This window comes from Stylophora pistillata, chromosome 11 (genome assembly GCF_964205215.1).
Source record: "Stylophora pistillata chromosome 11, jaStyPist1.2, whole genome shotgun sequence".
Lineage (NCBI taxonomy): Eukaryota > Metazoa > Cnidaria > Anthozoa > Scleractinia > Pocilloporidae > Stylophora > Stylophora pistillata.
Window position 1 is genome coordinate 19,118,409 of NC_142529.1, and position 71,840 is coordinate 19,190,248.

General features: G+C 38.6%; 4 protein-coding genes, 1 long non-coding RNA gene and 1 pseudogene across 6 annotated transcripts in view; 2 read left to right on the forward strand and 4 right to left on the reverse strand.

Moving 5' to 3' along the window:
• Window positions 1-3,344: 3,344 nt before the first annotated feature.
• Window positions 3,345-5,091, reverse strand: LOC148720463 (uncharacterized; annotated as a pseudogene).
• Window positions 5,092-5,715: 624 nt separating this feature from the next.
• LOC148720464 (uncharacterized) lies at window positions 5,716-7,229 on the forward strand. Its single transcript, XM_088738917.1, has 2 exons — window positions 5,716-5,967; window positions 6,107-7,229. Exons 1-2 carry the CDS (start codon window positions 5,794-5,796, stop codon window positions 7,070-7,072), a joined length of 1,140 nt encoding a protein of 379 aa, XP_088595043.1. The 5' UTR covers window positions 5,716-5,793; the 3' UTR covers window positions 7,073-7,229.
• A 1,328-nt stretch (window positions 7,230-8,557) lies between these two features.
• LOC148720465 (uncharacterized) lies at window positions 8,558-9,947 on the reverse strand. The gene is made up of 2 exons (XM_088738931.1): window positions 9,665-9,947; window positions 8,558-9,301 (listed from the first exon to the last, which is right to left on the reverse strand). Exons 1-2 carry the CDS (start codon window positions 9,784-9,786, stop codon window positions 9,070-9,072), a joined length of 354 nt encoding a protein of 117 aa, XP_088595057.1. The 5' UTR covers window positions 9,787-9,947; the 3' UTR covers window positions 8,558-9,069.
• An 11,500-nt stretch (window positions 9,948-21,447) lies between these two features.
• On the forward strand, window positions 21,448-25,554 carry LOC148720466 (uncharacterized). 2 transcript variants are annotated; one of them, XR_015993443.1, is made up of 3 exons: window positions 21,448-21,918; window positions 23,442-23,763; window positions 24,331-25,554. It is a non-coding gene; the product is annotated as an uncharacterized LOC148720466 (long non-coding RNA). The 2 variants fall into 2 exon arrangements; XR_015993444.1 differs by having other exon boundaries at window positions 21,448-21,787.
• A 10,952-nt stretch (window positions 25,555-36,506) lies between these two features.
• On the reverse strand, window positions 36,507-47,813 carry LOC111344217 (uncharacterized). The gene is made up of 14 exons (XM_088738906.1): window positions 47,579-47,813; window positions 47,273-47,467; window positions 46,731-47,026; window positions 46,196-46,292; window positions 45,348-45,638; window positions 41,378-41,451; window positions 40,934-41,116; window positions 40,506-40,679; window positions 39,007-39,153; window positions 38,699-38,779; window positions 38,206-38,380; window positions 37,547-37,607; window positions 37,123-37,189; window positions 36,507-36,986 (listed from the first exon to the last, which is right to left on the reverse strand). Exons 1-14 carry the CDS (start codon window positions 47,729-47,731, stop codon window positions 36,938-36,940), a joined length of 2,043 nt encoding a protein of 680 aa, XP_088595032.1. The 5' UTR covers window positions 47,732-47,813; the 3' UTR covers window positions 36,507-36,937.
• A 16,587-nt stretch (window positions 47,814-64,400) lies between these two features.
• The window catches only part of LOC111344221 (uncharacterized), a 7,535-nt gene continuing 95 nt past the window's right edge, over window positions 64,401-71,840 (reverse strand). The window contains exons 2-15 of the mRNA XM_088739598.1: window positions 71,680-71,835; window positions 71,375-71,569; window positions 70,875-71,170; window positions 70,417-70,513; window positions 69,573-69,863; window positions 69,326-69,399; window positions 68,881-69,063; window positions 68,453-68,626; window positions 66,908-67,054; window positions 66,601-66,681; window positions 66,109-66,283; window positions 65,450-65,510; window positions 65,025-65,091; window positions 64,401-64,888 (exon numbers count right to left, since the gene is read on the reverse strand). Coding sequence (XP_088595724.1) covers window positions 64,840-64,888; window positions 65,025-65,091; window positions 65,450-65,510; window positions 66,109-66,283; window positions 66,601-66,681; window positions 66,908-67,054; window positions 68,453-68,626; window positions 68,881-69,063; window positions 69,326-69,399; window positions 69,573-69,863; window positions 70,417-70,513; window positions 70,875-71,170; window positions 71,375-71,569; window positions 71,680-71,835 — 2,046 coding nt within the window. The 3' untranslated portion in view covers window positions 64,401-64,839. The remainder of the gene's footprint in view (window positions 64,889-65,024; window positions 65,092-65,449; window positions 65,511-66,108; window positions 66,284-66,600; window positions 66,682-66,907; window positions 67,055-68,452; window positions 68,627-68,880; window positions 69,064-69,325; window positions 69,400-69,572; window positions 69,864-70,416; window positions 70,514-70,874; window positions 71,171-71,374; window positions 71,570-71,679; window positions 71,836-71,840) is intronic.

Consider the following 71,840-nt stretch of genomic DNA (forward strand, 5'->3'; position numbering starts at 1 on the left):
ACGGCTATAAGCGTGGAAAGACTTCACGCGCTGTCGTTGGAGCTTCGATAGAGACAAATTGTAACTTTGAAACGAACTTTTTATATCGTGGTAACTGCCTTATGGGTTATATCTGGTGTCGCTGCTTTTCTCTACCTTCTAGACTATCGTCTAACATATGGGTATAGTTATGTGGTCGTACTATCATGTTTGATTATCGCATTCGCTTGCTAAACGAAGATTTTTCTTAGTCTACGCCATCGTGGCATCAGTTCAAACGCAAGATCGTGCTCAACAACAGCCGAGTGCGCCAAATGCACTGAATATCGCACGATACACAAAGGCAGTATACGGTGCACTATGGGTGCAGTTAGCATTAATTGTTTGTTATGTTCCATATAGTATAGTGGCAATTTTTATAGCTTCAAGTGGAATCCATTCATCAGAATTAATCGTTTGTGGGCGAATAGCGACTGTTTTCATCCACATTAACTAGTCTTGGAACCCATTTCTTTACTGCTGCAAGATTAGCGAAGTTAGACAAGCAGTCAAGGAGACAATTAAACAAACACTTTGCTGTTCATGGAGATGAGTCCTCTTTTGATTATATATGTATTGATATTTGTAAAATTGTGGCTCTTATGCGGAGTAGGCTCTGATATGACCTCGGATAAAAAGAATTGAAAACGTAATATAACATGTACGAGCTGCCACTGGTAACTCTCTCTTTTCTGGTGAATAACTATCAAACTCCAAGTATTTAAGAGTAATTAACAAGAGCTCTTAAAAGTTTCTTTTTTGGACAATGAACTATTTTTCTTTTTTTGTTGTTCACGTATCGTCCTAGGAGTTTGGTCACTACTCCAGTTTTTCACTTCATTTTGCTGTGTTATTTGATGTAACTTAGAACGTTCATGAATAAAATCAAAGTGGATGGTTTGGCTGCTTTTAAAAGATATGGATGTATGTGGGTAAAGTAAGTTTCACCATCGCCAGTTCACACGCAAGGTCAGTCTTTTCCAAAATTCATGTACATCATGAATGGCATTTTAAGGGGAAAAGCAAAGTCGAATGACACATACAATCAGTATTCGAGGTCTAATATGAATAAAAATATAAATGTTCACCATCCATTATGTTTCCGGTATGTTGCAGATTGTTTGCAAATTCTCTGACTTCCGAGCCATTAACATTATTAAATTTCATTTTGTTCCTTTCAGTGAAGTCGTGTTTGAAAACTTAATTCAGAGTAATTGAGTAATTCAGAGCTCAAAAACATACGATTGCTATATATCAGGGTACACCAAGACAAATAAGTTATTATTCGTTGTACATATTTAATGACTTTCGAGCTGTCAAAAAAATAAGGCTACAAATTTCTCAATGTTTGCACTGTGAATTAATTCCTAACTCCTATTCACATTTGAATCGAATTTTACCGACTTAGGCAAACAATAATTGTTAAATGTTAAACAGCCGCTTTTTAAAGGTGCTCAATTCAGAGAGATAGTCCAGAAAAAAGACCTCGAAATGGAAATCAGAGCCTGTGGTGTTAAAGCAACCTCTTAAGAATTGATATTTCTCTTTGATGGTTAATAGTGTTTCATGACATAATTTACAGTGGAAGTCACAATGGGTTTCAATTCTAGAATATAAAGTCAGAAAAGTGTCACAAGAATTGGTAATTGTTGAAGAAGTGTTTCCTATCGTGAGCGATGACTAATGCAAGGTGCACTTGAACTCCATTAAGCGCGTTACGAATGGGGTAAATGCTATTGGAGAAAAGTTGATGAATATGGAAATAGGTAATTAACTTGCAGAAAAAGTATGTAGAATGGGGGCAACGACAAATTTAACAAAATTAGTATAGGTAATCGCATGGGGCCGAGTAAAATTAAGGATTAATATCACGCGTGTTTTCGGAAGTTGCTGAAATTGCCCGAGTCGCGCTACAATATGAAATTCCGTTTTTTCTGGTAAAATTCTTTCAGTACTGAGCCAAAAACTAAAATTTAGAGGTATAAATATGTTCTCTTAACTTCGCTACTACATAAACACAGAAACTTATTGAGGCTGTTATGCCTTGGTTGAATCATTTTTCAATTATTGCGTAATTGCTTGAGGTAACGCGTTTCAGTCAACTTTGCACCCTTTACTTAAGGTGGCTCAATAGGGTTATGCAAGATCACGAAGCACGCGCCAGTGACATCAATCGAAAGTTAATTTTTCTCGTTGTTTTTGCTATTTTTCAAATCAAAGCTACTGAAACATAAAAAACAAGGGCCTAAATTTGCTGTACAACAGTCACCTCTGAAGTCAAGGCTTTTAGTCCCAAATTAAAACTACTCAAATATCGCCATTTTATGACGTCTGTTTGACTTTGATTTCAATTTTCTTCAATTTCCTTCGGTAAAATTTTCTATTATTCTCCGACCGGGTAGAGTCTGACAAGACGAAACTTTTAGAATCGAAAAAAATAGGGGTTGTCAAGGTAGTTTTTTCGCTTTTAACATTTTTGTTGTTTTTTGGCTGAGCGAAAAACTTGTCTTACAAATTTTTCTGATAAATTCTCAGCAAGGAAATGTAAAAGGGTATAACATCTCTGCCAAATTTTAAAGAATTTCACCGAAGGAAATACGAGAAATCTGAGGGGGAACTTTCTATTTTCTCACCTCAATGACAATCACGTCATCAGAATAGGAACTCGCCAAGATCGCTATTTGAGCATGCGCGAACTTTGAACCACGCGGTTTCGTCGAGGACGAATGTGTAAATACGGGCGGTCATTATCTTTGACGTTTTTGTACAAACTGCGTTTGACCTGAAAGTCAGTTGAGAACATACCTTAATTTACTATGCCGCAGAATCCTTGGAAATCCCTTCGAAGTGTTTCAAAATTGCGGAGACTATTCTCGTCGTGTTTGTGACCCTTGGAAGCGATGAGCGACTGGACAATGGCCGTCTCGTCAAAATACACACAAGACCTTTCCGTCCAAATCGTTGGTACAACTTATTTAAATCCTCATATCTTAGGCTACTGCCAGCAATTTTTTCGACAATGCTTTGCTTTATTGGGCTATCCGCATGACCTGGGTTGAACAGCTTTCCTCGAAAAGACAAGAGTCTCTGATGACGGTTGTCAAGATATTTCAGGTCTTCGGCGGCGTCCTTGACAGAGATTACAGAACTTCTGTTCACCAGCATTTCATCAGACAAAGCCAACCTAGGCGGAAGCAAGATTCTTCGAAGAGCGATCACGTCCTCTAGGGCGTCGTGGGCATCAAAGGTAGTTTGAAATAAATGTTCGTAAACAGAACTCTGCCCAGGCTTTGGAAATTTGGCTAAACTTCAAAATACCCGGCCACTCATTTAAATTTACCTTCTGCGTTTTGGATGGAAGAGTGCTTGCTTTTGATGAGTGATTTCATCAGTGTCAGAGTGTCTGCAAACCAGATGGAACTGATGGAACTGAGCTCCGCGATAAAATTTTCGCCACCGTTTCGAAGAAGTATTGGAATATCAAATGTGGCGGCGTTGTGTCAAGCCAAGATTGTGCAAACAGGCTTTGTGGATCGTGTTGAAGCTGAATCTATGCTGGCCCTCAAAAAAGTTAAGAACTGCCTAAGTACTTGCGATAACTCAAAGGCTTCTACTGGTCGATTATCTTTGAAAAGTCGGCGGATTCCATTGACAGTTTTAACTGTAAGTTTGTTGACCTTTGACGCGTGAGAATCTGTCTCTGGTTGGTAGAATATGGCATGAGAATTGTTTACCTGACCTATCCACGGCAGCGAGCTGACATACTTCTGCTGATTTTCCCGTTGAATTTTTCTCGATGTCAAATAAAACAAAGTGATAAAATTTACTGTCTTCAAATTTTTCCTTTTGAACTGTGGGTCTGGAAGTGTATTTCGGAACTGCATTTTCGTACTGTTCTTGTTGTTGTTTCGTGACAGCAGCGGTTATATCATACAGATCAGTGATTGAAAGTTCAGAATTGTTCAACTCCATTGTTGTCGCAGAAGAGTTTAGGTTCAGGCCAATGCCACTTTCATACATGGTACCTTCTTTGCCCTCGTTTTTCGAGGTTTCTGAAATCTGGTGTTTGTGTAATTGTGATCGACGTCGCTTGAATGCAACTGTTGATTTCCTTTGTTTGTCCTTCGAACTTTTCATGTCCATTTTCGTATTATGGTCTACACAGAAAAGACCTGGCTCTATGTTAAATGACGCTAGAGTTTGAGGAATGTACCTGTAACCTAAATTTACTTGAGAGACACTGCAGGACACTCGATAATCATTGCTTTCACTTCCCCCGTTAAAGCGAATTTTGGGGTTCTTCGAGCCCACCACACTGTTCAGAGACTTGTTACGTTGAGAATTTGCTGCAGGTGCAAGTTTGTTTATAACAATGTCTGTGGTATATTCATCAAAGAGAGATTTCAGGGCTGATTGAAGGCTATCTCCTTGGAGGTCTTTGCCATAGGGAAGATCTCTGTGAAAATAATGAGAAGGGTCTTTCTTGTATCGACACCATGTTTCTCTACAACCAGTATGGTCACCAAATGCATGAGGCACAATGCTTTGAATTGCAGATTTCATGTTTGTAGCATCCCCCTTATTTTGTGCAATACAGTATGTAGAGGATTTGACAAGGTAATTGATGACTTTCTGTGACAACACTGAACTGTTGGGGAACTTACTTCGTTGGCTCAAGTTGTATAGGCGTGTTGTAAGGGATCTTTTTATGTGAACTGTATCACTCCATTTTTTCACACCATAGGGTACCTTTTGCTTTAGGTGAGATTCAGTCATTGAATCATCATCCCCGGTGTAAATTGAAAATTTGACATTTGATTTAGTTATCTTATTGAAAAGTTCAACTGCAGCTAAAGGCTCCATTGACTTTGAAGAGCCTGAATGATATTTTCTACAGTCATGGTCATTTGGTTGTTTTCCTACCTTTTTAGCTTCATCACAGGAGTGGCACATTTTATTTTTTGTTGTGTAGTCAAGGACCTTACCAGTTGAAAGGCCCATGACTGCAGCATGTCCAGTCTTAGAGTTGAAACCTCACCCCCGTTTCTGCCACCCCATCTCATAAGAACAGGCAATAGGTACCAAATTGTTCTGGTCAGGCTCGTTACCATTTTCAATTGCCTTCTCTCGTTCAAGGTTTAGGAATTGCTAGCAACTATTTTTTGCTACTAGCTCTATTACCTTTCCAGCTTCCCTTTCCCGATTTTTAAAAGTTGATGGGTATTAAGGTATTATTTATTATTTATTATTATTATTATTATTTATTTATTATTTATGAGTATTATTTCATCTGTAAGGGTTTCTAAGTCCACCAGTCTGGATCCTTGTGGCAGGTTCGCTTTCCTCTTAGCTTTATTCTGCTGATGGGAATCAGGGTTGGAGTCAACAGAACAGGTAGGCCGATAATTAGGACAAGCTTGACAGGAAAATCTTACCAAAAATTAAGACTTCCGAATAAAGAAAAACGTACTGACCTCACGTGCTCGTGTCATTCGTTTTGCTGGGGGTTCGTTTTCCTTGGATATGTTATCATACTGGAGCTTCCTTTTGGCATTCCACGTTTTGAATCCTCCGTGTAACCTATTTATTTTTGTTTCTTTTCTGGTTTCGATCGCTTCCACTTTCCGAAAGCGACCTGACGCATTACGGATGTTGTGTAGGCGTTGTGTAAAACTTCTGGTCTTTCACTGTCAATATAGAGTCCTAAAGTGTGACGTCACGTTGCCATGACAGCATTTTTTTCTGGTCTAAACAGTTTAAACTCATACTTCAAACATGGCGTCTTTATCGATATGCTCACTCGTTTCTTTCTTTTCTGGAGAGCGGAAATCGCTTGATCGCGGAGAAAACCACTTCAAATCAGACCATGTCCAAAGCTTTATTTATTCCAGGGGAGTCATCAAAGGTGAAGTCCAAGCAAGCATGAAAAATAAGGACTACAAAGTCACAGTAAGTTGCCAATTTGGGATCACAACACGTGTGTTCAATTCGAAGAACTCCCAACCCCGATTTCACCTCCAATTTAATGTTTATATTGCGGAATATATATTGCAACTTACGTGTCTGTTTCGAATTATCTTTTTATCAGATTTATCTCGATGAAAACCTTGAAATAAAAAACACAGAATGCGAGTGTCCTCGCGGCAAGTTCAAGTGCAGTCACGCGGCAGCCATATTTATTTATGGCATCCATAACCTTAGCAGGACGGACCTGGAATGCCAATGGAAACGAAAGCGAAAGACAGAAAGCGTACAGTCTGCAAGCCAGATGTTTCCAGCGCCACCGAAGAGGAAGGATTACAGCCCTTTGGCGCGCGATCCTAGCCGAGAAGATCGGATGTGGCTGTACAGCGAACTAAAGCGCTATGGCAAATTTACAGGGACCTGCTGGATCTTGAGTCCCGAACCACAACCTGCTACCCCTCTCCCGATCAAGACGATTGAGGATATCATTTACTCAGAAGGTTTCCTTATGGCATCTACGAAGGAAAAACAATTAGAGTACTTGATTGAGAATGCAAAAGTAGAGGAGAGAACCATAAATGTTGTGAGCACCCTCACGGCTGGCCAGCGAAACAGCCCTGCATGGCACCAAGCTCGTAGAGGCCGCCTGACTGCCAGTAATTTTGGCTCCGTCCTCCAGGCAAAAAGAGTTACACCGTCTCTTATCAAGCGAATACTTGGGGAATACAACTTGAGTGGAGTTAAAGCAATTGCATTGGGACAGGACAATGAGACTGAGGCCCTGAAATCCTTCACCAACATCACAAACTTTACACCTGTACAGACCGGCCTTTGGCTACACGAGTCGGGAGTTCTGGATGCTTCCCCTGATGGACTTGTGGTAGACGACTCGGTGATTGAGTGTAAGTGCCCCTACACACATCGAAATGCGACAATCAAGGAAGCTTGTGGGCACAAAGACTTTTACTTGGAGGAGAAGGAAGGGAATTATACGCTGTCTACCACACGTTTACTGGCATCAGTGTCAAGGCCAGATGTTCCTGACAAAGCGCAAATTCTGCTACTTTGTTGTATGGACCACAAAGGATAGTGTAGTTATCAAGATTGAACGAGATGAATCTTGGGAGCACAATATTACTATCTTGAGTGATTTTTACTTTCATCAACTATTCCCAAAGATTACGGAGGGAGAACTTTGAAAAGTGGTGCACAGATACTGGACATAATCAGAGTGGGGGGGGGGGGGGGGAGTGGGAGCTAATGTAAATAGGCAATAGCTAATGTTAAAAGGTATTTTTTTAAATTTCATACATTAATTTCTTAATATAACTTTACATATTCTACACTCAGATAGAGACACAAGTTAAAGAACCCACATTTTTCCATTTAGCATAGTAACTTAATAATAAATTACATTCTTCCTGAAAGCAAGCTAAAACAATTTATTTTTTTTTTGCAACCAATGGCTACTGGTAGCTGGTAACACTTATCCTGGTTACTCAACAGGGCCCAGGTGCATAAAACTTATGCCACACTTAAGTAGGCTTGCATAGCAATGCAAAGGGAAGGGGAGGGAGCCAAAACAAAATCCATGCAGACACAGGTTATTTTTTCTGACTACCTCTCACCATTCCTTAAGCTAATTTAAGTGTGGCTTTAGTTTTATACACCTGGACTCAGGCTCCCAGCTTCACAGACACAAAAGTAAAACCTTTAAGCCAGCACGACTTTCACACTTGGAACTACTGGACGAAAGAATTCCATACTGGTCACATGCCCCTGACCTGGATTTAGTTGAAATGACAATTTAAGAATGTCACTGGATTTCATTATAATCTATTTTCACAGAACACATAGTAGTTTGTATTAATGAACATAAAGGAGATGAATATCAGAAAAATGTAAAACTAACCACATCATATTTTTGACCAAAGCTATGTCAATACCATTTGATCTGTTACAGTAGGGCTTCTAGTAATACAAAAATAATATTAAAAACTCATTGTACTATAATTTAGTTGAAAAAAAGTTCTATTCAGTCAAATTCAAAGTCTTCGCAGCCATCCTTGATCAATGGATACTGCAAATTAACAAGAGCTGAGCACAGTTGGCATAGCTTGTCAGCATGGCACCTCAAAAATGCTGGGATGAAGCCAAGGATGCAAAAACTCTTAAGTCTTGCATTTGCACGCTCTACATGGATGCGACATCGCGCTATTGATTTCGTCGCCCTTGCCTCACTCTCTGTAAACTTTCCATTGTTGAGAAATGGTGATATGTTCACTGAAACACCTCTTGGAACTATATTGCTGATGAGAAAACCTTTGTCTGCCAGAACAAGATCACCAGGACTCAAATGTTTACAAAATCCAGACTCTAACCATGACCTTGTCACTGACTGAGCCGGGAAAGAGATCACTAACATAGGTTATAACTCCATTTGGGGCAACCCCTATAATGACTTTGAAAGAGTTCATTCCCCTGTAGCTGGAATATGTAGCATTCTGCTGGGACATGAGCATAGGTGCAGCAATTTCAATGTCTGTACAATCAATCACAATGCGGCAACTGCTGTACTCAGTGAAAGAGGATAGCAAACACATCTTGTTCTTTTCTCTAGATGGCACGGTTGTCATGATGTCTTTGAACAGGAGAGAATGCAGAACATGGACAAAAGTTAGTACTATGTTAGCAACAGTTGCAACACTGCATGAAAACAACTGGGCTAAATGTAGATTGGTATAATTTTGTTTCAGTTTCATCAGAGTGATAAATATCTGGTCCTCAAGTGTGATCGCCTCAACCTTCCATCCAGCATAATAGTTTATTTCACCCTTGAATCTTGAAACATATCCCACAACAATATCAAAAACATCCTTAGTGGGTAGACCTGTCTCCATCCGTATCACCTCAGGGCTCAAGCTCTTAGCAGAGTAGTGTGCACTATAGTAACTTGACATTTCCTTGTGTTTAGCAAGTTCTGTTGAAGTCATGTCAAGCTCTATTGACAGCAGAGCTTCTTTGGAACTTGTCTTTTCCTCTTGTGAGCATTCAGTGGAACATGGTTCAGAGTTCTCTTTAATCTCTTCAAGCACAGATGCTACAGTTGGTAATTTCGTGGGCTCGGCAGACACTTTCCGTTTTTTTCTTGGGGGTAGGTGTACTGGGAGGTGTTGGTCCTGTACCTGGCAGCAAGTCCAAACTATCAAACAGCTTGTGCCTGTTTCTGTCACTGATGGTTGGCATATTTTCTTTTCGCCCATCTTTAAAGTGACAACTGCAAAGTCGCGAATGTTTGCTGGGCTTTCTATCTCCTCTCCTATAACAGAAAAAGACAGAAGCAGTTACTATACTTGCGCTTAAAAAACCCAAAGTTTAGTTGGTCACATGCTTAACCTTGTAGTCTAAGACGTGAATGCAAAGCGAGTATTTCTCTGAGGTTGTTACTTAATACTAGTTAGTGTAAAAGCTTTGATACTCACAACTATCATATAGTTTTTTTAGTAACTAAATAATCTTAGATCAAGACTGAAGACAAGGAAAGGCAAAGCCGCGAGAAAACAAATAAGACGAGAAAGAGAAACGGCTAATCGTGAATCAGTTTGAGATAAAAAAAAAAAAAAACAGCTATTTCTAATCGATGGTACAGCATCGAAATATATATTTTTCGAAAAATACTCACCTTACAAATGATATCCACTTATCATAGAGTGTTTTATGTTTTTTCTGGTCTGGAAACGAAAAGAATCGGCAGCAGTGGCTTTCAGATGTGTGATTGCAATCTGGATGAAAACACTGGCCCATCGCAAACTTCGTCTCCGTGGCGTTTTGACTCGAATTATTGCTCACCAGGTGCTTTTGTCCGCTTATTATATTCTTCAATAGTAAGGCCAAAGGTTATCTTGATTCTCTTTATCTTATTTCTATTATTGGAGGATAAAATGCGCTATTATAGCTCTTGAAGTGCTCGAGGGACGCCATATTGGTTTGTTTAGACCACAGACTTCTGGTGCTATGGAAACGTGACGTAAGCACTTTAGGACTCTATTGTGCTCATTACTGGAAAGTATCGATGCCGTTTCACTCTCGTCTAGTAAACTTCGCGATTATGTGACAAAAATTGTGCACTCGCGTGAAGCCGCCATGTTTGTTTACATATTTGATGCCATTTAAAAGCTCGCGCCATTTTCGTACCCATTCTTCGCCCGGCCAAAAAACCCTATTGAGCCACGTTAATTCCTGAGAAAATATCTGTAAGAATAATTTCGTACTTTTTCGTTCTCTTTTTCTTAGGTAGGTAGTAAAAAGTGCAAGTTAATATTTTTAGGATTCCATCAAGAACCAAATGCCTAATATTTTCATGAGCCGTCAGGAGAATAAAGTGAATAATACCAATCCATCTCGAAAATTGATATTTCACAAAGCTCTTTCATTTCATCTAAGTTTTGCGATATCACACTAAACTATTAAGTAAACTACTCCTAAGTCAAACTGACATTTAAAAACAAGCACCTTCACACAACGGAGTCTTCCTTGACATTATTGACAATTTCTAAACATATTTTACATTCAAATCCATGGATGTTTTTTGTGGTTCAGTTCCTATCTCGGTCCACATCACTGACAATTACTGATCTGCTTTCTTTCAAAAAGTCAGACAAAATTTTTACCAATAACTGCATATTGCAAGCAAAGTTTGGCAAGAAAGAAATTCCGCCTCCCGTCTGTGTCGAGTCGTTTTTTTGCAACATTTTGTAGAAGTCTATTGACAATAAACATTTACTCTTGAGATATAGTTAACGAAATGAGTTTCCAACGCCTGTTCTTGAGAATGATGCTCTAAACATAATTTGAAAATTTACAACCCTGATATGTCAATATTACATCAGCCCGTGCATATCCACTGAACTAAATACCTTTCTCATTCGATGGCATTTAGTTATTTTTTCGTTTATTCGAAAAGCCACGATTCGATTACAATTATAAACATTCATTCATCTACAACTCGAAGAATTTACCTTTAGGACAGCAGAGTATATACTCGTATAATTGTCTGCTTTACAGCTACCTACTTCTATAATTTTCCAGCCGTAAAGAAACGGATTTAACGTCGAGTTAAAGTTAACGAAGGTACCTACCACTCCTCTTATGACCACTAAGTGAAGATACGAATACGTTTTAATATTTCTGATGACAGTTTCCACTATACCGTACAGCAAATAAAAAGCGAGTAAATGTATCAACAGTGATCTGTTCACTGCCTTTTTTTATCGCGTAATGTTCAGTGTATTTGAAACGGATTTAATGTCGAGTTAAAGTTAACTAAGGTACCTACCACTCCTCTTATGACCACTAAGTGAAGATACGAATACGTTTTAAAATTTCTGATGACAATTTCCACTATACCGTACGGCAAATAAAAAGCGAGTAAATGTATCAACAGTGATCTGTTCACTGCCTTTTTTTTATCGCGTAATGTTCAGTGTATTTGGTTGGCTCGGTTCAAGTTGTTGAATGTGATCTTCAACTTGAGTGTTATGATGACGAAGAGTTCCGAAAATGTTTGTATTGACCGAATTGAAATATGACGTCCAAGTTGAATTACCATTGTTTTGGACTTACTAGCCTCGTCTTGACGAGGAAATATAAAAGGATTATCACGTGTGCGAGAGGCTAGTAAGTCCAGAACAATGGCAATTCAAATCGGACGCCATATTTGGATTCGGTCAATACGAGGCGATTGAGACTGCTAGGTAAGATGGTACGCCTAGACGGCTATACCATGAGGTTATACAGCGATCTAAACTGTACAATAAAGAACCGAGACCAGATAAAACCCAAAAAATGGCTACAATAATATCATGCTTTTTAAAGTTATAACTTGTCTGTATCTCAGCCCTAAAAACAGGGCAACAAGTCTGTCCACGCTCATGGCCGTCAACGCCAATAACGACACTCTACACAAAGCATAACTTGTGATGTGCACAGCGTCAAATACGTATCGACAAAGACTCCAGTATTCGTAAAGATCGGACAACTAATAAGCAGCATGGAGAGGCTGGGTGACAAGACCAACCAACAGATCAGTTGTTGCCAGACAGCGATACAAGATTTTGGAGGGCGGATGAAGGGAAGATTCCTTGCGAAGGGCAACAAAGATGAGAGAATTTCTAAGAAATGCTGTGAAGGAGAACAGAATGTTCGCTGCTGAGAGAGATAAATGAATTGTTGTTGCAATCCATCTACCAAGGACGTGGAGCATCACATTTCTTCAAATAGATTAGTCTGTACTCCACCTCCAGTCAAATTTGTTTCCTTAGCATTCGCTTGTTGAGCACTCTACGATAATCCGCTATGGAAATGTTCAACATCGGCTACTCTACAAAGAATATTCCTCTTCCATCACAGAACGACTACTTACAACGACTCGTCGAAAAAACCGGGCAGTTTCTACGTAGAATGCGCTGGAAAGCTTACTTCTTCCTCAATCCTGACACGACCAACCCCTCAAAAGACAAGTACGGCTTCAAGTCTACCAAGAACCCCTTCCGATCGACGAACTAAAGAAATTTGAAGGCGACATGCTTAAGATGCTACAATTGACGCAATTCCAGCAAGCTAGTGAACAACCCTTTCCTCAAAAAGCTGAAAGACGACACCACATGCATCAGAAACCAAACCAAACTTCTCATCTCCGCTGACAAAACAACGAACTTTTACAAACTGAAGCCGTCAACATACAACACCCTACTTGAACAAAACATCACCAAATCCTACCAAAAAGGACAAGAACCCAAATACTTCACTGGTCATTCATTCAGAAAACAAAAACATCGCTACGAATAACGGGTGCTTTGTAAATCAGTAGCTGGTTAATGGTTGGTTTTTATTTTTATATTTCTCTTTCTGGTAGTGTTTGGTATGCTTCTTACTATAACCTCTTTTGCTTTGTACGAAATTTTTTAAGCGCGTTGACGAAGAAAAAATCTGTCGAGCTCTTATAATGAAAAAGCTTGAACATTTTTCGCATCTGAAAGAAAATTTTGATGAAAATATTCTCATTGTGGGTTTCTGACTGACAACTGTTTACTCTCTTCCTTGCTTCATCTGTTTGACCATTTTCTTCATCATATCCCTGAACGAAAAAAGTGCAATTAGGAAAGTTGTTGACGCATTATTTAAAGGATGCGTAGGTAGGCAGGTAGCGAGTGAGTTCATAGGCTGGCGAGTGGTTCATGGTGGTCGGTGGTGGGGAGGGAATTACAAACGTTTCTCACCTGATCACGTTGAGTTTATCTTCAACTGACTCCCAAGGATTACCATCTTCGCTGAATTCTAGAAGCTCTATCAAAAGGCCAGACGAGCAATTAAATTAACTTAAAGATGAAAACATTTAGAGACTTCAACAGTAAAACATTAGAACGAAGATAAGTATTCATCAGTGAAAGATGACAAATTTTTGCCTTGTTAGAATCATTGAACATGAAGCAGTTGTTGTGACTTAAAAGTCGCAAAAATCTCAATCGGTCTGAAAAAAACCAAACCTTCTGCCAATTTCTTTTCACTTATCCAGTCTTCCTCCTTGTAATACTTCACGCGCAGATTCTGAAAGAGCAATTTATAGCGACACGTAAATGAATGAGTAGATCAGGTAAATAATCTATCCAGCCACAAATTTACATCATAGTTGTTATTTAATTGGTTGAAATCGAGCGGATGCATTACTCAGGCTTGGATTCACCCTAAATGCATAATCTACAACTCAAGACGAAAAACGCTGACCAGTGCAAACTCGATCCTCGTGCCTCGCCGCTGACCTACCAGTAACGGAAATCTTTCCATGCGAGTGAGATGTAAAATACGGTCCACGTCATACTCCAGATGGGCGACTTTCTTGGCCTGAATGTAGGTCGTGCTCATCTGTGCTATGAGTATGTTGAGTAGAATCACAATCACAGTCCCCATGTACGCCAGCATTAACAGAATGGAGAGCCAACTGCAAGGAAAACATACTTACGAGTTGACACGCAGTCAGTGACTTTCAGCGCTTGTCAAACAAAACAGTCGCAAGAGAGCGAGTATGTGCCATAGCCTAACGTAACGTAAGGCAAGGTGACAAACGAAACGACGGTGACAGGCACTTACTTGAAGATTGAGTAGTCTTCTGCGATTGGTCGCTGTTCAGATAGTGCCCGAAAACCGCTTAACAAAACACTTTCAAAACCACTAAAAAAAAACAGAGTTAAAATCTTCAGTGATTTTCTCTTTAGCTAAAAACCGCCATATGAATGACAAGCCAAATTATAACATAGCGCGCGCGCTAGTTCTATCTAATTCCTATTGCGTCAACATGAACAAAATCTTTTATGTACGCACGGTCGTGCTCAATAAAATGATGTATGCAGTTTCAAAATAGCTGCAAAATTTCCGTCATGTGAGTTCCTTAAGTCAAAGTTTCGGAAAGCGATATTAGTAAATCGAAGACCAACCAAACTTTTCTTTGGCTTTCGACCTTCACGCAAGTAGTCAAGCCAACAAGCACTACGAAAACGAAACACAACACAACAGGCCCGTTTCCCGAATTTATCGGAACAAGAGCAGGAGAAAATTTTAGCTGAAAGACATTCAGCAAGAACTAAGAAGACTACAAATTGGTCTGTAGCGACTTTTAAAGGTAAACGTCTCTGTTGATGACGTTTTTTTGGTTACATTTGTTAACTCTACCGAAAACCATTTAATTACAAAATCAACAAAACAATCGGAGACGCCAACATTTTCAGGCAACTTTCATTTCAAAAAACATTACAAAAACGTCATTCAGCGCCCAAATTGTTTTCTTATGTTATAAAAGAATTGTTTCATGCTTTTAGCTGTGCGTATATCGAGTTATGGATGCACTTGGGAAGTTTGGAAAGCACTCAAGAAGCTAGACTTGCTCTCGGCTGCGCCTCGAGCAACTCTTACGCTTCTCTCGTACTCTCCAAACTCCCCGCGTGCATCCATAACTCGATAGACGCACGCTAAGCATGAAACAATTCTTAAGTCACAGCTACTACTAAAAGCGGGGCTGCAGTAGATCAATAAATCGATGCTACTTTTTTAGAAAAAAAAAGTTAGTTGGATATCTTCACAGCTCTGAAGAATTTTGAACCAAAAGAACTCTAGAAGATACAAAACCTTCATATTTAGGAAACTTCCCTCACATTTTTTTCAAATCTTAACTACTTAACTTACTTAAACGATACACAGCTATAACAAAAGTAATGCCGTAAATGGTTTGAACCCGGGGGTAACATGTGACTCTGATGATGACTTCCGCACAGGTTGTCGAAACGTCAGTCACTACCTCCGACAACAGTCCTTCTCAGGACTACACTCACCCGGAAGATCACACTACACCTTCACATATAATAAAAGTATTTATTGCCTTGGATTTACCTTTTTTTTCCTTTTTTTTTTTTTTTTTGCGACAGTCAGAGAAGCAACTGTTTGCGAGCCGCGCCTTGTGTTTTGTATGAGCGGCCAGGCTACTTAGTTGACCTGACCCCAATCTCCCTCGCTTTCTTTCGCTCAGTCGCCACCCGCTTCGCGTTTCCCGACTAAACTGACGCCTGTAACAGACTACTGACGGTTGGGCTACACTCGGAAATCTCTCAATGCAGGAGGTACAACATTTTTAATCTACATTCTTCTAATGGCTGAGATTGAAGTTTAATTGTTTCTGGAGTTTACCTCTCTTTGATACCCACCTAAATCCCGTGTTATCTGAGATTTGACTGGATGAACGGAGAGATAAAAACAAGGCAGAACAGAAAGGAAGAAAAATCACGGAAAAAACAGCCATGAAGCGGGCTAAATCTTGCTGAATAATCTTAGCCAAGGTCTTGGTGTATAAACCTGTGGTCCTAAAGCCAACAAGTGAAAAGGTCTCTGTTAGATCAAATAATCAGGATCACGACTAAATGTTCCTCTAGAAAACCAAATTTGTTACAACGCCAAAGTAAGAGACATAGAGAAAACCACGCAGATTAAAGCTCAAAACACAAAGAATTATTTGAACTAGTGAAAGACCACCAACTGAAGTTGCTAATGATTTTGAGTTAAGATTGACCGTTTCAAGTCAGATTAAACTGCATGATCAAATATTACAATTAAAGAACTTTATTTGAGAGCCTGTTTCGATCTTCTTCAGTTATAATCAAATAAGTTCTGGCCTTTTTAAACCTCTAAAGGTATATTTGATTAGGGAGATCTTCAAGTCGCAGAGCACAAACTCCGTTCTAATTATAAACTATAAATCATTATTAAAGAGAACAATCATTTCTTACACATACATTAAAACTCAACCAGTCATAGTTTGAGTTTCAGTTTATTACCTCGTCAGGCAGGAAAACTTAAATATCCTCAGGGAGTTAAATAAAAATGCTGACGATGCCACCAACCACTGTGATTTACTACCAGTGTATCGCAAAGGTATTATACATAGAATTAACACCAGGCCTAACCAGTCAAACAAGGTTATCCACCCAGTGAAGTATGAACGGCCATTTCTGAAAGAAAGCAGTTTGAAACAATTAAGAATTGGGGCCACAGCTTTATTTGAGCCCTACAGATTCTCATGAAGTCCCAGACTATTCAAATAAAACTCAAAATTTTATGTATTATGATATATCGCTGTGCATGGTTTTAACTTTTAAGCGTAGTTGAATTTACTCAACTGTAAGCAGTTTCCCCATCAAAACAGCACTAATACTTTAACTGTTACTCAAATGTGCAAAAATAGAGTAATACAGCCCCTGTATGATAAGTACTCATTGATCACAAATTGAAAGGAAAAAAGTGAAAGTTAAATAGTTGCATGACTCACATTCTCATTTGATTGATTTCTTCACACACATAAAAATAACCATAACGAGGGTGAACACCTCACAAAGCCCACAAAAAAAATCTGCTGTACCCACGTACTGGGTGGGGTCCAGTCTTGTGGAGGCATGAAGCAGGGAATACGACAAGAACAGCAAGAAGATGACGTACAAAGCTGCTTGAAAGCTGTGGGAGAAAAAAAAAAGAAACAAAACATTTATGCAGATGCTTTTAACTTCCATGCTTGAAACAAGTTTGTTTATGTGAGTCACATCATGAACATAATAATTGCATCATAATCAGAGAACAGTCTATCATTAACAACAGTGGGGATGTTTAATAGATAATTTTTGTAGTGCAGGGTGTAGCCAGGTGAAAATGATGCATTTACAAACTTGAAAGAACCTTACTTGAGCTATTTGAAACATATTTTCAATTAACTTGCAAAGTTCCCTAGTTCAAGGTTCCCAAACTGAACCAATATAATAGATATGAATCAGAGTGATAATTAACTATGCACTTTTCATTAGTTTGTTAATAGGAAACCCAGTTGTGTGAAAGGAAGGCAAAGCCAGAGTTGCAAACACGGAAAGTCTACAACTGTAGAAATAGTTAGTAAAGGGACCCACTGGCTTGCCCTACGATACCTTTACCTCAGAAAGAAATGTCCATAACTTCTCCATTTCCTTTTAACCAACATTCTAACCACAGGATGTTGCAAAGCCTCCTGAAAATGAAATGAATAAAGCAGAACTGAATTTCCAGGTAATTAAATAAATTTGCAGTTATTGATTGATAAGGAGGACAATGCTAGGACGGGAGAGTATTGATGACTTTGAGCCAAACATTTTCTCATCTGACCCAACCTAACTCAATTACTTAGCAGTTTAGCATGTGACCACAGTTCTTAATTAATATCAGTCTCTTCTTAAATTCTCCTGTCAATTTAAATTTGGCATTTTACAGGGCCCTTTCCCATCCTCTTCATTTACTCTAGTACATTTGATAGCCCTCATGCAGGGATTTTTTTATCTTTATCAATAAAAGAGCAGGTGGGCCCACGTCATGCAGTTATTAATACTTACATGTGAAGAAAGTTAAAGTGAACAACAACCCTTTGCATTAATAGGATGAAATGCATTTCATATGATTGGCTTTGATATACAAGTGGTGGCCGGGCCACACAGAAGGGGTCCCATGGTTTGATTGATTAACCTAGCATGGAAACAAATAAGTTTGCCTTGTCACTAGCATACACATTTCATAATATCTAGGTACCCTTCATTAATTTATTGATCACCACAAGAGAAATTACCTTATTTTTGCTCTTTGCTATGACTTCCAAACAAGAATTGTTACCCCAATTAAAATGTGGATTGTCTCTCTCCTTTTTCCCTGCTGAGATCCCAATCTTAGGAGGCCGCCCTCCCTCATCACCATCCAAGATATGATAACAAAAACAATAGTCCGAAGGATCATCAGTGATTGAATTCCAGGCACCTTCAATTCCCTCTCTTTCCTCTTCACTACCGTATGTTTCCTTCCGTTTTGGAAGGTGTGGCCACTGAGGATTCACCATCTGGTCAAGGTTAGCCACAACTGTTTTCTGCATGTTAACAGCACACACAAAATAAAATGCATATTTGAAAATCGATACAAAGGGGGAGATTTTGTGGTAGAAAAATGCTCACCTTCATTCTGGGATTTTCAATAATGGACTTGAAAGAAAAGAAAGACGGCTGGGGATTTGTCATGTCCTGACCCGGTATCCAAGAAAATAAACTCTGGGCTCTATTGGGACAAAAGAAATGAGAAATGTGTATTGAATATTCAATATTTACCTTAGTAAAGAGTTTGAAGTCATAAAATCTAACTGCCAGCTTTCTGCACCGATCCACAGTTTGTACATGATCATTCATGACTTCCATTCCTTTTAACCTTTGTTCCTTTTAAGAAGATATAACACCTCTATTGCAAAGAAGGATTACTTGATGCACCTCCAATTTCACAACATCATCATGAAACTGTATTCAAGAAACTCGTTTCAAAATAATCATTTCTCTTGCCAAGAGGGTGAAAAAATTTGTCTCTTGTTAAATTTGTAAACTGAAAATATTTGATGAAACTATTTGTTTCTAGACTTTCTAGCTTTGTCTGATTTCTGGTTAGTTCTGTAGCTTCTTAATAACTTTCTCTTGAAAACTGAGGGCAGTGATACTTGAAAAATTCTCAATTATTCTTTGGTATCCTTTAGTATTTCAGCGAGCATTTTACCTCTCATGATACATCAGCCTAATCAAATAAGCTGTAACCTCATCATTCTCTGCTTCTAAAGCTATCTCAACTGGCATCAATCCTATTTTGTTCAAGGGTGCTTTTGTTGCAACTGTAAGTAACCATGGACATTTCTTTGCAAGGGTTTTGGTGACATCTAAAAATCCAAGTTCAGCTGCATAGTGCATCAAAGTCTTCTTTGTTTTATCTCCTTTGTCTCTGAATCTCTGGTATCTGTTCTTATAGTTCAGTTCACTGTCCAACAGAATATCTAATAATCGGTTGATCTGCAAAGAAAAACCACACAGCAATACACGTGCACAACACATGTACTCAGCTTTCCTCATGATAAGGTGTGTGACTCTCATAACATGGTCTATGGCTCTTTTATTAAAAACTAGATCATTGGATAATGCAATTCAAGAATTTTTATTGGCTTAGCCATTATGGTATATCAGCCAATATACCATAATCTACAAATATGGTAAGCGGACATATCAGCTTAAAATTAAACGGGAGCTAAAAATTTAATAAAATTTAATAATTTAATTTAACATTTTTAATAAAACAATTATTCCACTCGCGCTTGTTGGATATGAGATGATTATGGCCAACTCGGCGCCACGCACCTTGTTGGCTATCTATCATCTCATATCCAACGCGCGCTTGTGAAATAATTGTTAATTATAAATCTAGTTTTCAATCCATTTAACCACCAGTAATCGTTGCTGAAGGAAACATTCTGTAGAATATCTGATTTTCAAGACCTCATCATCTTATGCCTTAAAGCGCATTGCATTCCATGAATGTGATTTATAGAATTGTATGGAATGGTTCGTCAATAACAACCCAAAAGATTTAAAGGAATCACGGACCAATAATTTTCAGATTTTTTTTAACTTTCCACATACATGTCTGAACATTACTGCAACATAAACTTCTCACTTATTTCTTTTTCAGATGATTGATACTCTTCAAATCTTAATAAAAAATAAATTTCTGAACATCAAATATTTAAAGATTGACCAAAAATGGCCATTTTCATTAAAGGTTTTTTATGCAGTAACTATCTGCTCCAAATAAAAGATGATTTAAATATCAATACAAATGCAATTGGAAGCAGCAATGCTGCAATGCTATGATTTTAATGCACTTTACATAATAAAAAAATTGAACATTCATGATGTAATGAAATGATTGAATAAAAATATATTGCCCAACTGTCTTAAGGACCCAGGGGATACAAATCCCTTTTGGTTATTGTGAGATTCCGCCACTCACAACTCAACTTAGATTATCTTCCAAACAAGTCAAGGTAACTTTTTGATACTTACCAGCCTTTCAAGGCCTGGAAGCCTATCAGGGTTATTTTTATACCATTCAGATTTTGGCCACTGTTTTAACATCAAAAGTGCTGGATCCTCACTGTCCAGTTCTCCATCATTCTTGTACTTTTGGATCAGTTTTTCAACTCGTACCTCATCTATAGCCTTGTTCCAGGATGTTCCTTCCCTCTGCTTTTGATGAATCTACAAAAGAATGATTTAATGCGAGGCTCATCGACAACAAGGCCATAGTCCTCTGCTAGCTTGCTGCCAGGTATCCCTTCAGCCCGTTACTTTTGATAACTAAGGCATGCATACGAATTTTTTTGTGGAAACCATTTTCTGAGAGCTTACCACTTACTGTGCGTCATATTGAAAGTGTTCATTTGCCTGTGTTAAACATTTTCCTAGTCAACGTACATGCATTAAGCCGTAAATATTAGCAATATTCAATTTACACATTTAATTTGACTAAAAAAATGGTTTACACCTTAGTCCAGAGCTCCGTGTTCAATTCATCGTCAAATAAGCCTGTGTCCTGTTGCTCATCAACTTCAGGCTGGAGCTCGTATTTGTTTTTTTCTTTGTCGCTGAACTCAACCAACAAGTAGTCCTCTTTCTTCATATTTACAACAAGCAACATCTAAGCTGTAGGTAAGTTCCCGCAGTCTTTCAACATTCTGTGTACAGAAAAACATGAAACTTTTGCCACCGAGGTGCAACTCAACTGACGACCATACACAACCGCTCACACGCTCACACGCTCACATTCTCGTCCCCAGAGCCCAACGGTTCCTCTGGCCAGTACCGATGTTCTTCCCAAGAACGTTCTGGTAAAGAGGGGAGAGAGGGGAGGGGTTTTCGACAATGGACCATGCAAGATCTTGAGCGCTTTTTAAGGGATAACACGCACTGAATAGTTTAACTATACAGCAATCTGATCTACTGGGTGAGATGGTATCTGGAGGTTTCGCCCCACAGCAAGTTCGCCTTCGCCACCTTTAGGCCTCACGGAACAGCGTACGCACGTGAGTTAAGGAAAATTTCAGACATGCGCAGATGACGTCCCTTGTTGTGTTTACTTCTCCCTTCTACGCTTTTAAAACTTTACCGTTGAATATCTTATCAAAACACAAAGTCTCTGGTAGTTTAATACTTGAACCGCGAAGACTGCATGGGAGTTAAGGATTCTACCGTTTTATTTTTTCTCTTTTCATCGACTTAGTGGTAGAAATGCTATTTTTTCGTACTGTTTTGTCATTCACTACTCGTGGTGTTTATTATTTGGAATTTCGAAACGGACAAGTTCAAGAATTGGCATCGTAGTTTCAAGGCAAATTGAGGTTTGGAGTCCACTGTTGTTCTTATGAAAGTTATTTTCATGTTTTTGACGCGCGCTCGAGATGTCATGGAGGAATGAAATATATCGACTGAGCTGAGTTAAAGCAAGTTACTGAAGCGCACCATGCTCGAGGTAAGATTACAAATTAGGTTATCTTGACACTATCTTGGGGTGTGTTGGTGGTAATGGGTCAATTGGCTTACATTCAATATCGCCCACCCGAGATCGAGAGTGAACTCCGGTTTATTCGTCAACAGGAACCAAGAGCAGTTTGTCAATCACTTCTCGGGTACTCGTTGGTACTATTGACGATGTTTGACTGATATCGATTGTTAAATCAATGCTTATTTCTTTTGGGCGCTTTTAATGTGGAGGATCGACCAATACACTGATTCTTTTTAGACCACACTGCATATTCAATAATTTGTGTTAGTCCAGGTACAACAAGTTGCCTGTATGTGAAAAAAAAATTCCATCGGTGTAGATATTTAATAGTTAGAAGAAAAACGTTTAAAGGATTTGTCCTACTTATCTTTTACACGGATTCAGGAAAGACAGGATAATGAACTTGGCACATTTTCAACAGTTCCAGTGTTTAAATCTAATTTATTACTGTTATACATTGTACACTAACTGTATGTAACATAACATTGGCTGCATCACTTAGCTTTGCCCTTCCTATACAAAATGATTCTCTTATTATGTACAAGAACACCTATACAAAAGTCATGTACTTATCACATTAAAAGTTACCTACTGCTAATGATATGTTAAATTATACATGTGCAACAGTATGATGATATAATCTACATGTAGCTAGGGTAAAGGTAAAGTCTGTTTACGAGCCTAGTGGCCCATTAGGCCGGTGCTTAACTCTGGTTTCTGTAGCATGAAGCGGCTAGGAGTATTTGTACTCCCCCCTGGATGGGATGCCAGTCCATCGCAGGGTTACCCCCAGCATTAAATTTTTTTTTATTTTATACACCTGGGTGAAGAGAGGCACTGTGAGAGTAAAGTGTCTTGCCCAAGAACACAACACAATGTCCCGGCCGGGGCTTGAACCCGGACCACTCAATCCAGAGTCAAGCACACCAACCATGAGGCCACCGCACCTCCACACATGCAGTTAAATATTACATTTATTATGGTCTTAAACTACTGTAGTGAAGTGACAGCATTTCAATGTTTGTTTAATATTCTACTAGGCTACAGTCATGCATAACAATTTAAAATCAGATATATTACAGCTTCATTTACCCACTGTTCATTTTGAATGTAATGTACAATTCATTTAATTCAAGATCCAATACAACATGATTATACATGCATGTCTCAGCTTTGGCTCCATGCACTTTACTTATACCCAGTAAAACCAGTTACAATATTGCAAAGCTAACATGCTACATACACTAAAACATTCAGTTTTGTTTACTTAACTAAAATGGCATATACAACATGCTTTTATCAGGTTAGTTCTCACCTGTTGTATTGAAACATTTATTCATTATTGTGTCTCTGTGTGTAAAAAATGCATTTTTGTTAAGATATATTTACTTCATGCAGTGTGGGTCAGTGAAATTAGTTCTTATGAACAAATCTAAAATGTTTAAAAATTACTGAGCCACCCCCATGACTACTTTATTCTTCATGTGTAGGCAATGGTATAATATGTACAGTCATGTGGGACCTGGAAAGACAAGTAGTTGGAGGTTGGAAGACATTTGGAAGGTTTTTGTAGACACAACTGGCATTCTCTTGGTAGATCATAAATTGGTAGCTCCTCCCCCCAGTTCCACACCTTTAGCGCTGCTAGCTGCATTAGTCTTGGAACTTGTCCATCAGGTGTACTGGTAACTCCCTCAATTACTGTTGGGCTGAATGACCTTTGTCCCTCCAGTGCAGATGTTCCCCTGGCAGAAGCTTTCCAGTGAAGTTTAAGTTTGTGACCATCAGCTTTTATTGACTGAATCATATCTGGTAAGTCACTGTTTGCTTTCTTTTCTATCCAAGCTTTAGGGTAAACATCCTTTGCTGTAAGTGGTCCCTGTGTGTTATTTTCTCTAATCTTGTTTAAGTTTTTTCTTGCCTCTTGCAAAAGGTCTGTGGTGAGTATTTGGGCCTATTCTTTCATTCTTTCTTCATGAACTTCACATGCAGCTTCTGTGGCCCTGGTGTTGGTTATTCCACTGTGTAGAATGTTCTCAAAAAATGTGATTGAGGCCTGTTTTGATAACTCTGACATGTTATCATTAAGATACAGTTGTGAAAGGTTGAACTGTCTTTCTGCAAGAACATTGTTTACTGGAAGACTGAAAATGTGCTTGGGGTAGAACTCGAACAGCTTTGGAGTGGCTTCTTTACTTATGAGTGAGCTCTGTTGTGATAAAGCCATTTCTTTGATCTCACATAGCAATTGGGGTTCCTTTAATTTCCAAAGAGTGGCCCATTTAATTAATCCAACTCTGTCCTTAGAGACCAACGTGAGAATGTTATGTCCATGAACACGAAAGGAATTGTTCACTGACTTTTCTTTTTGATTTTCAGATCTGACTGGAATTCCAAGAAGCGTTAAAACCGAATGCCAGAAATGACTTTGGTATCTCTGATCAGCCCCCATTCCAAACAACTTAGGAAAAGTTAACCACTCTGCTCCATGATCTTTGATTACTTTAATCGCTTCTTGTAACATTGGCCTCTGCACTTGTTTGTAAAAATGGTCAATAGCTGCAGGGTCTTTCAATGACATCTTTACCTGTTGTGATGTTAAAGGAAAATGTTCTGATGGAGACTTCAACATTTCACGTAAAGTTTCATAGTGTTTCAAAACAGTTGCTGGCCATAACTGTGCTAGGTAACCACCGGAAAAACCAAGTTTTGCATCACTAGCTTGGGATGTGTTCAGAGATGGGATGAGAAACTTGTCAAGGAATTCAAACAAAAACTTGATTTCAACTTGGATCATAGGACTTGAGCTCATCTTAATGACATCTTGTCATATAGTGTGGTGGCTATATGATTTTGACAATCGTTGAAGGAGATGCTCAGCAAGCTGTAAACAAGCTTTTCCATACTTAAGATACCACTGGAGAGTCTCATGATAATACGTCCACCTTGCGTCAATGAATGTCTGAGGAAGGGGTGGCTCTTTACTAAGAATACGTAGAGAAACATACATAACTTTGTATTGGCTTGGACGCTCATGATGGAGCCAAGATATTTTTTATAGTAATTGTAAAACATGGGCGTTACTCGTGTCACCCTTTGCCCCAAACCCAGCCTGGCACATTCTTCTCAGCATGATGTTTAGTACGTGTGGGTAGCATCCTACAAAAAAAACATTTCCTTTCAAAAATTTTGGTGTTGTTTGCTAAGAGACCATTTACTTTTCCCTTTTGGGTAGAGGCATTGTCTCCAACCAACCCCGAAACATTGGTGATGTCATATTCGTTTTTCACAACGTGATAATCCACGTCAGACTGGTGTTTTCTGGACCTGCTTGCTGTAAGGCTGTTTGCTAGGATGTAAGCTTGAGGCTTGCTCTCTATAGGGCACCAGGTGTGAACACCCACTATGTGCCTCTCTTCTCCTCCCTTGTGGGAGTCATCGCTCCAGAGATGAAAATCGTACTTGGAGTTTGAAAAGCGCTTCAGTAAAATTAGTTTGTCTGCTTCACCTAAGAGAACATTCCAGTCAGAAAGTGTACTTGGGGAGACAACAAAGTTTGTTGGGGGGCTACAGTCAAACAGAATATTGAAAATCAGATGTAGTGCTACAGGTGTGTTTTGATAAGATAACAAAGATGCATGTTGCATGTATCTGACACAAGCCAAAAACATCAAAAATTCTTTGGTTGTATCCATTGTTACCATGTGCAAATGTCTCCACAAGGGAATATCCCTTTTTGACAAACTCATTGTTCCCCTGTAATTTCCTTTTTCAGTTTTGAGGAAGCAGATCTTGTCCCCCTTAGCTTGTTGCCGACTTGTTTTTCTTTTTTTTCGGTAGACGTAGGTTTGTTTTGACACTTTTTCAGTTGAATTTGGATCCTCAACGCGTCCTTTTTCAATTGGATGTTCTTTCCTTTTACAAATACTGAAATTATGGAACGGTGACCATTTGAATTAGTCAAATGTAACTCACGGATTTCACACGATAGAGTATGGAAACAAAGAATACAAAGTAAAAATGCCCGACTAGAAAACATAAATCTAGTGAAAAAAATGGTTATCACAATTGTAAGGTTGAATAACTGAAACTATTAGTATTACGTTTCCACGGCGGTCCGTGTGCAGATAATTTTGTTCGTGTTTGTTAGAACTTCCAACTTAAGCCTTAAAACTTCACTCATAAAACTCTCGATACTGTATGACACTTAAAGATACGCGTCGTTATGATTTGTTGCCCTAAAAATTAACTTGCCTGTATATTTATTACTGACTATGCGGCCATATCGACTACTCTACCTTAACATTCGAGAGGTTTTTCTTTTTCGGCTTCTGTTTGGGGAGATTGTTTTCGGTTTATGATTAATAACATTTAAAAGTGGTATCAACTACGATCGCGCAAATTGCAACCGGCGAAATTTCAGAATGGGAATGAAATTCAGTCACAGTAATTGGTGGCTCAGACAATCTGTAGTAGTATTCATAGACATTTGCAAGTGTTTGCATTTCCATTCCCTCCAGAAAAACACTTGCCTAGACTGCGTCTTAGGGTTTTGACTGTTCCTTTTAGATGGCGTTTTCGGATCTCACCCGTTACACTCTCTCTCGAGTCGATCGAGTTTTTCTTCACTTAAAAAGCTGCACACTTGCACTGCAACGCCGCTTTTTTCTATTTCTACGGAATAATTCGCATATTTTCTCGGCTTCTTTTTGACTGGTGGCAGAATCTTTGCAAGAAAACTGGCTACCGTGAGCTCTGTTACGTGCCATCAGGTCTCATCGTCGGCGAGTCGGCCGGCGATTTAATTAACAAAAATCTATAACTTTGATGTAATCAACTCACGGCACGAGCCCGCGTTCTTTTTCTCAAGCAGTGCTAGAAAGTAATACAATCTGCGCATGTCTGAGATTTTCATGGGGTTACGGTTTCCATGGGTGGGGTACCTTTCCGTGAGGCCTAACCTTTGTGACTTCGCTCCTTAAAATGAACCAGATGCACCCCCACCTTTAGTTCGCTCTCAAATCTTTCAAATCGTTTCCTCGACCAGAACACATTGCCTTTTTGTAGAAATCATGATATATTTCGGTCAACATGCAATTCTCATTTTCTGCCTCAAAAGCTAGACCACGAATGCACACTAGTTGCTATGATACGCTGGGCCCAATGTCACCCTGGTACGAGTATGAAACAATAGAAGAAATCAGCGATAATACGTTTATTAGTTGCTCGATATTTTAGAATTTTCGTTGGCTCCTTAAGGAACTGTTTCCTGAAATTTTCTGCGAAAATAAGTTCGGATTATTGTCAAACCTGTTGAATAAAGACCGGAGTAATGGAATGACGTTTTAGTACTCTCACAGTAAACGATCATCGATACTGACGGCTTTGAAATTTGCAACTGAAATTTTGTTGTGAAATTTTTTTTTCATACTATAGACCGTGAATAGATGCTTTTGGCTGAGCGTTCATACTTTTAGCTCACCTTAGAAAAATTAATGTTTGTTGCACCACTGCAAACTTTTCCTACCACAGCACGAAACCTTTTTTGCAGAAAATGCAGATCAATTTTGTTTTTTATTAACTTCACAGGTTACCAAATTTTTTCCCACTGGATCTAAAAGCACGCTTTACTCAAGTTATGAGTATATGAGTTAATTATGTGATATTTGATAGGGAGCCTTTTCATCTTTCGCCGGAGCTGAAAAGCCTAGAACACCCCGTAACATATCTTGAACAAAGGACATACAGACTTACATTTGTTAGAAGTGAATCAGTCTATTAAGCCACACCTGTATTCAGTGTTGACCCATTCTTTCATTCAAACATTGTATGCTACGTTGCATTTGATCAAAGATGCAGACAAGCAGCAGCAATTACCAACTGATTGTGTATCCAGGATTTCAAAAGGGGGGGTGGATGGCAGACCCGCCATCTTGGAAATTACCCACAAGACCCTGGGAACGAGGTTGCCATCAAACCTGAGCATCGACTGAGCACATGGGTTGGTAAGCGCGAACGTTTCCCTACAAATTTCGCAATAATGAGCCAATCAGAATCTTACTTCGCGTCACTAGGCGTTGTCAAATGGCTTCCTTGCTAACTTTTGCGCGAAAAGTGGCGGCAGACGACGAAACGTGGCGTAACAACAACCAGACATGAGCGAGAGCTAATTTTTCTTTCTTTCTTTATTTTCTATTTCAAATAAAGTGACATTTCGAATTTTTTTTTACTGAAAAATGGGGGGTGGATATCCACCCGATCCACCCCCCCTGTATCCGCCCCTGCTCCTAATAAAGAAGATTTGGCGCTCAGCTTCAGGCTTCACCTCACGCATTCACTGGAAACATGGAGATTGAAGCTCTAATGAAAAGACGATAAATAACACGACAAGATGCTTAATGGTGGCGTTTCTTACGTACATTCCACGATCATTTCACAGTGGCATTTTGCATAGCCACTTCTCGAGCTCTTAAATATAGATTGCCTCTAGCTGCTGTCCTTTGAAGCTTTCTGATTCTTTCTGGGAGATTGAAGTTCAACGACGACCCATCTAATTGGTTGTCGTTGAAGAAGCGCATTTATTCTGCTCCTTTCCGCACTCGACTCAAATCCAAGCCCAAAATGAAATACATTTTGTATCTGTACACTGGAATGTTTTCCGGAATCGACAGCAATGAAGCGGAAGAGCTTCAAGACTGCTTACGGGGAAAGCTGCGAAACAAGGCAACCGTGAAAAATGTCAACGAAATCCTGGCAGACGAACACGATTTCAAGAAAGAACTCCGTGGCAGTGACTGCGTTGTGTTAGTTGGTTCGGGTCAAGCTTCGTCCCTCATTCAAAACCAACAGCAAGAAACAGAAGATGGTGTGATCATTTTTGACGGTAAAGTAATACATGACGAGTTCTCAGGAAACGGAAAACTCGTGGACAAACTGATTATTGTATTCTTCACCGAAAAAACTAAGAACGATTGGATCCCAGCTGGTATGAATGAAAAAAGAATTTTCCGTCTGAAAGGAGACAAAATTTGGGAGGGTAACCCGGCTCTTACCCACCTCGAATATACCATAAGAGGAGTACTGGGAGAGACTGTACTGGATTGGTAAGGGAGTACGTACAGCTTTAACTACTGACAGCAGCCGACTGGTACTAGTTTTCGTACATGTTCACTGAAATAAAAATAAAACGCTAATAAAATGTATCTTCGTACTTTATTCAGTCAGCAATTGATTGTATAACTACTTGTGATTAGCGAAGTAGTGTATAGTTATCGTTGTGAGGACAGTAGTGTTCTTTTGTCCGAACGCTTTTTGAAGGTAAAGAGATGCTGAAAATATACTGTTCACTTAATTAGATATATACGAAGAATTGTCAACATTAGAGATAGTTTAACAAGGGGGTTTGTAACAAGTGAGACATTTATTGTGTTGAGTGTTACCAGGCATTTTGTTTCACAAAGTAATTTGTGAATGGAATGGAGCATGATTTAACTTGTAATTGAATGATGGAGAAATGTTTATATATCCTATTCAAACATAATTACTATGTACCAGGCCCAGTTGCGTAATTTACCATGATATATCATTCTAGTTTTGTGTGATAAGCAGTTTCTTCAATTTCACAAAAATTTGAAAGATTGTGAGAGAGAAAATACATTTTAAATAGTGGAAAAAATGTTGTTTTGTTTTGAAGAGTTTTGTACGTCATTTCGTAAAACAGTGTATGTGGGATGATGATGAGCCACTGTTCAAACATTGGCACCTAATGTGGGTCTCAATGGGGTGACTGCTCTTTACGGCTAACGGTCGAATTTTGACCATTTCACGGCTAACGGTTAATTTCTTTCAGTTTCGACTGAAACGAAATTTTTACAGTTAACTTTTTTCACAACTAACGGTTGCAAATTTCTCAATTTTCACACCTAACGCATAATTTTTTTTTGTCATTTTACCGTCTAACGGTTAACCCCCTAACTGAAACAGCGAGCTCCCAAGGGTCATTGCACGCCTTACCAATTTATTTTCCGAGATGGACTATGGGTCCAATATGGTACAAGATGAAGAAAAAGCCCAACAAAAATGTTGATTACCCTCAATAGATGACATCCGCATCGGCTCCCCTCTCCGAAAACTATCGCTGCTCTTAAAGTAAAAGACTGTTTCCTTGTTGTTTCGAAAGCAAAAAAAAAAAAAAGGAGTATTTCCCGTTTTTATTAGGTAACTACGGCCTTAAAGATAACTTCTAAACCACCAAATAAAAAAGATATTCGCACCTAAAGATCATTTTTCAGCCTGGGTGGACGTAGGCATTGTGGGGGAAAATTGTTTTTCCAATAAACCGACAGCACACTGACCCGGCCTGGTCTCGAACCCAGACCTCCCAACCCGGAGTCCAGCGCAGTAACCATTAGGTCACCCGCACATTCCTTTTCAACCAGAGTCCTCTTCCACATTATATTGGTCTACAATAGGTCGATTGCGATTGGCTCCGATGAATTGATCGGAAAGGAATGTTCTTTTGTTTACTTGCCAATTAGGTTATCAGAGATATCTACTGTAAGCGTACTATAGAAATCCAAGCGAAAATTTGCCGCCCGGATCTAGAAACCGTAACTAATATCTTCATCCTCTGGGTCAGAAAAGTCGTTTTCTGAGTCTGTGTCACATTCGTCTGCGGATATTCGCACCTCAACAACTGCCTCTTCATACATTCGTCAACAAATGTGATGTTGGCGACGGGTTTTAACCACTCGCTTGGCTATTAACGAAAGGTATCAAGACTCTGTAATTTTCTTCTTTATTCTCTACTCTTCTATTGTTGCTACTACCTTCTACTACCGCAGCTATTTCTCTTCTTATCTTTTAGCAAGGAGTGCCCGCGTATTTAATGCCAAAATCACAGACATGTTTGGGTTAGCTGACCGAGGGAGTTTCCATTGTGCATTCGTTGTTTTGCAAAAGGGGGAAATTGGGTGGCTCGCTCAGAAGCACTTGGCGATCCCCAAGGAACCAATTAAACGCCCATGATCGTGTTGCGCACGAGAATCACGCGCACAAAACAGGATCTTCTCTGTGGGTAAAACTCAAGGTCAATTTTCCCAACCCAAAAATGACCACCTATGAAACTCATTATTCTCAACCTTAACAAGCGATTAAAATGTCTAGCACGACAAGAAGGAAATCCGCGAACTGAGCCAAGTTCGAGCACACACTAAAAATAAAAGATAAAAACTATAAATTTATCAAAATAACACGTAAGCGTAAAAAGGCGAGACTCAATAAAACAAAAGGTAAACCTAAAAATACTCGAGATAGCAATCCTTTAAAATACTCTACAACAGTGACATCTGTCACATTTCCACCTCCCGAAGTAGCTTGAACGGCTCCTTTGTCGCTGCTGAACCCTACTGGATGATCTCTAGAGTTAAAATCGTTACCTAGTCCCGCCAACAAGTCCACTTTGGTGGAATCTTGTTGCGTCTTGTAGACGGCCGGTGTTAAAGCCCCTGCCCTGTCCTTGGTAGCTTCCTCCCGAACAGTCCTTTGCCTCAACGGACGATACTTCTCCACAAATTATTTTATAGCACTGTTAGTCTCGGGGTTGATCTTTTTCTGAAGGTAGAGCTCGCATAAAGTTGACATTTGCAAACTCCGTGCTGGTCTGAGGGACAGGATAGTAGGATTTTTCGCGAGTAAAATACTACCCATTTGGTTTCTGTCTTCAACGACTCCTTGGCATGATTATTCCAAAGTCTTGGAAAGTCTTGGGGAAAGTCTCAAGCATAAAATGGGAAACTGCGCGTAGATTCTCCACAAAATGCAACTGTTGTGAGCAGTGTGCAAAATTCAATGTCTTCAAAGTAATCACTGATAATTGAAGCTATATGCTGTTGTACAGCCGGCGCATTGCTTCTTCGAGAAATCAAGAAAGAGTAAATTCTGAGCGCCTATACATCGGTATTCAATGGGCGTCCTGTACTACAGAGTAGGCTTTTAACTGTTATATCAATGAATGCTGATCATTTCGCCAACGCGTCAGTTCGCCAACGAACAGTTCGCCAACGTTTAAGATCGATTCGCCAACGTCTAATTAATATATCAGTTTGCCAACGCTTACATGTCAGTTCGCCAACGTCCAAAATACTAGTAATTACAAATGACCAGAGGAATAAAATTTTACTTTTGATGTATTCACGGGTGTTCGTAGGTTAGTATCGTTTCAAATTGTTCGTTTTACTCTCCCCAGTCTCTCCCCACACATAGCAACACAGTCCATTAATTGTTAATCGACGAACTGACACAACCGGTTACCATATCAATACCTAATACCAAACCTTCCAGTATACACTGTTTAATTAGCTTCCTGTTCCAGCCAGCATGGTAAGAAACTCTAGATTCCATTGCTCGTCCGTAGTTAGGGCAAAATTGTCGCTCTTTCCTCTCGATTTCGGAGCCATGTGATAAAGTTTCACATCAAAATCACTGAGGTCACACAGACGGCCCAAGCGTACTGCGTTCGATTTTGGGGTCTAAAGGTCATCAACGGGAATACCTAACATATTAAGATTAACGGCCCACGCTTACGCTTAAAATTAGATCTTAATATGTTGGGTATTCCCGTTAAGGAACAGTAGACACCAAAATCACATAGTTCGCTTGGGCCGCCTGTGATATGACCAATATGTGACATAAGACTTTGATGTGGATACTCCATGCGGTAATTATGACACTCTGGCGTACTCCTACTGATATGTAATACAAAACGTACTTTTATTGGACAAAATAAATCAACCTTCCTTAGATTTTCTCCGTTGCAAATTCAAACATTTCCCACAAAAATAAAGTTCGACAAAGTCCGAGCCAGCCAAACACACTTCACATCGCGCGACATAATAAAACGATGCACAGGGCTCTGCGGAGCAATTTGCAATAGTTGTTCTTTATGCACCATTAGTATGGCGATTACTGTGATCACCCCGGGTAAAACATATTAACCGATTTTGATCGTAAGTGAAGCACTTAGCATCGCTGTTTTAATTTGCTTTCACTCTTCCTTTTAAAACCGTTTCTTTACAGCTGAATGACTAGCTAGTGAAAAAGCAAAAAAGAATCAATCAATGCCCATAGAGTTTGATCCTCTTCGATGAAATTAACGAGACATTGTTGTCTCTTATCCTCTTCGAGTTGTACTTACACGATCCAGAGCTATATTTAAAACGTCTGTTTTAATAAAGTAATCATTAATTCTATTTGCACGATTTCCAAGCGATTCTCTTGGATCTATTAAAATTTCCTTTTCTACTTATTCGTGTTCTAGGGTTTGAACAGGACTCAATACCTATAAGGCAGCCGGATTTTTCTAATCTCGTAATCTCTACGATAGCGGTAAAAATACAAACATTTTACGCAAAGATTATGTTCGACAATGCAACAGCTGAGCCAGCCAAACATACTTAACATCGCGCGATAGAATAAGACAATGTACAGGGCTCTGCGGGTACATTTTGTAACAGTTGTTCTTTTTGACCACCTCCCGGTTAGCTCAATGGATAGACCGCTGGACTGATGTGCGGGAGAGTCGAGGGTTTGAGCCCCGGCCGGACCAACACTCAAAGTCTTAAAATAATTGAGAAGAATATGCTGCCTTTCTATAACATCAAGAAATGGTTTAGATATTCTAGTCTTCTCGGATAGGGACGAATAAATGGAGGTCCCGTCTCCTACAGGGTTAGGGGTAGGAGACGTTAATTTCCCATGCACGAGATTACTGTGTGATGGATGTCCTCCCCTGGGGTGGGATGGGTGGGTTGTTGTCTTGCGTTTTATACATGAGCCTCTGGCTCGAGCAATATGGGTAACCAAGGCCCTACGTATAGACATTAAACTTTGATTACTATTACTATTACTATGTACCATAAGTATAGCGGTTATTGTGATCACTCCGGGTAAAAGATATCAACCATAGTTAATCGCAGGTGAATTCGAAGCACTTAGCACCGCTGTTTTAGTTTGCCTTAACTCTTCCGTTTGAAACCCTTTCTCTACTGCTGAATGACTAGCTAGTGAAGAAAACAAAAATCAGTCAATGCCCACGGATTTCAATCTTCCTCAAAAGGAATTAACGAGACATTGTTTTCCCTTGATCCTCTTCGAGTTGCACTTACATGGCTCAATGCTTTAATATCATAAAATTTCGGTTTTAATAAAGTAACCAGTATTTCTATTTGTACGATTTCCAAGCGATTCTCTTGGTTTTATTCAAATTTCTTCCCTACTAAGTCGTGTTCAAGGGTTTCAACATGACTCAATAGTCTATAAGGCAGCTGAATTTTCCTATTCTCTTGCCCAGACTTTTTACCGCCAAACGGTTACCTCTCAATCACAGTTACACTGCAGGATCTGGGTACGAGATTAGGATTTTCGTGGCATGCAGTAAAAATGTATAATTTTAATAAACTTTCCTTTTTGGATACCGAGTATTAAAAGAATTTATTTGCTCATTCAACTGGTCAAAATGTTCTTGGAGAGAGTTTTTCCTGCCGTGTATATGTAGTCAAATAAACGGACCAGCTAACTAGGTTCAGAGGGAATTTAAAGAATAAATTGTGAAAATTAAAGTTTGTCCTCGATGATTGAAGAGGCCGCTAGCCTCTCTCAAATTACCCGTTTTTAATGGCTATGGTGTTTTAGAAGTACCTTAATTTTTGACAAAATAAATATCAATTAGTGTATCAGAAGTGTTATTCTCTCGTGGATGATAATAATTGCGGGTAAAGCCACGAACTCGACAAAGAATAAAAAGCTTTGTGCGCATTTTAAATGGAGACATACCTCTGAGGAAGTCGTTAAGTCGACACTCTAGGTAAACTAAGGTTTAACTGATACTCAAAGAGCCATAAAGTCGAAATATCTTTGGTTGCAAATACAGAAAACCTGGAGGAGAGAGAAAACAACTGCTCATCAAAGACGAAATGATGGCGCCAGAAAATTTAACAGAAACTAAAACACAACCAAACACACTCGAAGAACTTAATAATTTGGATATATCAACAAAGTTGAAATGGTAAATTAGCCACCGTAACGATTACAAAAGCTGACGTTTCGAGCGTTAGCCCTTCGTCGGAGCGAAGAACTGATATGTTCCCCATCGGTAGTAGCTGGATGAAAACAACACGCATCTTATCTTTCAACAGTCAATATTCTCCTCTCCCTCACGGCATTTCTTGGGAATTCTCTGATCCTTGTTGCCCTTCTCAAGGAGTCTTCCCTACATCCATACGTCCAAACTCTTGTATCGCTGTCTGGCAACAACTGATCTTTTGATCGGACTTGCTACACAGCCACTCCATACAATTCTTTGGATTTCTTCAGTTCGCGAAGATTGGAATCAGTCGATATGCTTTCGACACAGCTTTCATATCAGGCTTTCAATTATGTCTAGTATCTTTGTTGACGTTGACACCCATAAACGTGGACACAGTTCTCGCGCTGTTCTTAGGGCTTCGATACAGACAAGCTGTAACTTTAAATCGTATGTATATCGTGGTAGCTGCCTTATGGGTTGTATCTGCTGTCGCTGCTTTTCTCTGCTTTCTAGACTATCGTCTAACATATGGGTATAGTTGTGTGGTCATACTATCATGTTGGATTATCGCATTCGCTTGCTACACGAAGATTTTTCATCTTCGTCATCGTCGCATTCAAAGACAAGATCGTGCTCAACAACAGCCGAGGGCACCAAATGCACTGAATATCGTACGATACACAAAGGCAGTGTACAGTGCACTATCGGTGCAGTTAGCATTACTTGTTATGTTCCATATAGTATAGTGAAAATTTTTATAGCTTCAAGTGGAATACATTCGTCAGAATTAATCGTTTGTAGACGAACAGCGATTGTTTTCATTTACTTCAACTCGTCTTTGAACCCATTTCTTTACTGCTGGAAGATTAGCGAAGTAAGAAAGGCAGTAAAGGAGACAATTAAACAAACACTTTGCTGTTCATGGAGATGAGTCCTCTTTTGATTATATAAGTAATAATATTTGTAAAATTGTGGCTCGAAACTTAGAGAAGTTGTATTGAAGACCAAAAGAAATTCGTACAATGGGGTGATGCCCCTAAACAGTCAGACACTTTGTTACGTGTTATGAAAACCCGACGCCGGCTTTTAGGAAAACCAAACTCGACGGAACCTCCGTTTCCTTTCACAGAACGGCGAATTCACAAAGAATGTGTTGTAGACACGAAAAAAGCTCTTTGTACCTGCAGAAATCGTCGTGTACATTTCTCAGATTTAGACAGGATGGATTTAAACAGACAATATGTCAGCTGTCCTACGGATTTTCGAGCTTCTCGAGAAAGAGTAGAATTGTCCGACGTTGAAAATTCCCCACACTTTGGATCTGCAGTTTCTAAGTGGAGTTTGACGGCACAAACTTTGCTTGAAAGGTCGCAGTCGAGGGAAGCAGTACATGCGAAAGTGAAATGTCAAGAGTGGTTGAATAGATAGTTGGCTTCCAACGGTAAAACACAACACCAACAAAATTTAAACGAACAGATTTAATTTAACACCAAGGGCCATAAACCGATCTACAAAATCATATTGCTTGACACTATGTTTTCCAAAATGATTTCACTGTTTTCATTGCTCGAAATTTGACCAAACTGTTCTATCTTGTAAATAACTTTTACTTAACGAGTTATTTACGAAACAAAAACAGAGTTGCACTTAGAATTTCATTTTTTGAAAGTGTCCTGGCCCCTAGCTACGCGCCGTTCAACCTTTCACTTAGCTTTAATTCCATGAAGACAAGGATGCTTAGAAAATAATTTGGGGCTCTCTTCTTTTTTTGCTGTATTTATTTGTTTTCGAAATTTCAAGAGTTTAAAGTAAAATTACTCTTGTAAGTGGTGCTTTGTAGATTTTCCGCGGCTCGAGTTGTTCAAGGCCTCATACATTAGCACGGACATGTCTAACATGCGTTCATCCTCTCTCTTGCCTCATCTGTCTGACCATCTTTCGCATCATATCCCTTGGATTAAGAGTCGAAACGAAGAAAATTACTGAGATATGCGTAGGGGAGAAACGACAGTCTGAATTGGGGTTAAGTACAATGATAATTAATTCTGAACAGGCAGGCCTAATTTCAGTGCGAGAATTATCCTTACCTAATCGCGTTAAGCTTTTCTTCCACTGATTCCCAAGGATTGCGATCTTCACTGAACTCAAGAAGCTCTGTAAATTATTCAGTTTTTTTTAATTGCGTAAGTAAATCATTAGTTTGAAAGAGAGTATAACAACCTTCAGTGGTCACACGACCAGCTCTTCCAGACTTCATCTGTTTTCTACTTAGAATATGAGCAAGGACATGCATAATTTCGCTAGAGACTTATCGTGTAAATGAGCATTTTACAGGAGCTTTCGGGTCGAATTTCTGATATCGAATTTATCACCTGAGGAAAATACGTTAACGATTTTCATGCTAGATATCAATTCAACACACTCTCGGACAAAATGCTCATACACAGCCTTTGCTCCAGCCTTTCAATCCATCTCATTGTAAAATTTAAGCGGGTTTAAATGACTACAAACCTTCCGCTAGCTTCTTTTCACTGATCCATTCTCCCTCTTTGTAATACTTCACGCGCAAATTCTGCACCGAAGATAATAAGATAAGTCAGTGAGTATCCGCAAAAAGAAACTAAGTAGAAATCAAAATTCTTACTTAATTAATAAATAATCTGAACAGAGATTAAACGTTTTGAGCTGATTAAAATAATAGAAGCAAAATTGGGCATTCAATTCATCATTATAACTTAGCAGTAAAAATTCAGTAAAAATTTAGCTTGTGAGAAACTGTTTTTGCTCAGTTTAACTGTCTCAAGGGCAGGTATCCTGTCACACACTCTACGCTCCTGGGGCCTTTTCTCGAAGGTTCCGGTAACTTCACGGGCCAGTAAAGCTGTTCTGTTCAAATTCATGTCAAACTTTTAAGAATACTGATAAAGGCAGGTGGTGGTACCCAAGCCATGCAATCCGTTGTGTTTCTTAAGCTGATAGTTTTCTTTTGCAATTTTTAAATCATATGAATCCTACTGTAGAAAATATCTTTCGTTTTTGAATTCAAAGAGCAATTTTCCCCTTCTCCCCTCCTTTGCATTCTGTTAGTATTCAGATGCAGTGCGCGAGATTTACACCTACAGTGTACTCAGTTCTCAAAAACATCATCTCCGTGCCTTCCGTCTACGTACCAAAAAAGGAAATCTCTCCATGCGAGTGAGTTGTAAAATACGATCCACATCATACTCCAGACGGGCGACTTTCTTGGCCTGAATGTAGGTCGTGCTCATCTGTGCTATGAGTATGTTGAGCAAAATCACAAGTACAGTTCCCATGTACATTAGCATCAACAGCATGGAGAGCCAACTGCAAGAAAACAAAGATTCCCAACGCTTTATGAGGTATAAGCATACTGCGGTAACTGAGGGTTTTGCCCTACTGCAAGTTCGCACCTTCCACCGGTGCCTTTGCGAGTTCGCCCCCTGCAGTAAAACAACTTCGCTCCCCGCTGTTACCGGTTCAAACCCAAAATAGTTCAACTCGTTTCCCTACAGCATGCACACCGGGTAAAAAAGCAAGATCGGAGAGATTAATATTGTATAGCGTGGGCGGACTATTGCATATAATATCATTACGAGTACGGGTTTTCAGTTATTACTTATTACTTAAGTCGGAGTCACTCACTTGAAGCTTGAAAAATCTGCTACAAAGGGTCGTTGCTCGGACAGGGCACGAACACCGCTTAATAATACATCTCCAAAGCCACTAAATGCAAAGAATAGATTCAAAATAACGTGAACAACATTTCAGGACATTTTCCTGTCGAGTACACTAAATTAGTCTTCCTGGAAATTGCACTGTATTTCTCCAAAGCTGAACGAATGGTTTCAAAATTGCCAAGCTAAAAGCATTATACATTTTTTTCCCGCAGAATAACTAAAATTAAGTTCAGATAAGAAGAAATGAGAAGTAAATAAAATTATTCGATGCACCTTAATTCTTGGCTTTGATTGGATGAGCGGAGAGATAAAAACAAGGCTCCACAGAATGGAAGGAAAATCGCAACAAAAACTGCCATGAATCTTGTCAAGTCTTGCTGAATGATCTTTGCAAGAGTTTTTGTGTACAGTCCTGTAGTCCTGGAAAAGATGAAAGTCTGAGTAAGGGTAACCAACTGGGCTTAATTTAAATCTGAACTGTTCGTATAAGTAAACTGTTTGAGAACTGAAGATAAACTAAACTCTGGAATGATTAAAACCTCCCTTAAAAAAAACGCAAAACAACAGGAAAAAGAAAAGCCAGATACAGCGCTTCGCGATCGATAAATGGCTACTTTGACACTGATCCTTATTTATTTATTTGTTTATTTCAAGATTTGTACATATCGAATATAAACAGGTGTTAGAACAAAAGGATATAGCATACCCTACAAGGTTCAAACACCTTACCCAACCCCATAAACCTAAAAAAACAAAACATGTATAGGATTAGATAAAAGCATCTTAACAAGAACATGCGACATCAGAGGCTCACAACCACTTTAAAGGCTGATAGTTTTGAAAGAAACTGTTTCGGCCTGCGTCAGTGGGAGTAACGAAATAATTTGGATATGTCAACAAAGTTGAAATGGTAAATTAGCCCTTCGTCGAAGCGAATATATCCAAATTATTTCACAACCACTTTGATTGGTTAATGTTAATCGTTGCTAAATGAAATTGGCGAGCGGGAACATCAATCTTAACCTATTGACGTCCAGTGCGCCCGTAAGCACCCATGTGGACCCTCACCCTTTCTACGCCTTGTGACGTCATCACTTTTAACCCCGGAGGACGACTTTGAGCACGTACTTGAACAGGTTGAAAATATCTTACAAACGATGCCAGAATGAGCGCAATTGAGAGGAGATTGGAGAAATAGCCAAAAAAAACATGTAACCTTGACCTGAGAATCTGCACGAAAATCTTGTTCCATTACCCACCTACCTTTCTGAGCATGTGGTTTGAAAATAATGAGTAGTTTCCTAAAAAATCTCTACACCAAAATGAAGCCTACTAAATTTCCAGCAAGTGAGGAGAAACTTCAGGCAAGGAAAGGGGAAAAAAAGGCCTGGAGAAAGAGAATTTTGAAATTTTGCTTTCTGTGCGTGCCCGAGATTTTCAGGCCACCATTTTGCATTTGGATCGAAATACCGTCGAGTGTATAAGCTCTCCATGGGTTTGGGGTAAGTTTGAGCTTTTAAAACCACAACAGTGACCTGAAATCTGCTCGACTAGCTTCAAAACACAGTTTTTCTCAAAAGCTGTGGCTATTAATGGTTTAAGATAGACACTAGAAAGGAGTTTCGGAACATTTGGTCTATAAATTGTAACGTCTAGGTTACATTCAATCTTCAAACCAGGGTAGCATCAAACCATCTCTGAAGGTTAATCTCTAACTGAAATGAAGCATGTTTCAAAACTTTAAAATTAAAGATTTTTTTAAAGTGACCTACCTTGTTACACATGAGAACTTAAAAATCCTCATGAAATTAAACAAGACTGCCAAAGATGCAACAGTCCACTGAGCTTTGTTACCAGTGAACCGTAAGGGAATTATACACAGGACCAATAACAGGCCTAACCAGTCAAACAGGGTCATCCACTCTGAGAAGTAGGAATATCTTCCTCTACAAAAATGACACGAAAAATATTAATCCCTCCATTGGATCTTTTCCTTTGGGAGAGCTTTATTCATGAACACAAGTTTTGATCTTTGTTGTAAAAACATTCAGTATATGTAGCACATTTGCTTAACAAAAATGGTTTTTCTCATGGGGGAAACCAATCGTGGATGATTGAACCAACAAATGTATCTTCAATGATGTTATGTAGATTAGTCTCAGTGTAATTACCTGTGTTATCAGCATTATATATCACCTACATTCTCAATCGATTCAGTTCTTCACACATGTAAAAGACAGCCATGAGCAGAGTGACAATCTCACAGAATCCACACCATAAATCTGCTGCACCCCTGTACTGGGTGGGGTCTGGTTTGGTTGACCCATATAGCAGAGAAAATGACAAGAACAGCAAGAAGATGGCATACAATACTGTCTGAAGGCTAAGTATAAAAAAAAAGAACATTAATATATCAACAGCCTAATTAAACTCTACAAGGAACAAGATACAAATCAAGTTTAAAAAATCATGCAAACCTGGTGAATCAATTTAAAGTTATTTAAGGTTACTTAGATTACAAATAAAAGTGTTTTTCCAAGTAGGTGGAGGATTATGTCTTAGTTTCCTGACCCTGCACTACACCTGTGGGCTGGATACGTGATCTAACCTTACAAACATTATAAGGAAGGTAAAAACTATTTACCTGAGGAAGAAATGTCCATAACGTTTCCATTTTGTCTTAACCAACATTCTAACCACTGGATGTTGCAAAGCCTCCTGCAATTCAAAGTCAGACAGAATCTTAGGGGCAACTACAAATCTATCATACCAGCTTGGCTTTACCCAGTAAACAATTTTTCACCCTTGAGAACAGTCTTTCCGACACCGCGGAAATACGTTTTTTAGGGCACGATACAGTATTTTACCGGTCAGCGGACACCTTAACAAAACCGTAAAATGACGATAACTTTTACAATGTGTTCTCGCCGTGAGTATAGTCGACAGCATAAAAAGGCAAAACTTAATAGAAAGAATACTGCAAACTGGGCTTGGAAACTAAGCTCACCTTTTGGATAGTTCTTATACTCAGTCATATATTTTGCCAAAGCCGAACTGAAGTTGCACACGATATGAAATTGTTGTTTTTCGCTGCGGCGGCTCCGTGGCAACTAACTTAGCTTTGTTTATAAAAGAGCTTATGCACTTGGGCTAAAAAATGAGACGGTTTTTGAATGGCTGAGGCGGTAATCCGAAAACATCGCATTACCACCTCTGCAAAGCAGTGGCTTGAACCATATAATCAGCATGCCAACGGCATTATGGTTAGATCTGTCAAGAAGAAGACAAAACATGGGTACTCGTGTATAAGTAGCACAGCCATCCTATCCCCACTCGTTATTACCGAATGTTGTATCAAGTTGACCGAGACAGTTCTAGATATAAACCTGGAACAAACTGCTGTAACATGTGTAAGATTGAGCAGTGGCGAATCCAGGGGGAGGATCCGGGGGGCCCAGACCCCCCCCTATCAGACCTGACGCTTACAACTTTGAGACTGAAATTCTTACATCCACAGGATCGTATATCACTTTTTAACTGACTGATTTTTTAAATAATGAATCCAAGTAAACGGTAAGTGGCCAAGGAATTATAACGTGCAACCGCGACTGGTAGGAGGGGGTGTGGGGGGTGCGGGGAAGAAGTAATTTGCCTCAAATAAGTCCAACAGTCCTTTCCGAACCAAAGTTTGGACCCCCCCTTAAATAAATTCCTGGATATGCCCCTGTTGGGGGCCCCCAAAGTACACAAACTGGCCTCAACAAGAGGAAGAATAAACCAAGGTATATGTTTTAAGTACAAAATGTCCATTTTACTGATAACAAATTAAGTTTTAACTTTCCACCTTTGTTATTGTTTTTCTGAGCAACAGTTATTTTACGTTTCCAACAAGCATTTGTTTCCTATCACAATTATGGATTATTTGTAGCATGTCTTCTTCTTATGCTACTTTTCCCTCTCTAATTATTTCATTTTATTTCTTTCGTTTTGCTTTTTCTTGTCTTTCTTTACTAACTAATTAACTGCCACGTGCAACATAAAATGTACCAAGCTAACAGAATACCTCTGGTTTATTTAGTTCCCTGATTCACAAAGTAACAAATACCATCTCAGTACTAGTAGAAAACAAATTTTTAATAAACAAAAGTACTGTAAGGTAAAATAATTATTATAATTTAAATTAAGTGATTTATGTGAATAAAGCACTGTATCATCTTTTCTTGTATTGCAACAGCCTTGAATGAATCAAATGTCTTCTACACTTGATTTCTTATATCCAGAAACTATCTGAGCTATGGAACAAAAAACTTTTGCAGGGTGTTCATGGAGGTGACGATGGTGGTACCAAAGAACACAATAAGTATGATGATTAATCTCCCAAATTAGAAATGTCAGGGGAAAATTATCAAAGTTGTGAGAAAACCAAAAGCTTGTAATTAGCCTGTGTACAGCTGTGCCCATCCAGGCAAATAAAAATCCTGGAAGGAACATTCCCAAACTTGAACAACAACAGCACCACACAGATGTCCTTTTCTCAATCTATTACAAGGGAGGGGAGCAGTTGTATGCAGGCTAGTTGTAGTTAACAAGCAATTCTCAGCTAGTTTCAGCAATATGCATATATTAAAAACCCATTCAAAGAATCAAATCTAACAAATAATGAGAAGTACTAAGGATATTTTCCGACTTCAAACCAAGCAAACAACCAATAGTTTCATCAAACTTACTCAACACATTGAAGCCCTTGACAACCTTAAAGTTGATGACCACTGACCAGTGTGACATCAACAAAATGTAGTGATGTATCTCATCAAACAGCTGACTTAATCTAATCAATTTTCTCGAAAACATTTTTTAACAAACAGGTCTGACTTGAAATACTGCAGATAATTTTCCCCTGACATTTCTAATTTGGGAGATTAATCACCATTATTACATCCATTTTGAAATCACTGGTGGTCCCTGTAATCTGATTGGCTCTAATTGGTGCGATTTATTCACAAATCGCACCATTTTTTGCTCTAAATCGCATCATTTTACGCTTGACTGAGTTTATGACACATGACATCAAAGTCTCTCCATTTTGCATACAAAATGAGATGTAAAAGTGTTTCCGGGTCTGCTTTTTATTAAGAAACCGGCTCAGTACTGTATCTGTAACATATTTGAATCAACCAAGTCCTGCATTTGGGCAATTTCAAAATGGATGTAATAAAGTGGTAATTGAACCTTGTGTCGTGCAATTTTGGTCTGAAATCATGTCTTGTGATTCGAAATCGCACTTGCACTGCGTGCTCGTTCGATTTTGAAATCGGCATATGATTTTAGCCCAAATTGCACTCCACTCAGTTAAATTAATCATCATGTTCTTTGCTACCACCATCATCACCTCCATGAACACCCAACAAGAGTTTTTTGGTTGATAACTTAAATAGCCTCTAGTATAAGAAATCAAGTTTAGAAGACAGTTAATTCATTCAAGGCTGTTGCAATATAAGAAAAGACAATACAATTCTTCATTCATATAAACCAATTAATTTAAATTGTAATAATTGATTTACTTTACTTTTGTTTATTAAAAATTTGTTTTCCACTAGTAACCAAGATGGTAATGTTATTTTGTGAATCAGGGAAGTAAATAAACCAGAGGTACTATATTAGCTCAGTACATTTTATGTTGCAGGTGGCAGCTAAGGTTAGTAAAGAAAGGAAAGAAAAAGCAAAAATAAAGAAATAAAATGAAATAATTAGAGGGAAAAGTACCACAAAAGAAAAGACATGCTACAAACTAGCCATAATTGTGCTGGGAAACATTAAATGCTTGTTGAGAAAGTAGAAATAATTACTGCTCAGAAAAACAACAACAAAGGTGGAAAGTGAAAACTTTATTTATTTTGTACTCAAAACATACCTTAATTGGTTTATTCTTCCTCTTTTTGAGGCCAGTGCTTGTACTTTGGGGGCTTCCGAATCCTACACACATTACATAAGTGTGTCCCAGGTTTATATGTAGAACTGTTTTGGCCAACTTGATACACCATTCAGTAACAACGAGTGGGGATAGGATGGCCATGCTACTTACATGAGCACCTATGTTTTGTCTTCTCGACAGATCTGACCAAAATGCCGATTTATATGGTTGAAGCCACTGCTTTAAGTACAAACTTGGTAATGCAACATCCTAACAGATCACCACCTCAGCCATTCAAAAACCATCTCATATTTAGCCCTAGTGCATAAGCTCTTTTATAAACAACATTTAGTTGCCACGGAGCCACCAGCAAAATACAACAATTTCATATCATATAACACTTCAGTTCGGCTTTGGCAAAATATATGATTGAGAATAAGAACCATCCAAAAGGTGAGTCGAGTTTCCAAGCTAAGTTTATAGTATTCTTTCTAAGTTTTGCCTTTTTACACTGTTGACTAGACTCACAGTGAAAACATTGTTAAAGTTTATCAGCATTTTATGATTTTGTTGTCTGCTGACCAGTAAAATACTGTATTGTGCCCTAAAAAACACATTTCCACGGTGTTAGTCTCTCCAATTTTTTTTGTTCAAAGGCAAACAACATACTGCATATACATTAATTAAAATCAGGATTAATTACCTTATTGGTACTCTTGGCAATCATGTTCAAGCACGACTTATCTCTATGGTTGAAATATTTGTTATCTGACTCTGTGTGTCCTTCTGATAACGTAACTTTTGGTGGTCTACCACCCCCATCACCATCCAGGATAGCATAATGAAAATAATAATTCAGTGGATCTTCTGGGATTGTCTTCCAGACTCCTTCAATTCCCTTCTTTTCTTCTTGGGAGACATAAGTGTCCTTGCGTTTTGGAAGGTAAGGCCAGTGTGGGTTCACCATCTGATCTAATAGAGCCACAACTGTTTTCTGTTGACACAAGTCATTTGCCACAAGATATTGAAAAAAATATCTTCTATGTTACAAAAGGATACATTTGCATTTAAAGAAATTTCAATTTACATTGCAATCTATTCAGAGAGGCCATTAGTTGTAACATCTTTTTAACAGCTGCATGTCTGTCTCTGAAAACTGAGTTCTGGAAATCATTATCAGAGCAACTACTGGGCATAATAGATGAATTTAAAGTTTAGAACATCAATCAATATTTTTAAAACAGAAAACACACCTTACTACAGATGCAAAGCCTTAATCAGGTCATGTTTGAGGTGTTGATTAATAAGTGTTCAAAGTGGTTGAGTTTAACAACACAATTTCTACATCAATTACTTTAATTTAATTAATTTTTAACTTAACTTTAACAAGTAATTCAATGGGAAAGAGAATGGTTATATAATCCCCTTGGATGGCAAGCTGGTAGATTGTGTAAACTGGACATCACAAATTTGATTGGTACTTAGCTATAAATCAATATTTCCAGAAATGCTTTGCAGGAGTATTGATCATGTGGTCCTATTAAGTCTCACCTTCATTTTAGGATTCTCAATGATGGCCTGAAAACTGAAGAAGGATGGTTCTGGATTTGACATGTCTCCTGGTCTCCAAGAAAATAATCTTGTAACACTATATGCATAGAGAAATTTGAATATGACAGAGTCATTATCAAATGGTGGGAATAAAAATCATTTGGTGAGTGGGTTCATAGAACCATGAGTAAAAGATGAAATGTCTAAAAGAATAGAGTTAAGTCAGATTCAGAAAAAAGGAAAACAAATTACTATCCTGTTCACTGTGTCCCTAATGTTCACTTAGTAAAGTATATTCTATATACAAGGCTAAAAGATTAGAAAAAATTAAAATGTTTGAGCCTTGTACATAGAATATATGTTCATTGTAAAAATAGGAAATGTTATTATGTTAAGTGACTAATATGAAAATTTCTGCACCATTCAGTCCTATATAGAGCCTTAATCTTCTTTGTGTAATCTGTAAGGTGAATAACAGAAGAACTATAATCAGAGAGTACATCCATCTAGCAGCAAGCAGGGCACAACAAAATACCTCTCATGCCACATTGCTCTAACCAAATAAGCTGCCACTTCATCATTCTCTGCAGCCAATGCCAACTCAACTGCTAACATGGCTCTTTTTTTCTTGGGTATTATTTGAAGTTCTGTTCTTGCTTCCAGCAGACCAGGACATTTCTTTAAGAGTGTTTTGGTGATTTGTAAAAACCCAACTTCAGCAGAATAGTGCAACAAAGTTTTCCTCATTTTGTCTTCTTCATCTTTGAATAGCTCATATTTGTTTCCTGAGTTTAGTTCACTATCTAACATTATCTCCAAAAATTGATTCACCTGCAAACAACATGCATTTTGAAATGCAATGAAATTCAATAACTTTGCATCATAATTCATTGGAGAAATGCAGGACTATGCTGTCCACTTCTCAGCCCTTCAAAAATTCTTTAGTATGCCTTTTTATCAAAATAGGAAGCAAAATTAAAAAACGGCAAACCACATACTGGCTGCTATTTTCCTGCACATTTACAAGTGTATAAACACATTTCCTTTTCGGCATTCCCATAATTATATTCAACATACCAGCTTTTCGAGGCCTGGAAGTTTGTCAGGTTTATCCTTGTACTGTTTAGATGCTGGCCAATGTTTTAACATCACAAGTGCTGGGTCTTCACCGTCCAGTTTCCCATTAACTTTGTAACTCTGAATAAGTCTTTCAACTCGAACTTCATCCACAGCTCTATTCCATGGTAACCCTTTACTCTGCTTTTCATGAACCTGCATAAAAATTATAGATAATTGTGTTCAAGCTCTTTTATCCACTAACAGAGCTAATCCGTAATGAGTTACTGAAAATTTGGAATGGTTTGGGCTTCCTTGAATTGTTACCATCATCCAAAACTCTCTCGATCTGTAAAATTCCCCATCCAAGAGATCCCCGTGATCATCACATTCAATTTGAGATCCCTGATCGTCATCACAATTTCCTTCGTCACCACGCTCCAACGACTTTCCTTTTTCCATCCCTAAACCATTTATCATCAGCTGGGAAAAAACAGTAAGTTCTACGTGTGACAGTGTCTAATTTTACAGCAGAGATAAACCACCAATTTCTCTATGGCTTATTCGCACACGGCGCTGCACTCGCTCAGTTAGGGACTAAATACGCATGTCATCATCTTTCGGACGTTCTCGTTCCCAGGGTCCTTGTCACGCTTGGTCACGGGTGAGAGAGCCAACCCGCAAGGAAAAGCTCAAAGTGTGTTCCTTCATAATGATTTCTATTTTAAAACGTACGATTTCTCTCGTTGTTAAACGAGTTTTCGTTCGAGTAAAATTACATTAAGGGCTCTGGCGTGAGTTGAAGGATCGATCAACTGAAGCCTTACGAATAAAAATTTTTGATTCTTTCAAAAATCACGATTTAGATATTTGAGTGCTCGAAGGTAGCTATCGTTATATTACGTGGCTTTCGTGAAGCAAGATACGACCTTTTATCAGCTTCATTTAATGATTTGGAACGGCTTGCTGGGTGTTATTGTTAGGTTATATGGTATATTTTAACTCCTTTCTAACCAAAGATTTCAAAATGTAAGCTGTAAGCGAATTACGGCTGAGGTTTATCTGTGCTTAATTAAAAGCAATTTTTTTTCTTCCTTTCCATATGTGAGCAAATTGAAACTGAGAAAGACATAGTTTACATCATAAATAGTCCATATCTCCTTCCCTTCCTCTCTAATAGGCCCCTCCCTTCTGGAACCCTGAAAGGTAATAGGCCCCGTGTGATTGTTACTATAGAATTAATAAAGATAAAAAAAATTTAGTAATACATAGACAGGTAAAAACGAACGATATAAAATCCCGACGTTTCGGCGACTTCATGACGCCATTATCAAGGGTACAAATGAAAATAAAATTAACAAATGCGAGTTCAAGAGATACAACTAGTTTGCATAGGGGAGGTAGCTACACAAATACTTTAGCACGGATAGAACCGTTTGCACGTTCAAACTCGGTGTTAATTGTTTGATGTCAACGCGTTAATTGTTTGATGTCAACGAGATGCTTTACATCAAACAATTAACACCGAGTTTGAACGTGCAAACGGATTCTATCCATGCTAAAGTATTTGTGTAGCTACCTCCCTTATGCAAACTAGTTGTATCTCTTGAACTCGCATTTGTTAATTTTATTTTCATTTGTACCGTTGACAATGGCGTCATGAAGTCACCGAAACGTCGGGATTTTATATCGTTCGTTTTTACCTGTCTATGTATAAAAAAAAATGAAGCGTAAAAAGAACTGACGTAGCAATCCAGCGTGCAAAGGAATGAGGCAAAGTCGCTGTGCCGGTTAAGATCTCTTTGCAAGTTGCAACTCCCCTCCCCGTTTTTTGAGATAGGGGACCGCATGATAGGTGGAGGCAACCACCTGTATCACATAAATTTCTCTTTCCAGTTTCCCGTATTTATTCAGGATCACGGTTCAAAAAACCTTTTAGTCTTGGGCTAAGATTTTTAGTCTTGGGCTAAGCTTATCTTACAGTTATCGAAAATGACCCTTTTCATTCTAAGTTGAGGTGCCATTTTGCACTAGTTTGGGTGACATAATCAAACAACTTTCCAACTTTGAGTCAAGAAAAATGTAAGATGGTCGAAAAACTTCAAAAATCGAAAAGAATGTACTCGTCTTTTTTCTTTTCCTTAAAGCTTAACTTAGTTGATTACATAACAACAAAAAGTTTCTTGCAGCATATCACCTTTGTTAGACATGTTTCTATGACAACGTTACTCCAATCAGCTGTGTATAGTCGGGCGGATTCATGCTGATGTCATTGTTTACATTTTTGCCCATTTGCAAACGGCTTTGCCTAAAGAAGGAAGCATGTTAGATACAAATTGACTTCAGGCAGCTAAAGAGCTAGAAAACCTTAGTACATGATGAAATTTTTAGCTCTTTGGGTGTATTCAATATTCAAGGAGAAATAGTCCATCAAAAACTGCAAAATTTCTGGGTGGCAAAAGCGCTAATGAGCTCATACATTCTATGTAAAATTTTGAGTTTTTAAACCCGTGTTGCACAAAAAGTATTCAATGCATCAGGCTCGTATTCACTGGCCGAGTTAATCGTACTTTGACCTTTCGATATTCAGAACTGATTTATTTTTAGCTCCATCACAAACTGAATTGCTTATGCTAATGAGGCAAATATTGTAAACAAGGATTCCCCTACTGAAATGTGACGAAACCTAACTCTCCGTGCTGCTTAGGTATTGTGTGAAACAGAATTCCATGCTTTCTACTGTCCGCTTTTGATCTTTTACCAACATGCACTTAGCACGCACTTCACATGTTCGCTTCTGATATAAAACGAGGCTTTTAGTAAAGCAGTTTCATAATTTGAAGTTTGAGGGCCGAGAGGAGCAGGTTTGTCTGCGTATTTTAATCTCTCCCGCACGCTGTTCTAATTACTTGTAACTGCCTGTAATTGCTTTGAGTTTCTTTAAAGTTCACTGATAAACACTCATGTCCTATCTTTTCCTTTTTTCAGAGGCCTGGTTATCACTTTGTCTGAACTCTTAACGTCGGCACGCCTTCAAGACGAAAATGAAGTCCATCATTGTTATGAACACTCAGTGCGACAACCGTAAAACCCATACACTAAAGGACTATTTAGGGAGCAAGCTTCGAACCTTGGCAAATTTGAGAAGTATCGGCGATATTATAGTAGAAGACGAAGATTTTAAGACCGTATTTCACCGCAGTGATTGTGTCATGTTGATCGGGTCACACCAAACCTCGTCCATTATTCAAAACAAGCAGCAAGAAACTGTAGGTGAGTATATTACTTTCGATGGGAAGTTTATACACGAGCAGCTCACAGAAAACAAAGAACTAATCAGAAACAAACTGGTTATGGTTTTCTTGACGGAAAGAACCGAGAGTGATTGGATCCCTAATGGCCTAGATGAGAAAAGGATATTTGATCTGCACAAGGAAAAAATTCACAGAGGCAATCCCGCGTTAGACCACCTTGAATACACCATAAGACGTGTTCTAGGACAGACAATGTTGGATTGGTAGAAGAAAACTGCTTCATCCCCTGACAGCAGAAGCCAGTTACCACTTGCACCTGCTGAATTGGAACACTTCTTCACTGTGATAAAAAACGGCGAAGAAAAGTGATTTGACAATTGATTGAGTCAAAGATTAATTTAGTAGTTTAGTGTAGTCGACGAAGCAGCATATAATTGAAGTTTTGAGGTATCGGAATTATTCCTCTGTAAAAAAGCACGTATGATCGAAAGAGATATATATGTGCCTATTCAATAATAGAGAGCATGTTAATGAAACATAGTTAAAACAAGTGATTACTATAGCGAGTGATTACTAGAGCGAGTAAAACAAAATAATTGTTTTTCTGTTACCAGATTTTTGAATAGATTGATCTAATAAATATCTTGCGATGATTTAATGCCGAAGAAATGTTAAATCATTCAAACATCCGTATAGTATGCACCAAGTAATTTAGCATGTAAAGTTGCCATTCTGGTTGTGTGATAAGCAGTTCCTTCCACTCTAGCTATAGCTATTAGAGGAGGGTTGTGTGCGAATTCGAATGTGAAAGAAAAAATCATTTGATTCAATTGTTGAGAAAATGTTACCTTTTAGAGGTTTTACACTCTTATTTAGCATCAGGCATTTTGTGTGCCGTAGGTGCATGTAAGCCAATCATGAGGTGCCAATTCACAAACTGGCACCTAGCTCAACCAGCGAGCTCCCTTAGATCATTGCATTCCTTTTCAAAAATACAGGAAAAAGCGTTCATGATCTTGGAGTACAATTGTTTCTTAATGGTTTCGAGAATAAAAGGTTGCTTTCCCTTCGCAATTAACACCTACTATGGCCGGAAATCTAACTTTCGAACAACTCTCATTTTTTTAAGGTGTGAAAAATAAATCGGGCGTTATTCCTTAATTGAAACCTACAGTTCATTTTCCAGCCTTTGATTAACCTCCAGTAAAGGCCTAATATTTTTGCGTTTTTCAGTCGAACGAGGGCAAGTGCGAATTGCAAGTCACGCCGGATGGGAGGAGTTTCTGCAAGCTTGCGTTTGATTGAAGAACAAACACTTAACTGTAGAAAAATATGTATAAGACTTATAAAAATGTTTTGTTTTGTTTCTGCGCCTTGTGTGCTACCTTGTTGTTCTTTACATATGTGACAACATCTCTGATCTATTTCTGAACAAACACATGTCACCATGATTTGGATTCTATTTGTTAATTCTTTATTGGCTTCTGCCGTGTTGGCGTGATAAGACCTGTACATTAGCCTACGTGTAGCTGCACCGTCCCATAGTCTCTGCTGACAAATATATGTTGGATGTTTTGAGTAACAACAGACTGCATTACAGCGGAACTACAAGTGGGACCTATTGCACGAGGGCCTCAATGGTGTGATGGCTTTTATGGGTAACGGTCAAAATTTTGGCCAATTTATTTACGGCTGCTAACGATTAATATCTTTCCATTGCTGTCACAAAAAATTTATTTTACGGCCAGTTACCTATTTTACGACAAATGGATGAAATTGGTCATTTTTTTACGCTTAATAGCTCAATTTTATAACAGTTTTACGACTAACGGTTATTCCCAATGAGACCCTTTTACATAATTAGGACTGACAGAATATATATGATTACAGGAATTGCTGGTAGTGGGAGGTGTGTTTCCTTTCAGAGGTGATAATAAATGCAAGGCACACCCGCAAGCTCACAAGTCGTGATGCAAGGGACGATTCGAAGCGGCAGTTTAAGTACAAAACGCTAAAAAAGGAAGTCCTTATCTAAGTATTCTTTTTTACAAGAAAGTATGGCTGGCTTAAGTAATTGGAAGCAGGCAAGATATCACTCGTTTTAATTTCACAAGTTTTAAGCATCAGAGCGAGCGAAACACTTGTCTGTTCAAAAAATGATAGGGACAACACTCATTCTGTCCAAAGAATTGCAATGTATCTGGTCTATCCGGTCACGAGGCTTTCTACTAAATTTAAATGACCACGTCTAGAAATCTCTACGATGGCAGTAAAAATACAAACATTTTCCGCAAAGATCAGGTTCGACAGTAGTGCAACAGCTGAGCAAGCCAAACATACTTAACATCGCGCGATAGAATAAGATAATGCACAGGGCTCTGCGGGTGCATTTTGCAACAGTTGTTCTTTATGCACCATTAGTATGGCGGTTATTATGATATCTACGGGTAAAAGATATTGAACCGTTAACCTTCACCTATCTTTTTCATGCCATGTGGCACATAAGGCCACAGGGCATAAGATATTAACCGTAGTTAGTCGTAAGTGAAGCACTTAGCACCGCTGCTTTATTTTGCCCTAACTCTTCCGTATAAAACCGTTTCTTTACTGCTGAATGACTAGCTGGTGAAGAAAACAAAAATCAGTCAACACCCACGGATTTCGATCCTCCTAAACATAAATTAACCAAACATTGTTTTCTCTTGATCCTCTTCGAGCTGTACTTACATCGCTTAATTAAAGCTATAATATTTTAAAATTTTGGGTTTAAAGTAATCAGTATTTCTGTTTGCACAAATTCCTAGCCATGCTCTTAGTTCTATTAAAATTTCTTGTCTACTAAGTCGTATTCAAGGGTTTTAACATGACTCAATATCTATAAGGCAGCTGGATTTTCCTACTCTCTTGCCCAGACTTTTTATCGCCAAACGGTTACTCGGCCCAGTCACAGTTACACTGCAGGATCTGGGTACAATATTAGGATTTTCGTGGCATCCAGTAAAAATGTCTATTGTTGATAAACTTTCCTTTCCTGATACCGAGTGTCAAAAGAATTTTCTCATTCAATTTGGTCAAAACGTTCTTAGAAAGAGTTTTCCTGCCGTGTATACGTAGTTACATAACTGGACCAGCTAACTAGGTTCAGAGGGAATTCAGTTAAAGAAAAATTGTGAAAATTAAAGTTTTTCTTCGATGATTAAAGAAGCTGCCTGTTTTAGAAGTACCATAATGTTTGACAAAATAAATATCAATTAGTGTATCAGAAGTGTTTTTCTCTCGTGGATGATGATAATTGCGGGTAAAACCACGAACTCGACAAAGAATAAAAAGTTTTTTGTGCATTTTAACTGGAGACATGCTTCTGAGGAAGTAGTTAAGTCGACAACCTAGCTAAAAAAAGGTTGAACTGATACTCAAGGAGCCGTAAAGTCGAAATATCTCTGTTTGCAAATACAGAAAACCTGGAGGAGAGAGGAAACAACTGCTCATTAAAGATCGAAATTTGACCAAACTGTTCCATATTGTAACCTTTACTTAACGGTTTATTTACAAAACAAAAACAGCGTTGCGCTTAAATTTTTATTTTTCCCAAGCGTTCTGGCCCCCAGCTACGCGCTGTTCAACCTTTCACTTGGCTCTCATGAAGAAAGCTATGTTTAGCAAATAATTCGTGGCTCTCTTTTTGTTTTCGCTGTTTTTATTTGTTTTCAAATTTAAAGAGTTCAAAGTAAAGTTACTCCGTTAAGTGGTGCTTCGTGGACTTCTTGTCAACTTCCTCTGTTTTAATATTCAATCCTGAGGGGTCTTTTCAGCTGTTTGCCGGGGTCTGGCACTATTATTATCACTACCAGACCTCTTGCAGACCATCCGCCTTCCGCAGCTCGAGCTGTTAAAGGCATGATGCATTCCCAAGGACACGTCTAACACGCGTTCATCCTCTCTCTGGCCTCATCTGTTTGACCATCTTTCGCATCATATCCCTGGGATTAAGAGTCGAAACGAAGTAAATTATTGAGACATGCGTCAGGGAGGTACGGCAGCCTAAATTAGGGTTAGGTTCAAAGATAATTGATTAAGTAAACGGGCAAGACCAATTTCATTGCGAGAATCACCTTTACCTAATTGCGTTAAGTTTTTCTTCCATTGATTCCCAAGGATTGCGATCTTCACTGACCTCAAGAAGGTAATTAACAAGCACGTAATTTATTTCATATACCATTAGATTGAAAGAGTATATTAGCTTTCAGTGGCCACGTGACCAGCTCTTCCAGTCCTCATCTGTTTTCTTCTTAGAATGCGAACAAGGATACGCATAATTTGGATATGTACTTATCGTTTAAATACGAACTATAGGCGAGCTAGATGGTCGAGCTACTATGATATCGAATTTATCACATGGCTGAGGAAATGACGTCAAACGAACTGTTTGACGAACTGTTTGAATGCTGATCCATAGCCTTTGTTCCACACCGCCTTCAATCTACCTCATTAAGTGGGCTTAAATTGCTACAAACCTTCCGAAAGTTTCTTTTCACTGATCCATTCTTCGTCTTTGTAATACTTCACGCGTAAATTCTGCAACGAAGATAAGAAGATAATTATAAGTGGGTGGACGCGATGAGAAACTGCTCAGAAATTAGGTTTCTTAGTCAATAAATTGTCTGAACAGACATAATACGTTTTGAGCCGATTAAAATAATATGAGCAAAATTGGGTATTCGTCTCTAAGATTTTTCGCTTTGGCAAGTAAAATTTTAGCACGTTAGAAACTCTTTTTCTTGAGTATCACCATTTCAAGGGTAGATATCTTGAATATCATTCAACGCTCCTGTGGCCCGTTTCTCGAAGGTCCTAGCAACTTCACGGGAAAGTAAAGCTGTTCTGCTTTTATTAAGAAAAATAAAACCAAAGTTTTATTTTAAAAAAAATCAAACGTAATCAAACGCGAAATCAAACGTATACCGACCAAGGCTATTGTATCTAGCCTAAGGCGGCTCTGTCTCGGCAATGAGAGCTATCTGAGCCGACCAAGGATAACATCAGAAGCAGAATTGCCTCCACTATACTATCAACGTCACCACATGACAGCAACTTGACTAAAGACGAACAACGCGCACTGAAACGACTGAGAAACGACGAGAACATAGTCATCCTACCAGCCGACAAAGGACGATTTACTGTTGTAATGGAAAAAACTGACTATCACAACAAAATGGACGCACTAGTTAACGACAAACGAGCCTACGAAGAACTCAAACGTGACCCAACTCCTGCACTTCAACGTAAACTCAACAGTAAACTACTGACACTCAAGAAAACGAACGCCTTTGACACCCAACGGTACTATCGACTGAGTTGCTCGGTACCACAGCCACCGAAACTGTACGGTTTGCCGAAACTACACAGACCTGGTTTCCCGATGCGACCTATTGTTTCTTTCTGTGTCTCTCCCACATACCAACTATCCAAGTACCTGACGACAATACTACAACCGCTAACCGACAAATCCAGACATGACCTACAATCCACTGAAGACTAAAAAAAAACAATCCACAGAAGACTTCATTAACGCTACCAAGACTGTTCAGATACCTGATTACTACAAACTAGTGTCATTTGATGTGAAATCACTGTTCACAAGTATTCCACTTCAATTAGCATTACAATGTACTGAGACTGCAATCCGACAATCTACCGACCCACTACCGCTACTGACAGACGACATCATGGACTCGATACTGTTGATCAGACTATACTGATTGGGAGATTTGCAAACCGCTTTGGTCTTTGCGATCTAGCTCTGGACTGGTTTAAACCATACCTGAGCGACAGATCTCATTTTGTGAGCATTCGTGGTGCGCGGTCTGTCACGCGTTCGTTGTCGTGCGGACTACCACAGGGTTCCGTGTTGGGACCGATTTTATATCTGCTCTATACCTCCCCATTGGGGGATACTGTCAGGCAATACAACATGGGCTATCATTTCTATGCTGATGATACTCAGTTGTATCTGTCTTTCAATTCTCTCAGTGGGAATGATCAGGCTTATTCTGTCCGCTCGGGTTGAATCTTGTGTTATATCGACCGTTGGATGTCTTGTAACAAACTTAAGTTGAATAGGGACAAGACGGAACTGTTCGTTATTAGTTCAAAATATCGGCCACGCCCATCTTTGGACAGTATTCTGGTTGGTGATCATCGTTTTGAGCGGTCTGACAAAGCTCGGAACATAGGAATGGTTTTTGATGAAACCTTGTCACTGGATAGACATGTGAGTTCCGTTAGTAAATCTGCTTTATTCCATCTTTGGAATATCGCTAAGATCAGAATGTATTTGACTTCTGAGAGCACAGAGACCCTTGTTCATGCTTATGTTATTTGTCGTCTGGACAATTGTAACTCGTTGCTCCTTGGGTCACCTAAGTATATGATTCAGAAGCTCCAGCGCGTTCAAAACTGCGCTGCACGCCTCGTAGCTAGGCAACCCAGAACTGCACACATTCGCCCCGTCCTTAAGGAGCTACACTGGTTAACTGTGGAGCAGCGAGTTACCTTTAAAGTATTACTGTTAACTTTTAAAGCTCTCAATGGTCTGGCGCCTCTGTATCTAAGTCAACTTATAGTCCCATATAGCCCTACAAGAAATCTTAGGTCAGCTAGCAAAAATTTATTAGAAGTACCGAATGTGCGCCTGAAGAGCTATGGAGACAGGCCTTCTCGGTCGGTGCCCCAAGCACTGGAATGATATTCCCTTAGACATTAAATTAAGTCGATCAGTTGACGTCTTTAAATCTAGATTGAAAACTTATCTTTTCAAACTTGCATTTTTAATTGATTTTGTCTTAGTAAGATTGTTAGTTGGATACTTATTGGATTGTAAAGCGATATCGAGCTTTCGTATATAGCGCTATAGAAATAAAGTTATTGCATTGTATTGTAAAGAACAGATTTAAAATAACGCACATAACACTTGCTGGAAGTTGCACTTTATTTTTTCAAAACTAAGCGAATGTTTAGAAAATTGCCTGGGTAAAAGCATTAAAATGTTTTTTTTCCGGAAATGAACTCAAGTTAAGCTCGGACAAGAAGAAATGAGAAGTAAATAAAATTACTCGATGCACCTTAATTCTTGATTTTGATTGGATGAGCGGAGAGATAGAAACAAGGCCCCACAGAATGGAAGGAAGATCGCAACAAAAACTGCCAAGAATCTTGTCAACTCTTGCTGAATTATCTTAGCCAGGGTTTTCGTGTATGGTCCTGTGGTCCTAGAAAAGATAAAAGTCTGAGTATGTAATGAACGAGACTGAATCAAAACTGCTCAGATAATTACACCGTTTGAAGGCTGAAAATGAAGTATACTCTGGAAAGATTAAAACTTCCTCTTTAAAAAGCAAAAAAACAAAAACAAAAGAAACAAAACAGGCAAAGGAAAGGCAAACGCTGCACTTTACGATCAATAAATGGCTTCTAACATGTTCTTAAATATTGATTACTTCTCAACACGATCTGGGCGAAATGAGAAAACAGCGCTCGAACATCTAAGATATCCCTAGCCACTTGGCTAATAAGTTGAAAAGTTAGTGTCGCGCCCTGGAAAATCACACGCTTTTGAGAAAAAAAGATAAATAGATGAATGGGAAAAAAAAGACAAAAGAGGCTAAAAAAATTGCAACCAATCTTTAGACCTCAGTGGCTCATAACTACTTTGATTGATTCATGTAGATCGATGCAAAATGAAAGTACTGGGAACATTAATCTTGTAACTGAAATGAAGCGTGTTTTAAAATCTTAAAACTAGAGATTTTTATGTCACCTATCTTGTCACACATGAGTACTTAAAAAAATCCTCAGGAAATTGAACAAGACTGCTAAAGAAGCGACTGTCCACTGAGCTTTGCTACCAGTATACCTCAAGGGTATTATAAACAGGATCAGAAACAGGCCTAACCAGTCAAACAGGGTCATCCATTCTGAGAAATAAGAATACCTCTCTCTACAAAATGGAAGCAAAAATAACTAATCACTTCTGTGATCTTTTCCTTTGGGAGAGCTTTATTCGCGGACACAAATTTTGACTTTTGTCGCACAAATGCTCTATAAATATGACACGATGGCTAATGAGACAGGGTTTATTCCATTAGGGGAACCCCTTCATGCTGACCATTTTACCATGTGACCCTTCCAACCACTCAAGCTCTCATGCAAAAGCTACAGGGCTAGATGGATTGATGATATGAGCTAGCTGGTCTGGGGAAAGTCATTAGCCCTGCACTTGCACGTGTTTGTTGCAAAAACTTAAAAGAAAACAAATATGGCAAAAAAGTTTCGTTTTTCAATGAATTGCAAGTTTTCTGTTGACTCAAAAATATGATATGTAATGAATAACAATAAATATAATTGTAGGATCTTTTTTGTGGTCGCGTGTCCCACACACCATATATCGGCTATTGCAATGTCTTTGAGTTGAAACATATAATACGTTCATCATATAAAAAAATGGTTATTGACTGAGTTTGGTTGGGCCAGACAGGAAATGTCTGGATCTCATTCATGACATACAGAAGAAGCTGCACTATCTGTAAGTCATGGGCCAAATATTTTCCTGTGCAGCCCCCCTAATCAGTCAATAAGAACATATTAAATCATTTTCTGTAATTAATTTCCATTGTATTCAACAGTGTTATCAACACTTAATATCAGTTACATTCTCATTTGATTCATTTCTTCACACATGTAAATGAAAACCATAAGAAGAGTGGCAATCTCACAAAATCCACACAACATGTCTGCTACACCCCTGTACTGGGTGGGGTCCTGTTTGGTTGAACCATACAGCAGGGAATATGACAACAACAGCAAGAAGATGACATACAATGCTGCTTGAAGGCTGAGTAAAAAAATGAAAGTTACTTCATCAAAAGCTGCCTAAGTTTACAACGAACAACATTTCAACAAATTTAAAATATTACACATGCATATTCAATCATGCAAAATTGGATATGATAAAGCTAAATTTAGGTTAGGTTAAGTAAGAAATGTGTTTTCCAGAGTAGACTTGAGGGAATTTATTTGATTGTTTTAGCCTTACAACTGTGTAATTTGGATATGTATAATCTAATCTCGCAAACATTATAAGACAGACAAAAATGATTGGATCAATGTTAGTATAAGTAGTGTCGGCCGACATGTCGACAGTCGGTCGATAGTCGGTCGACAGTCGGTCGATAGTCGGTCGATAGTCGGAAAATAGTCAGTCGATATGTCAACCAATATATGTCGGCCGATAGTCGGTCGACATATCGGTAGACAGTCGGTCGATATTTGACCGACAATTGGCCGACACTCGGTCGACACTTGGCCGATTCTTCACCGACATTTTACTCACACTTAATCATATACCTGAAAGTTTATGCCCTCAAATCAAATTTTTCTTCAAATCAAATTTTTCAATACCGACACTGCAACAATACACAACCACACGAGCGTGACGTTCAAACTATATTTACCGATAAAGTTCAGACACTTGACCGATAGACTACCGACCCTCGGCCGATAGACAACTGACACTTGACCGATATTCCACCGACACTTGACCGATATTCCACCGACACTTGACCGATATTCCACCGACACTAGACCGATATTCCTCCGAGACGCGACACTCCATCTATCGGTCGACAGTCGGTCGACATATCGACCGACAATCGACCGACTATTGACGACTATCGAACGACCTGTCGACCGACTATCGACCAAATGTCGACCGACTGTCCACCGATATGTCGGTCGACATCTCGGTCGCCATGTCGGCCGACACTACCTATAGTAATCCAAATTATTAACCTCAGAAAAAAATGTCGATAGCTTTTTCATTTTGTCTTAATTAACATTCTGACCACTGGATGTTGCAAGGCCTCCTGCAATTCAAAGTCAAGCGGAATTTTAGGGCAACTACAAGTGACACAATTCATATATCTAATCAACTTTACTTTACCAAGGCAAACAATTTTCATCAATGACAGCAGTCTCATTAATTTAAGTCTGATTACTCATCCCGGCAAAAGCTAAAGGAAATGCTCCGTATATGTTGTAGTTCAATTTTATGATGGTTCAAATTTTATTTTCCTTTGTTCTCGGTCATGTTATGATAATGATGATCAGTTTGAAACAAAGGAAAACGAAATTTGAACCATGGATAAAATTGAACTACAACATATACACCAACTTGATATGATACCTTGTTATTGTTCTTTGCAATCATGTTTAGACATGACTTGTCTCTTCAGTTGAAATATTTGTTGTCCAACTCTTTGTGTCCTTCTGACAACACAACTTTTAGAGGTCTTCCATCCTCATCACCATCCAAGATAGCATAATAAATGAAAAATGATAGTGAACCCTCACTGGCCTTACCTTCCAAACGCACAACTCGTAAAAATACTACACAACAAAGCGTCTAATAAGATATACGCATCTCCCGAGTCTTTGATAGATTTCATCCTTTGAATGGATTTTTAATACTAAAATCACGTCGTAACGGAGAACGGCACAGGGGAGTCATTTTGTTTAGAGTTGTGTGCTGTTATCGTGGGATTGTTCGTTGTTCTTCAGTCGCCCTCGCTTTCAGAATGGTCAGAAACAGCAATGGTTGGTTCTGTAGGATTCTTTTCCAGCGAATTTGAAAACTTGTTGGATTTTTAAGTGTAATTAGCATGAAGCGATACAGGTACAGGTATCTCTTGTTGTGTTGTGAAAATTATCACACTCACTTTGAATTTACGCCGACATGCGGTGCATGTTCATTTTGGAAATAACTCGCCTTGATGAGAATTTTGCTTTTATAGATTTTTTTTTTCGCCATTCCAGCTTTCTTAATTTTTTATTACTCAGTCATTTGAAGCTTTCACAGGCACGTGTAGGCATGTTTACCTGATGTAAATTCCACTATCTTGCATGTGCATTGTATCAATTTGTTCTCTCTCTGCATTAAATCAACCAGTGCCTTAATCGCCAGTGTGAACCCTCACTGGTGCCTTAATCACATCGTACCTATAATTTCTGATATCTCTCGCAACTATCTAGAGGATTCCGGCACCAATATAGGTCATCTGAAGGCCAGTGACAAAGAATCTTATGAGTACTGTATGAATATAGTTTAAAAAACTGGAACAGTGTGTAAACTATAAATGCGACTTAAAATATCAGTGAGAAATAGCCGCCATGTATTGCAAAAGAAATTATAGGTTGTAATACGCCGGGTTCATTCCCAGTAACTGGTATCCGGATGCTCAAAAATTACAGCACCGAGCGTCAGCTGTCAAAGATTCCGAACACAAAGGAAAACAAAAAATGTCGATTCAGGAAGTTATTTTGTCTCCGATCCGAAAACATAACAACAAGATTGTTCTAACAACAATATTGTTCTCTCTCTGCATTAAATCAACGATTGTAGTCTTTGAATACGAAAGCGCGCTATATAAGGAAGTCTTCCCTGGGAAGACCTAGACTCATTTGTCACTCATCGTTGACGTGTGCTGGTCAAATTTAAATGCTGGTAGACGAACAAAAGGAGCTAATGAGATATCTATTGTTTACTTCCACCAGCATGGTGGCATGAGGTAACGTGCGAACCACCTACTTCGATCTCAAATTCACCACCACAAATAAAGACAGTTTCCATTGGAGAAGGAAATACAAATCTCAAAAATTCTTGTATTGTGATGAAGACATAAAACAATTTTTAGGAATGCGCCCGCTGTTCACTGCTTTGGAGTAGCTGTAGCTCAAGCTGACTTCACTCTAGAGTTCTACATCGCACGATAGTTGATTGACAAATGGTCCAGTGGGACCTAAGGCTCATTTTATAGCGCGCCTTCGTGTTTAAGATGACAAAGCAACTGTACGAGGAATACGAAGGCGGTCCTTTTTCTTAGCAGGGAAATTATCAGGGGTAATATAATTAAACGCGCTAAATAAGCATGCTGCATATCAAAAATATTGCAGTGTGCAGGCTGTAATATTAAAAATATTGCAGTGTGCAGGTTACAATCATTAAAAATATTGCTTCTTCCACTCCTCAAAGACTTTCAAAACCCACGCCCATTTCCGGCGGCTGGCGTCTGAAACCCAACTTTTGTCAAATTTCTCGCATTCTGAAGCTGTAATTGGCGTTCTAAATCTTTAATCTATTTATAAAAAGAAAATGGAAACGCCGCCTTTAGAAGTCGATAAAGAATTAAAGCACTGACAGAAATGTCCAAACGTTACACTTCATTATCTTCGATTTCTGCTGAAATATCTGCCTTCGTAGAGCTCTGTGTAATAAATAATCCTTCGTCTTCCGACGAATTCATCCTCCTTCTAAACCCAGGTTCGCACTGAGTAAAATGACTGAATTCTCTGGCTTATAAAGTATGCAAATTAGCAGTATTACACGCCTTGCCCGAATTAATTCCATCATTAGAACTGTTTTGAACAACTACAACAACGAGCTACAATAACAACCCTCGGCACAATTAAAATCTAAGATATATTCATCACAACAAAGAACAATAGCAATGAGCATCACAATTATCACACATTGGTGCGACTAAAATTGAAGATCCAACCTAGACACAGAACAATAGGATTTCATGGGGATCAATAATTATAATAGATAATTACTTCAGCACATTTTTAAAAAAAAATTTTTTTTAAAAAAATTTAATTAAATAATTACGCGTGTTGAGTTCATAAATGTAAACTATTAAATAAATAGTTTTGCGCGTCTGGAATCCGATTGTTTGTTCAAAGAGTGCTTCATCTTCTTTATGAAAAGCATTTCATGAACTAAACAGTCCAGTTTCCCGGTGCACTTTTTAAGTACGTTGAAATGCTTGGTCAGGTCGCCGATGGTTTGTAGGCCGTGGTCGTTCTTTAGATGTTTGCCGATGGCCGAACTACGGTGCTCATTAATACGTTGATGTAAATGCCGGCTAGTGTACCCGACGTACTCTGCATCACACAGATCACATTTGTAATTACATACAACGCATTGTTGGCTAACTATAGGAGGTTTAGGCTCACGTATTCTGAGATCTTCACAGATTTTGCGACTCTCGAACACGGGTTGAAGGGTGTGATCGATTTTGTTGCTTAGATCTGATAACTGCCTTTTCACTGCGTCAGCTGACTTTTGATCTTTAAAAGGCAAAACCACTCGGTGAACAGCATTTTCACCAAATGCGCGAAGAATATTTATTTAATAGTTTACATTTATGAACTGAACATGCGCAATTATTTACTGAAATTTTTAAAAAAAAAAAATTTTTCATTTTTTACGTTTGTCACCTTCGTACGGAATAAATTAACTATTCATTTTTATTCTCTTCTCACTTGAGAATGATGACATGGAGTCATCAAAACGTTGTGTGTTTTTCTCGCTAATATTTATTCTTAATGTCTAACAAAATCTAATGTCATTCAAATGCCATATGCCTCAGTAATTATCCATTAATGACAACCCAACGCCGGCTTTTAGGAAAACGAAACTCGACGGAACCTCCGTTTCCTTTCACAGAACGGCGAATTCACAAAGAATGTGTTGTAGATACGGGAAAAGCCGTTTGTACCTGTAGAAATCATCGTGTGCAAAACTCAGATTTCGAAAGGATGGATTTAAACAGACAATATATCAGCTGTCCTGCGGATTTTCGAGCTTCTCGAGAAAGAGTAGAATTGTCCGACGATGAAAATTCCCCACACTTTGGATCTGCAGTTTCTAAGTGGGGTTTGACGGCACAAACTTTGCTTGAAAGGTCGCAGTCGAGGGAAGCAGTACATGTGAAAGTGAAATGTCAAGAGTGGCTGAATAGATAGTTGGCTTCCAACGGTAAAACACAACACCAACAAAATTTAAACGAACAGATTTAATTTAACACCAAGGGCCATAAACCCATCTACAAAATGATATTGCTTGACACTAAGTTTTCCAAAATGATTTCACTGTTTTCATTGCTCGAAATTTGACCAAACTGTTCTATCTTGTAGATAACTTTTACTTAACGAGTTATTTACGAAACAAAAACAGCGTTGCACTTAAAATTTCAGTTTTTGAAAGTGTTCTGGCCCCTAGCTACGCGCCGTTCAACCTTTCACTTAGCTTTAATTCCATGAAGACAAGGATGCTTAGAAAATAATTTGGGGCTCTCTTCTTTTTTTTGCTGCATTTATTTGTTTTCGAATTTCAAGAGTTTAAAGTAAAATTACTCTGTTAAGTGGTGCTTTGTAGATTTTCCGCGGCTCGAGTTGTTCAAGGCCTCATACATTAGCACGGACATGTCTAACACGCGTTCATCCTCTCTCTTGCCTCATCTGTCTGACCATCTTTCGCATCATATCCCTGGGATTAAGAGTCGAAACGAAGAAAATTATTGAGACATGCGTAGGGGAGAAACGACAGTCTGAATTGGGGTTAAGTACAATGATAATTAATTCTGAACGGGTAGGCCTAATTTCAATGCGAGAATTATCCTTACCTAATCGCGTTAAGCTTTTCTTCCACTGATTCCCAAGGATTGCGATCTTCACTGAACTCAAGAAGCTCTGTAAATTATTCAGTTTTTTTTAACTGCGTAAGTAAACCATTAGATTGAAAGAGAGTATAATAACCTTCAGTGGTCACACGACCAGCTCTTCCAGACTTCATCTGTTTTCTACTTAGAATATGAACAAGGACATGCATAATTTCGTTAGGGACTTATCGTGTAAATGAGCATTTTACAAGAGCTTTCGGGTCGAATTTCTGATATCGAATTTATTACCTGAGGAAAATACGTTAAACGATTTTCATGCTAGATATCAATTCAACACACTCTCGGACAAAATGCTCATCCACAGCCTTTGCTCCAGCCTTTCAATCCATCTCATTGTGAAATTTAAGCGGGTTTAAATGACTACGAACCTTCCGCTAGCTTCTTTTCACTAATCCATTCTCCCTCTTTGTAATACTTCACGCGCAAATTCTGCACCGAAGATAATAAGATAAGTCAGTGAGTATCCGCAAAAAGAAACTACGTAGAAATCAAAATTCTTACTTAATTAATAAATAATCTGAACAGAGATTAAACGTTTTGAGCTGATTAAAATAATAGAAGCAAAATTGGGCATTCAATTCATCATTATAACTTAGCAGTAAAAATTCAGTAAAAATTTAGCTTGTGAGAAACTGTTTTTGCTCAGTTTAACTGTCTCAAGGGCAGGTATCTTGTCACACACTCTACGCTCCTGAGGCCTTTTCTCGAAGGTTCCGGTAACTTCACGGGCCAGTAAAGCTGTTCTGTTCAAATTCAAATCAAACTTTTAAGAATACTGATAAAGGCAGGTGGTGGTACCCAAACCATGCACTCCGTTGTGTTTCTTAAGCTGATAGTTTTCTATTGCAATTTTTAAATCATATGAATCCTACTGTAGAAAATATCTTTCGTTTTTCAATTCAAAGAGCAATTTTCCCCTTCTCCCCTCCTTTGTATTCTGTTAGTATTCAGACGCAGTGCGCGAGATTTACACCTACAGTGTACTCAGTTCTCAAAAACATGATCTCCGTGCCTTCCGTCTACGTACCAAAAAAGGAAATCTCTCCATGCGAGTGAGCTGTAAAATACGATCCACATCATACTCCAGACGGGCGACTTTCTTGGCCTGAATGTAGGTAGTGCTCATCTGTGCAATGAGTATGTTGAGCAAAATCACAAGTACAGTTCCCATGTACATTAGCATCAACAGCATGGAGAGCCAACTACAAGAAAACAAAGATTCCCAACGCTTTATGAGGTATAAGCATACTGCGGTAACTGAGGGTCTTGCCCTACTGCAAGTTCGCACCTTCCACCGGTGCCTTTGCGAGTTCGCCCCCTGCAGTAAAACAACTTTGCTCCCCGCTGTTACCGGTTCAGACTCAAAATAGTTCAACTCGTTTCCCTACAGCATGCACACCGGTTAAAAAGCAAGATCGGAGGGATTAATATTGTATAGCGTGAGCGGGCTATTGCATATAATATCATTATGAGTACGGGTTTTCAGTTATTACTTATTACTCAAGTCGGAGTCACTCACTTGAAGCTTGAAAAATCTGCTACAAAGGGTCGTTGCTCGGACAGGGCACGAACACCACTTAATAATACATCTCCAAAGCCACTAAATGCAAAGAATAGATTTAAAATAACGTGAACAACATTTCAGGACATTTTCCTGTCGAGTACGCTAAATTAGTCTTCCTGGAAATTGCACTGTATTTCTCCAAAGCTGAACGAATAGTTTCAAAATTGCCAAGCTAAAAGCATTATACATTTTTTTCCCGCAGAATAACTAAAATTAAGTTCAGACAAGAAGAAATGAGAAGTAATAAAATTATTCGATGCACCTTAATTCTTGGTTTTGATTGGATGAGCGGAGAGATAAAAACAAGGCTCCACAGAATGGAAGGAAAATCGCAACAAAAACTCCCATGAATCTTGTCAAGTCTTGCTGAATGATTTTTGCAAGAGTTTTTGTGTACAGTCCTGTAGTCCTGGAAAAGATGAAAGTCTGAGTAAGAGTAACGAACTGGGCTTAATTTAAATCAGAACTGTTCGTATAAGTAAACTGTTTGAGAACTGAAGATAAACTAAACTCTGGAGTGATTAAAACCTCCCTCAAAAGAAAACGCAAAACAACAGGAAAAAGAAAAGCCAGATACTGCGCTTCGCGATCGATAAATGGCTACTTTGACACTGATCCTTATCTATTTATTTATTTGTTTATTTCAAGATTTGTACATATCGAATATATACAGGTGTTAGAACAAAAGGATATAGCATACCCTACAAGGTTCAAACACCTTACCCAACCCCATAAACCTAAAAACAAAACATGTATAGGATTAAATAAAAGCATCTTAACAAGAACATGCGACATCAGTGGCTCACAACCACTTTAAAGGCTGATAGTTTTGAAAGAAACTGTTTGGGCCTGCGTCGGTGGGAGTAACGAAATAATTTGGATATGTCAACAAAGTTGAAATGGTAAATTGGCCACCGTAACGATTACAAAAGCTGACGTTTCGAGCGTTAGCCCTTCGTTGAAGCGAATATATCCAAATTATTGCACAAACACTTTGATTGGTTGATGTTAATCGTTGCTAAATGAAATTGGCGAGCGGGAACATCAATCTTAACCTATTGACGTCCAGTGCGCCCGTAAGAGCCCATGTGGACCCTCACCCTTTCTACGCCTTGTGACGTCATCACTTTTAACCCCGGAGGACGACTTTGTGCACGTACTTGGACAGGTTGAAAATATCTTACAAACGATGCCAGAATGAGCGCAATTGAGTGAAGGAGATTGGAGAAATAGCCAAAAAAACCATGTAACCTTGACCTGAGAATCTGCACGAAAATCTTGTTCCATTACCCACCTACCTTTCTGAGCATGTGGTTTGAAAATAATGAGTAGTTTCCTAAAAAATCTCTACACCAAAATGAAGCCTACTAAATTTCCAGCAAGTGAGGAGAAACTTCAGGCAAGGAAAGGGGAAAAAAAGGCCCGGAGAAAGAGAATTTTGAAATTTTGCTTTCTGTGCGTGCCCGAGATTTTCAGGCCACCATTTTGCATTTGGATCAAAAGGCCGTCGAGTGTATAAGCTATCAATGGGTTTGGGGTAAGTTTGAGCTTTTAAAACCACAACAGTGACCTGAAATCTGCTCGACTAGCTTCAAAACACAGTTTTTCTCAAAAGCTGCGGCTATTAATGGTTTAAGATAAACACTAGAAAGGAGTTTCGGAACATTTGGTCTATAAATTGTAACATCTAGGTTACATTCAATCTTCAAACCAGAGTAGTATCAAACCATCTCTGAACGTTAATCTCTAACTGAAATGAAGCATGTTTCAAAACTTTAAAATTAAAGATTTTTTTAAAGTGACCTACCTTGTTACACATGAGAACTTAAAAATTCTCATGAAATTAAACAAGACTGCCAAAGATGCAACAGTCCACTGCGCTTTGTTACCAGTGAACCGTAAGGGTATTATACACAGGACCAACAACAGGCCTAACCAGTCAAACAGGGTCATCCACTCTGAGAAGTACGAATATCTTTCTCTACAAAAATGACACGAAAAATATTAATCCTTCCATTGGATCTTTTCCTTTGGGAGAGCTTTATTCATGAACACAAGTTTTGATTTTTGTTGTAAAAACACTCAGTATATGTAGCACATTTGCTTAACAAAAATGGTTTTTCTCATGGGGGAAACCAATCGTGGATGATTGAACCAACAAATGTATCTTCAATGATGTTATGTAGATTAGTCTCAGTGTAATTACCTGTGTTATCAGCATTATATATCACCTACATTCTCAATTGATTCAGTTCTTCACACATGTAAAAGACAGCCATGAGAAGAGTGACAATCTCACAGAATCCACACCATAAATCTGCTGCACCCCTGTACTGGGTGGGGTCTGGTTTGGTTGACCCATATAGCAGAGAAAATGACAAGAACAGCAAGAAGATGGCATACAATACTGTCTGAAGGCTAAGTATAAAAAAAATAGAACTTTAATATATCAACAGCCTAATAAAACTCTACAAGGAACAAGATACAGATCAAGTTTAAAAAATCATGCAAACCTGGTGAACCAATTTAAAGTTATTTAAGGTTACTTAGATTACAAATAAAAGTGTTTTTCCAAGTAGGTGGAGGATTATGTCTTAGTTTCCTGACCCTGCACTACACCTGTGGGCTGGATATGTGATGTAACCTTACAAACATCATAAGGAAGGTAAAAGGTATTTGCCTGAGGAAGAAGTGTCCATAACTTTTCCATTTTGTCTTAACCAACATTCTAACCACTGGATGTTGCAAAGCCTCCTGCAATTCAAAGTAAGTCAGACAGAATCTTAGGGGCAACTACAAATCTATCATACCAGCTTGGCTTCACCCAGTAAACAATTTTTCACCATCGAGAACAGCTAGTCTCTCCAGTTTTTTTAACCAACAGCAAACAACATACTTCATATACATTAATTAAAATCACAATTTACCTTATTTTTACTCTTGGCAATCATATTTAAGCATGACTTATCTCTCTGGTTGAAATATTTGTTATCTGACTCTGTGTGTCCTTCTGATAATTTAAGTTTTGGTGGTCTACCACCCCCATCACCATCCAAGATAGCATAATGAAAATAATAATTCAATGGATCTTCTGGGATTGTCTTCCAAACTCCTTCGATTCCCTTCTTTTCTTCTTGGGAGACATAAGTGTCCTTGCGTTTTGGAAGGTAAGGCCAGTGAGGGTTCACCATCTGGTCTAATAAAGCCACAACTGTTTTCTGTTGACATAAGTCATTTACCACAAGATATTGAAAAAAATATCTTCTTCTATGTTACAAAAGAATACATTTGCATTTTAAATAAATTTCACTATACATTGGAATCTATGCAGAGGGGCCATTAGTTGTAACATCTTTCATACAGTTGTATGTCTGTCTCTAAAAACTGAGTTCTGGAAATCATTATCAAAGTAATTAGTGGGCATAATAGATGAATTCAAGGTTGGGAACATCAATCAATACTTTTAAAGCAGAAAACACACCTTACAACAGATGCAAAGCATTAATTAGGTCATGTTTGAGGTATTGATTAATAAGTGTTCAAACTGCTTGAGTTTAACAACACAATTCTACATCAATTACTTTAATTTTTAACTTAACTTTTCCAAGTAATTCAATGGGAAAGAGAATGGTTATATAATCCCCTTGGATGGCAAGCTGGTAGATTATATAAGCTGTACAGATCACAAATTTGATTGATACTTAGCTATAAATTAATATTGCCAGCATTGTTTTGCAGGAGTATTGATCATGTGGTCTCATTAAGTCTCACCTTCATTTTAGGATTCTCAACGATGGCCTGAAAACTGAAGAGAGATGGCTGTGGATTTGACATGTCTTCTGGTCTCCAAGAAAATAAACTTGTAACACTATACGCACAGAGAAATTTGAATATGACAGAGTCATTATCAAGTGATGAGAATGTAGATAATTTGGTGAGTGGGTTCATAGAACTAAGAGTAAAAGATAAAATGTCTAAAAGAATACAGGTAAGTAAGATTCAGGAAAATGGAAAACAAAATACTATAAGGACTGATAAATTTATGGATACATATATTTACTGTAAATATAGGAAATCTTATTATAGTAAGTGACTAATATGAAATTTTCTGCACCATTTGGTCCTATATAGAGGCTTAATCTTCTTTGCATAATCTTTATAGTAAATAACAGAAGAACCATAACCAGAGAGTACATCCATCTTGTCACAAGCAGTGGACAACAAAATACCTCTTGTGCCACATTGCTCTAACCAAATAAGCTGCCACGTCATCATTCTCTGCATTCAATGCCAACTCAACTGCTAACATGGCTCTTTTTCCCTTGGGTTTTATTTGAAGTTCTGTTGTTGCCTCCAGCAGACCAGGACATTTCTTTAAGAGTGTTTTGGTGATTTGTAAAAACCCAGCTTCAGAGGAATAGTGCAGCAAAGTTTTCTTTGTTTCGTCTTCTTCATCTTGGAATAGCTCATATCTGTTTCCTGAGTTTAGTTCACTATCTAACATTATCTCCAAAAATTGATTCACCTGCAAACGACATGCATTTTGATATGCAATGAGGTTCCATAAACTTACATTATAATTTAATGGAGAGATGCAGAACTACGCTGTCCACTTAATTCCCAGCCCTTCAAAAATTCTTTAGTATACCTTGTAATCAAAATAGGAAGCAAAATTGAAAAACGGCAAACCACATATTTCCTTCTCAGCATTCTCATATATTCAACATACCAGCTTTTCAAGGCCTGGAAGTTTGTCAGGTTTATCCTTGTACTGTTTAGATGCTGGCCAATGTTTCAACATCACAAGTGCTGGGTCTTCACCGTTCAGTTCCCCATTAACTTTGTAGTTCTGAATAAGTCTTTCAACTCGAACTTCATCCATAGCTCTATTCCATGGTAACCCTTTACTCTGCTTTTCATGAACCTGCATAAAAATTATAGATAATTGTGGTCAAGTTTTATTTCCACTAACAGAGCTAATCCTGAATGAGTTACTGAAAATTTGGAAAGATGAGGTCTTCCTTGAATTGTTACCATCATCCAAAACTCTCTCGATCTGTAAAATTCCTCATCCAAGAGATCCACGTGATCATCATATTCAGTTTGAGATCTCTGATCTTCATCACAATTTCCTTCGTCACCACGCTCCAACAACTTTCCCTTTTCCATCCCTAAACCATTAATCATCATCTGGA

What these genes read in the sequence shown, in the direction of transcription:
- LOC148720464 (XM_088738917.1), top strand. Translation starts at nt 5,794, where the DNA reads ATGGCGTCTTTATCGATATGCTCACTCGTTTCTTTCTTTTCTGGAGAG. An exon ending in ATAAGGACTACAAAGTCACA is followed by an intron (nt 5,968 to 6,106) that starts GTAAGTTGCCAA and finishes TCTTTTTATCAG; the next exon opens with ATTTATCTCGATGAAAACCT.
- LOC148720465 (XM_088738931.1), bottom strand. Translation starts at nt 9,786, where the DNA reads ATGGGCCAGTGTTTTCATCCAGATTGCAATCACACATCTGAAAGCCAC. An exon ending in AAGTGGATATCATTTGTAAG is followed by an intron (nt 9,302 to 9,664) that starts GTGAGTATTTTT and finishes TTTCTGTTATAG; the next exon opens with GAGAGGAGATAGAAAGCCCA.
- LOC111344217 (XM_088738906.1), bottom strand. Translation starts at nt 47,731, where the DNA reads ATGATAAATGGTTTAGGGATGGAAAAAGGAAAGTCGTTGGAGCGTGGT. An exon ending in TTCCAGGCCTCGAAAAGCTG is followed by an intron (nt 47,027 to 47,272) that starts GTATGTTGAATA and finishes TGTTGTTTGCAG; the next exon opens with GTGAATCAATTTTTGGAGAT. An exon ending in AATCAAAGCCAAGAATTAAG is followed by an intron (nt 38,780 to 39,006) that starts GTGCATCGAATA and finishes CTTTGCATTTAG; the next exon opens with TGGCTTTGGAGATGTATTAT.